General features: G+C 41.2%; 1 protein-coding gene across 4 annotated transcripts; it reads right to left on the bottom strand.

Moving 5' to 3' along the window:
- Positions 1 to 3,659: 3,659 nt before the first annotated feature.
- Positions 3,660 to 33,145, bottom strand: HERC4 (HECT and RLD domain containing E3 ubiquitin protein ligase 4). Of its 4 annotated transcripts, XM_053983392.1 has the most exons (27): positions 33,033 to 33,145; positions 32,126 to 32,223; positions 31,910 to 31,957; positions 30,568 to 30,858; positions 27,746 to 27,905; positions 26,603 to 26,679; positions 24,363 to 24,584; positions 22,295 to 22,386; positions 20,968 to 21,098; positions 20,122 to 20,282; positions 19,678 to 19,754; positions 17,513 to 17,637; positions 16,937 to 16,996; positions 16,329 to 16,440; positions 15,861 to 16,050; positions 14,673 to 14,845; positions 13,582 to 13,698; positions 12,586 to 12,609; positions 11,977 to 12,075; positions 10,681 to 10,848; positions 10,435 to 10,578; positions 9,415 to 9,581; positions 8,555 to 8,621; positions 8,251 to 8,333; positions 5,659 to 5,842; positions 5,019 to 5,121; positions 3,660 to 4,125 (listed from the first exon to the last, which is right to left on the bottom strand). In XM_053983392.1, the coding sequence occupies exons 4-27, from the start codon at positions 30,791 to 30,793 to the stop codon at positions 3,917 to 3,919; spliced, it is 3,171 nt and encodes a 1,056-aa protein (XP_053839367.1). In that variant the 5' UTR covers positions 30,794 to 30,858; positions 31,910 to 31,957; positions 32,126 to 32,223; positions 33,033 to 33,145; the 3' UTR covers positions 3,660 to 3,916. The 4 variants fall into 4 exon arrangements, with proteins under 4 accessions (XP_053839367.1, XP_053839365.1, XP_053839369.1 ...); XM_053983390.1 differs by lacking the exon at positions 31,910 to 31,957; XM_053983394.1 differs by lacking the exons at positions 31,910 to 31,957; positions 33,033 to 33,145 and adding an exon at positions 32,426 to 32,655.
- Positions 33,146 to 53,221: the final 20,076 nt, after the last annotated feature.

The raw sequence follows: 53,221 nt of genomic DNA, 5'->3' as shown, positions 1-53,221 counted from the left end.
GATGGCTGGTGGAGTTCCTTCATTGATGAATTGTGCACACAGAGCAGGCAAACAGCCAAGGGCATTTCCTGGGGCTCTAAGGTGCTGTATCAATCTGGTGACAGCAGGTGACAGAAGATGCTCTACACCTTTCGAGGTCTAGCTAAGGTTTTTGAAGTCATTGCTCCAGACTTGACCAACACAAACACAACAGTAGACTGAAGGACCAGAACAGCAGGCTGATAATTAGTGCACCCAAAGCCCACTCAGACCCAGCAAGTTAAAAATATTCACTTGGTCAGCAATGGGATCCTAGCACTAGTCAGGAGAAACAAATCTTTTGGTTTTCCTCTTCTATCTTCTCCCCTTCAAAAGCTGAGTAAGGCAATTCCTCACACTATATACACGTACACAGATCTGGTTGCACACAGAAAATCAACACAGCCATTCTTGAGGGGTTCAACTCTCTACCAGTGCTGAAAACTGTACTATTAAATGAAAGCTTTTATCTACATTTATCTTAACTGCAGAACCTCGTGTGCCTTTAAGGAGCTCTCTTTAAGAGCGATTTACATTTGATTACATTAAGCTTCATTTATTATCAAGGTTATTGCAGCAGAGAGCAGTGCAATGAATTAAAACCCTTTTCAGAGTAGTTTATAAGCATTCTTAAAGGGCTTGAAGCTCTATGATCAGTAACAACCTCATCAACAGCAACTCCCACAAAGTGCTAAAGAAGACAAATCATGATGCTTAAGCAGGGCTCACTGCTTTAACAGTTCTACAATGTGTTCTTACCTTTGCCCTGGAAAATGAGGGACAAACATCTGCTGTAGCTGTAGTTCAAAAGGTCTGGGTAGCTTTGCCATGCCAATTCAGTCTTCATCTCTGTACTAACGTGACAGGCACAATAAATCCAGTCCATGACTGCACTGCTCTGGCAATAGCAAGTCTCCTTTCAGTACTCATGATGACAAGTCTGACATGCAACTGATCTCCTCCAGTGAGAATTCTTAATCTTTATTAAATGCTAATTTAATTACCAAATAAAATACTTTAAAAATTAATTATTGCTAAAGCTCACACTGAAGCCCAAACTACTGTCATTCCCCGGTTTGCATTACCCTTTTAAGCAGTGGTACCCAAGGTTTCCAGAGTAACTGAAGGTTTGAGGCAAAGCAAAGCTCTAGGCTTTCTTCACTAACATCATGGCTATTTCAGCTACACATAAAATGGGCTTTTTGCTCCCTCTCTTACATGCTGCACAGCATCAAATATTGTATGCAAAATGATCCTTGATGCAAGCAAGAGAAAACACTTCCCGCTGCCCAGCTCCTCTGGGCACAGCTTCAGCAGAGCTGCTTCCCAGGGCTGCTGTGACTGTCAAGTGAACTAAGGGCAACACAAGCACTGCAGAAAGCCTTGAACTGCCTGACACAAGCGATGCCACGACTATTAATTGCTCTGGTATCACACAGAAGTCCTTTACCTTGTTCCAGACAACTGTTTCAACTGGACACTGCCTCCCTGCAAAGAGTGAACTAACAGCTGTAAGATAATCAGGAGCATTTAGCACTGTAGAACCCAACTCCATTTCCTGCAGAAGTGAGTAAAACCAAGGCCAGAGCTGCAGGGAATTCCCAGGTGAACGCTGCCCTGAGGAAAAGTGGCTCTAGCCCTGCTCTGCCAGCGGGCTCTTAAGGTGATCTTAAGCCAACCATTCCAGCACCACCACCCTCCTCCCAAAGTCATGTCCACTCGTGTTCCAAGAGAGTAAGAAGTGTGTCTGCCTCATGCTGGAGAAACTTCTGCAGCAACATGAAGCACCTGCCACAGCAAGAACTGCACATCAATCATGAAGGATCTCTATGATGTTTAGTGCATCCTAAACTGGGCACCAAAAATGGGCAAGTGAATTACAGCTTGGATTCTGCCTCTGAGCCCTCATCTACAGATTGAGATTCTTTAGTCATCCTTCAGGTTAATAGTGACATTGACTAAAAATCCAATACAGCAAAAACCAGGGAATATCTCACAGGGAAATGAAACACATCTATGTACCACTGGATTTGCATGATATGCACTAAATCACACTTCATGTGCACAACTGCTCATAAAGCCCCTCTTGTACAGTAAACACCAACTGTGTGCATCAAATGAAACAAGACTCCTGTGGGAAAAAAAACCCAGCACTTGGACATGCAATAGTACACAAGGGAGAATGGAAGAAGATAATTTTACATTAGCCGCTTCCTAATTTTTGAATATCTACCTTTGCAATCTTGGTGTTTCATAATTAAAAATGGTGTTTTAGTATTACCTGGTAAAATGACTGCATAATACCTTCCCCCCCCACCCTTTTTTCTTTTCTCCTTTTCTTTCTTCCATGTACAATAAGACTAAGTTGCTTTAGTATTTGTTGGTTTCTTGTTTTCCACAAGAGGGAGGATTTCCAAGGCAGGTAACAAATGTTGGAAAAGATGGAATATGGGCTGCACACAAAGAAATTACTAAGAGATTACACTGTGTGAGAAAGCTGTAAAAACAGTGTTAAAGAAAAAGACTGATTTTTAACTGTACTGACCTTTCTTTTGTATTATATCAATATGTCCTGCCAGCACAGAAACTTGGTGTTATGTAGTTCATTGCAATGACTGCATTTCCCTGCTTTTCCTAGTCGTACTCTCCAATTTAATGCACTGGAAGTTGCTCTCCACTTGAAGAACTCTGCTTGCTGCAAGCATCCGTACACATCAACCAACAAAGGTTTTCATTCAAGTCTTTTATTATAGCTTGAATTTTTTTTCACTGCATTTAAAAATCTAAAAAAAATAAATATTTGTTTCACAGCTGCAAGTCACATATGCATTAACACCACAAAATCTGGAATTTAACCAGAGAATGAAAAGTCAAATCCGAAAGTGTCCAGCTAAGCACAATCGTCTCAGGGCAATTATACTAAAAATAAAATCTTAAGAAAAAGGGAGAGGGGTGTTAAAGGTTATTTCAAATGCATTTATCTGGAAAAAAGTGAAAATTCTATTAGAAACCATAAACTACGCTTTCAGCATTTAAAAATAAACGTTTAACCTCTTGACAGCAACAACTGGCTGGTGCATCTTTTTCTTTTAAGCTGTATTCTCGACACATGACTGCAGAGGTTTCAAAACATAAATTAACCTCTTTTATAATTGTGTCCACTTAATTACAGAATCAGTCCTTAAAAATAAAACAGTGTCTTAAGTCAGCTTGTCCATCCACATGTTAAAAATGCCATTGGATGCGGTTTTGTATCGGCACTAAGTGACTGCTTCATGGATTGTACACTGTGAAGATGAATGTCTCTTGAACAATCACTTTCATTATTAAGGTTCTTAAAACAAACCAGAAAAATAGATATCTTCAGAAATCAGAGTAATCACTTTTTTGTTAAAAGCCATAAAATAAGCTCATATTCAATTACAAGCAATAGAAACCATACTGGTATCGGAACAGAACTATTTTATCACAAAAATTTATTATTTACAAAATGAAAAGTTACCAAGTGAATTTATCAGGGAAGAAGTTAAATGTTCTTACTAAGTGATTTGAAAAATTGAAGCAAGTCTCTCATGCACTCACACGCCAAATTGTTTGCATAAGGTGAAATGTTAATTCTTGTTAGTGAAACTTGACTCCCATTCACAATACTCTCATTTTTATTGTAAGATGGCAAAATCCACATGGCTCTGTACAGGAAGGTATGTATTAAGACCGCTCCTCAGTTTCGGAAATGATTTTTTTTTTTGGCTCCCATGAATATCCATACCACTGAACATTTTTTGCAAATAATCAGTTATATTATCAACTGCATCACTTAAATCCACTGAATTTACCACCACAAGAAAGACACGAAAACTCAATGATCCCACGTTACACGGAACTTTCATTTCTCAAGTTATACTAAACTGAAACCTTCATAGTGGTCTATAGCCTGGATCAACTTAGATTTCAGGGTTTCTTTATCTGTGTATTTTGGAAGATCAAGAAGATTAAAGCAAGTGTGAGCTACTGGCAGGTAATCTTCTCCCCCTCCTGTTGGCTGGATGACCAGTTTCAGACACTTCATTCCAAGAATTGGAATCCGATCACTGCCTGTCAGAAACACTGTCAAGGAAAAACAAAGGCTTGTAATTGTACCTAGCTGAAGACTAACATTGTCTGTGTCACATATGCTGTTCTAATCACTGCTGGCCTTTTGTAATCATTCCAGCAATGGCCAGCTTTTCACACCACAGTTCTGTCTGGAAGTCTGGAAAACAGGGAATAATGACTTAACCCTGTCTCCACCTTCTACATCTGAGCTCATAACTCTAATACAAGTGATCCACAAAGGAAAGTATTTCATTTTAGCATACGAAACCAAACAGTGCTTAAAAAAATACTATGAAGTTTTTCATGCAACAGAACCTCCTAACTTAAAATCCATTGGCCGTATCTTTACTGAGCATTTCCAAGAATCTTGTAAACACAGAATTAGTTTATTCAGTAAGTAATTTATTTGAACTGGAAACTAATCTGTGATCTATTCTAAGCAAATCCTCACTCACAGCAAGCTTTGATTACTTTATCATCTATACATTACCACTTATATCAGTACCTTGACAGATTTACCATCAATTACTACTCCAAATTTCCATCTCTGTGCAGTGAAAAACATGGAGGATGTCAACTGTATGTCAAAGCACAGGGAAAGATATCCTAGTTACCAAATAAATGTCACCAGCAGACTAGGCTGTTGGTGTTTTGGGGGGCTGGCTTTTCTTTTTTTTAAATGTTGCTCTGAGCTACTGTGATGTGTAACTACCCATCACCCAGAATGACTCAGGACACCCCCAAGAAAATCAGAGACAAGCTCACAATCTATTTTTTCTACTATGATTATTTTTCTCCCAAACAGTTAATCACATCATTACACCTTGCCCTCTTATAGCAGGAGCCTGAAATCCCAGTGATCCTATTCAGTTAGAAACTTCTGTGAAGTAATTTCAAATACTTACACAAAAACTGTTTTTTCTTCTCCAAAGACAACTCGTGAAAAACCTCCCAGAATATTTTAATTGTAGGATGGTCTGCCCAGTATTCTCCTTTGTATTCTGTATTCTAAAATGAGCAGGAAATGGGGTTATTGCTTGCTCACAGAACAGTTGGATAAGCTGACACTGCAGCAGAATGAATGCAGTTTGTGTACAGGGACACAGCAAGAGACCCTACTACCAACTTTCCTCACTCCATTTTCTTCAGCTGTTCAGTCTGAATTCAGTATAGGGACAGATGCCTGCACTGCAAAGCATTTTCAATCCCAACAGAGACCAAGGCTCACTGAGCTCTGACAATCAAGAATATTTACTTTTAATAACTGTGTGCAATCACTTCACTCTCTCATGTCTAATATGAAAGATTCGGGGTTCCATGGATTTTTCTGCCTCTCTTCCAAGTCTGATTTCCTTCAGAAATTAGGTGGAAAAAGCTAAAGCAGGAAGGTAAATAAAATTTTAGGATCTTCATTCACTGATGTTTTAAGATGTCAATAAATGACAGGAATCATGTTAATTAAAACAGAGTTCAAGAGGACACCTGGTTGTTTTTGCACCCTGAAATTAGAAGTACACAAAAGCAATAGCTAACTGTGGTTCTTACCTTCTCCAGCTCTTTCCAGTCATAATTTGTGTTCCCAATCACCATTGCCTGCAACTCGCTGGGCTGGAAGAGCTGAAGAACTTTACCTCCACATACTTTGTGGAAGCCTTCATGGAATGCACTGTATAAGGAAGCCACAGATCTATTGAAGATGTAATCCACATATGCATCTACAAAATCTTGCCTGTACAAAGAGAAAGAAAGAATTATGCTAAGGAAACAACGAGGAAGTAGTACATGTCATTCTTCTACCAATAAACCAGTGGGCATTTCTGTACAGAACAGAGCATAGAAAATGAATCTACAAGGAGCCTAATGTATTGCATTGTCTGCTTTATGTTACAACCACAGTGAAGATAAAATGGCACATGAATGTATTTCCCCACCACACCCCCGAGGGCAGTCTGCAACAGAAAAGCAGGAACATTTAATGTTATATACTTCAGGCACTACAAACATCTCCCTTATTTGTGTGCATTGCAGTGAACTGGACTAACTGGCAACAAGCTGAAAGGCCTGAATTGCAGGGAGCGTCCTGAAAGCCACTAATCAAACCCACTGTTCTATTTTTTAAAATTAAAAAGATTACCATATTTGCACTAAGAATGCAAATCAACTTCAAAAGGACGTTAGAGTCTTACACAGTAAATAGACCAGTGCCAAGGAGCTGGGATACTGAGGAACAGATGGCCAGTTATCTGTGCTTGGTACAAGGAGTTCTCAGATCCTGCTGGAAACATCTCCAGCAGCACTTAAGGGAGATCTAAAACTTCTTGGTGTGATACAGCATTTATGATAATTTTTGAAATCAGTGCCAGTGAACACTGTTTAGTTTCTGCACTGGCAGTGACCTCAGTTGTACATTACAGCTATCCCACCAACACATGTTCACTGTGGAAAGAGAGAATGCATTTCAACACCACCCCCAGTCTTGGAGTAATAGCACCAGTAGTTTACAGAATCATATGAACACATTTAGATGATATGTTTATTGAAGCTGCTGCACTGAAAATGCTGGAGATGACCAAAGTGGTGATCCACACTCCTCCCCTTCAGCACTCCATGAGATCTCCCTCTTATCCATGCTGTGCAATTACAGAAGGGCAGGTAACTTGTGTAACACTAACAGTGCAAGGCTGCTCCAGGGAAAAGTCGCTGATAAACTAATTTATATTATAAAATCAATTGAAGCATCATGGAATATTTGGAGCTTGAGAAAGAGGAATTCTTCATTACTGCAAGACAATGTGTGCTAACAATGCAGCAGGCATTCCATAGGCACCCTGAAACTTTTCCCATAATTCAACTCCCATTTTACAGTCACTTAGTGGCAGAACATCAAACCTACACCAGAGAACTGCAAAGCGACAGTGTTTTCCATGTGCATGCAGTTCTCATGGAGTGTGCTCTTTGCAGTCAATTCTCCCTTTACCCTGGGAGAAGTACAAGCACAGAGAATTCATAAAGATTAAGGAACAGACTGGAACATTCTGCAAAAAGGGGACAAGAGCGCCACCAGGTATATTCTGCCTATCCTCCAGGAGCAGAAAGGCATCAAAGGGCAGGAAAGACTGCTTTTATAAATAAAAGTTACAGAATCCTTGACCGAGGATAAAACCCCTCCTGTCACACACTCTTCTGACAACAACACTGGATTAACTTACTTAATGTTATCTGCTCTACAAAGGGAAAACTTCACTGAAATCATACTCACGTATGAATGAGCAGTTGTAATAATGGCCCTTGAGTTGTTGGAAGTTCTCATCATTACTTACTCAATTTCAATGATATGTAGCTTCCTGCAGTGATGCCTGAAGACTTTAGCTGTTATTTTTTCAAATCCTACACTGCATTAGTGCATAACTCTAAATTCCATACAAAGTGTTAGTGAACTCTCTTCACGTTTATTTAGACAAAACAATCCCTCTGAGCCTGTGACTCAAAGACACCCTACAGCCTCAGGCCCCAAAAAGTATAAACAACAGTGGATTAGGGGGTGAGCAAACTGGGGGTAAATGAGTTCATTAGCTGAAGCTGCAATTGGAGGATTAACCCCTGATATGCAAAACAGACCAAACTTATAATTGTCTGAAAAACTGGTGACCATTGTCCATCTTGGGTGTAGCCTCTGGAAGGCTTTTGGCTGCCCAGGGGGTATCCACTGAAGGCCTTTAATAAACACCCATTTTATTCTCTGAACTTTGTCTAGCCTCTGTCCTAGGTAGGCACTCCAAGGCATCAGCAGAACCTCAAACATTTTTAATCTTATAAAATGCTTATGACTGGGGTTGAAGGGGACCTCTGAAGATCTAGTCCAACCTCCTGCCATGGGCAGGGACATTTTCAACCAGACCAGGTTGGTCCAAGCCATGTCCAGCCCAGCCTTGAGCACTCCCAGGGATGGGGCAGCCACAGCTTGTCTGTGTCAATACAGGACAACAGCTGCTTCAACAACACACGTGAGAAGAGCTTGGGAAAACAGCCAAAGCAGTTTTGCCTCCAACAGCAGTGTCAGAGCTCAGCAAAGGGTATTTACAGCAGCCCAGTAACACTCCCAGGGCAGCCAGCAACACTGTAACCCACAGAACTCACCTATTTTGTTTGACTACAGGAATGTCAGCACCTTTAGGAACAAGCTCCTTAATTTCTGTTGTACCAAAATTTTCCACAGTGATCTATCAGAAACAAACAAAAATAGTGCAAATCTTATTTGCTGCATAAATACTTCTTCCCACCACTTAGTTAACAGCAACATGAATGGCAGACACAGGAGCTAAAACTCATGGCAATGCTGATCAGCAGCTGCTGATGCTTTTGTTCAAACACTCCATCAGAGGCAATTAAAATAGATGGCATGAGCTTGGCAAGACATATTCAAACACTGTATAAAACTTACAGTAAAATTAAGACAAAATGCTTCTTCTATGTCATCCTCTGGATAGTCCAGTAGTTGTTGCATTCCCCTGCAAAATAAGTTACAAAATACTCGCATCAGGGGAAAGAAAAATAAATTTATTTTCCTGAAGTGTTCTTTATGCTTTGATAATTCAAATTTTAGAAGTATCTTTCTACTGTTATTTCATTTATTATTTTATTGACTTGCACCTTGTGTAGTGCTGGGAAATTCCAAGCAATCATTTCCTTTTGGTTATACCACAGGGTGAAGAGAGAACGTTCCTATCTTAAGACTTCAGCTAAGGGGTTCCCAAAGCAGAGGCAGTTGGTACTTAAAACCCACTGAGTAGCTCTTCCATTAACATCTTTGATTTCTCCTTGAATCTCTGAACACTGTGGCATGCACAACACTGAGGCAATCAAGCATCCTCTTCTGTTCATTTAAGCCTCCTACCTGCTAGTCAGTCTACTGAAATCCCTAGTCAAAAGGAAATATTTAGCATGTCTTTGTTCCCGAAATAAGCAAAACTATTTTCTTGACGGACTCAATTTAGAACAGAAACTATGTTCACACTTGGGCTTATAAAATTAGTGGCTAAAACTCAAGGGGCTTGAATTTCAAGGTTTTTCCCCCTAAAATTCTTGCAGGATCATAAAACAGAAGAGACAATCAGTAACACCAAGCACCCAGACACAGGTGTTTAACAACAGTGAGTGTCAAATGTATCAAATGACACCATGGCTGCAATTTACTCTGAGCTGTTTACCCAGTTACTGTGGAAAAGAAATGTTATGTTCTCAGAGGAAAATGTTGATTTCAGAATTAATTTCTACCAACACCTGTTTTTCTTTCTTGCTTACCTGCCAACATCTGGCATCAATTCTTTTAAATCATCCAGGGATGGTTTCTTATTCAATAGCTTTTTGTACAAAGCCAGAGGAAAGTGAAGGTCTACAATAGTAAAATTATATATTGCTAGCCCACAGACAACACCAATCAAATGAAACAAGTCACTGTCTTCAAAGGTCTAAGAACAGAAAACAGACAAGATGGTTTAAAATAAAGCAGTTATTTTAACCTTGCAGAGTCCAGGAAGAAGTGTACAGTACAGTATAATCTGAGTGAATTTAATTCATATTTTCTTTAAATATGTATGTATCTGTAAGTACCAAGGAAACAGAGGATGAAGTTTAACCAGCTGAGACTGAAACCCAAGGGAACAGAATCCTTTCTACTTAAAATTTAAAAGGCTGAGATGCAACATATTCTGGGTTACAGGGGACCCATACTGCACTAAGATTCTGGTTTTGTCAGTGACTTCCTATTGCACTACTCAGTGATTTAAGATGTCAATTTTAAAAAAAAACATTCTGGGGAGGAAGAGGGAAGAGTTCACTATTCCGAATTAATTACCAAGGCTTTAAACACACCTGTGGAAATGTAAATATTCAGGTATTTGGGATCCAGCCACCCCAGTCAGTGCTCTCTGGAAGAGGACTGAAAAGGCAGGGATCAAACCTTCCAACAAAGTACAACTCCAGGAGCACCTATCACCCATAAATGCAACTGCACACAGGAAAACCTGTTCAACAGGCCACCTCAAGAATTGGTCTCTGCCACCTCGATTTCCTGATTCTGCCCTTGGAATCAGTTTGTTCTGGCTACTTCTTCCTAAAAAACCTGGCATGCTTGGGGACAATCAGTAAGGAGTAAACCAGGAATGGGGGAAGTTTTGATCTAACAATGACAAAAATAAACTTTTTTTGAGAATACTTGCTTAGTTCCTACTCTTGCAATAAAACAACCACAAACTACAATGTTCATATATTATTAATATAAATGCTGTAAGTTAAAATGACTGAATACAGACCACAGCCTACCTTATCAGAGAACCAGATCAGCCTGGACTCCTCGTAGTACCTGAACATTCCATATTTGGGATCTAGCAACTCCCTCATGATGAGCAAAAAAAATTCTTTGCGAACGCCTCCAGCATCGACAGCTTCCTCCCCTACGAAAATAACCTGAAACACACAAGTCAGTGAGCACTGAGCTGCAAAGAGATTGTAAAGCAAGGTTTGTCCAAAAACATCCTCCCCCACTGTGAGCAGCGTGTCCTGCGATACCTTGAGCGGCTTCTTGTAGTCCACATTCTTTGTTTTCCTGAGGACCTCCACAGCATCCCCCACAATGTTGTCCCTCCGGACCATCAGGATCAGGCAGGGATTGACAGATTCAAACACTGGCATGAAGAGAGAAGACAAATTCTGCCTGTGGGCCTGATCGACAGCCATCTGCAGAAAAACAAAGAGAAAAACTCCTGTCAGTATTAACTGTCCAGCAGTCTTGTCTACAGAAGTGCAGATGGGGATAACTAGTACAAGAGCTACTGAATTTGCCCAAGTTTTCCTTGTATTCCTCTTATCTTATGAAGTATTTGGTTTCAGGAAACATTTTTCCTTTACCCATTGCTCTCAGGGAAGTACAAGAACCCAGATTTTGACATTCCAGTCAAAATACCTTGGATAACAAAGGAAGCAAAAAGATCCTGTATTTCATCTAATGAAGAGCAAGCTGTTTAATATAAATCTGGCATGAAACCAAACATACATTAAAAACTAATTCACAGCATGAAAAGCAATTTAACTTGCATGATAAATTCTGTATTAAAACTGTGAAAAAGAAAATGCTGTTGCAAATGTTCTGAATATGACAGAGACCTCTTGAGAGTTTGTGTGTTTTAATACTATTTAATATTGTTAATAGAAACATTTAATGTCAACATTTCCCTGAATCCATCAAACGTCGGTACTGTACATGTACATTTTTAAAGGTACATGAAACAACAGTTATTATTAATTAAGAGCAAGGTAGTATTTTCCTGCACGAGCCCATTACTTGAGCATGACTTACATCAATGACCCAGGTAATATTCCAAGTCTGCTCATGCGGGAGGTGGGGTTGTTTTTTGGTTGCGTGTGCTTGGGGTTTTATGTTTGTTTGGGCTGTGGGTTTGAGTTTTTTATCGCTGTTTGGGGGGTTTGTACCTACACTATGGGTTGATAACACATAAAAAAGCCAGCTCACTACTGAAAGGAAACGAAGTTCCTTGGAAATGTATGGCAACTACAAAAAAGTCTTAATTTCTATGTGATCCCAAACCCACTACCCTCTATCGTGTACATACCCTGAGATTAAAACTAGATCCTTCATTTTTATGGGGGAGAGATTACACAGAGTTAAAAAAAAACCCAAAAAAACAACAACAAAAACCAACAAAAACCCACAAACAAACAACCAACAAAAAAAAATCACGCAGAACAACACCAACCAGCCAAACCAAAAAAACAACAGGAACCCCCAAGGTCCACAACTCAGGGAAAAAATAATGAATACATACCATTAAAAATAGAGCCTCCTACCTGCATCTGTATGATTGCATCCGTTTGCAAGAGAGTTGTCTTTGCCTGGGCATCAAATACAAATGGGTATGTGCAAATTATAACAGGAATATCTGTTAACTGCAATGAAAAGAACCATGTCATAGCTCAGCTTATTCAAAAGCCACAGTCATGGTTAAAAAAAAAACTTTACAGTAGCACTCATTCAATACACCTTTTTTACTGGAAAGAGAACTCAACCTTGACTTATCAATGCAGAACCAAAGCATCTTAGGAACATTAAGTAGATTTAGTACTTCAGCCAAAAACAAACAAAAAAAACCCCAGCAAAACTCAATCAAGCCAAACCAAATCAAGCCAGGCACAAACGACACTCTCACGTAGCACATTTTAATTTCAGAACTGTTATTGCAGCTAGTGGGTACAGAAGTAGCCCTTTTCTCCAACTGCTGTTACAAATTTGCAATACAGACAATTGCATAGTTTTGCACCACAAAGATTTTTTTTCAGATTACAGCTATGGCTAATTTGAAGCTTTACTCCCAACAGAACACGGCAGACAATCCTTAACATTCACGTTTCTGATTTCCTTACATTCTTCAAAAGAAATCAGATTGCAACCAATCTTACCTCAGTTAATCCATGGTTGACATCCTATGACAGCATTTGCACAAAGGTAGCAACAATTAAGATGAAAAAGCAGCATTAGTGTCTGCATTAATTACTCATCTCTGATGTAGAATTTAAAAAATATTTATTTACTGCTTCCCCCCAAGAGAAGGTTTATTGAGAAATAAACATTAACCATAAACATTCTAATTCATTTATTAAACACAAGCTTGTCTTTCAACACCCTGTTTATCAGTCTTTAAAAACAGAGCTGTTAAAGTATCATGTTTGCTTGGAAGCACAAAATTACACACTTAAAATGTTTACTTCCACACGTTAATTGATGACATCTGCTGGTACTGTTGCAAAATAATAAAATATGGGTGGCTAGATAAAACTTATTAAATTACTTACAATATTCTTTCAAAGCTAAAGTCAAGGAACGGTGGCAAAAACCTATCCAACTCACTAATTCTCTGCACAGTCATTAATTTACTCCCACTTATCACTCTTTTGTTTACAGATGCAGGAATTAATTATCTCAGTTGTGGCTGCTAAACTCAAAGCAGAAAATTCCATCAGTTATCTGCCCCTGTAGCTCCCTGCTGCACTCATTACCCAAGAGAGCTGCAGCTTTCTCATTGACTGGACCTGTCTAATATGGCAATTCAGATTATTCTGGATGTTCTCCTACCATGGATTATTACATTCCTAACTTTTTAGACACAGCAAGTCTCCAGTGACAGCATTCTGAATCACTTTTGAACTGACAGATCCAAATATTGAGCAGTGTCAGTCCTAAGAATGACACCCTGGAAGAAAAATACCACCTCAGCAATTCCTCCTTAGCCAGTACCTGACACGAGTCTGTTCAGCTCTGCTCGTCTGTGAAGGTATTTTTATGAAAAAAGTTCCCAGATTTAGAGAATCTATGGATTTCTTTAAAGGGATAAAACAAACACAAAACATGGGAGGAAAACACCCACAAAAACACAAATAAAAATCAACACAACTTACCATTCCCAATACCTGCTGCTGGAACCAGTTGGCATAGTCATTTCTGATATCTATCAAATCTTGTATCTCATGAATGTAAAATCTGTCATACTGTATAACTTGTCCTCTTTCATTTACCTAAGGAAGTGCAATTTATTTTTTTATTAGCTTTCAAAGGGATATTTTTCCATGTTTTTCAAGCATTTCGTATGTCAGCCACAGATACCCAGCTACCAAAAAAATTCTAGAAAAACAACAGTGCCTACAAGAAAGCAAAAAATAATGTTAAAGACACAGATATATGGACTATTCAAAAACCCATAAAAGAGTGAAGGAAAATACAATTAACTGCACTACAGTATTGCATAACAGGGCTGCCACTTTGAAACATGAGATGACCTCACAGGAACAGTGATAATACACATGTTCATGTACACAAGGGAACAAATGCTTGTTCCTGTATTTGCACAGGTTTAAGAGCTATGATTCAATAACTCTAGTCTTAGTTATAGTATGAACACTATTACCTGTGAGCAGAGGAACAGTTTCCATTTAAAAACAATAAGCTTTAAAAAAAAGAGAGATGTGGGGAAAGTAACTTTATACAGAGGCTTGTCTCTACAGTACCATTTTAATCCAGAAGCATCCACATTTTCCTAATACTAATACACTTCTTTTCCCAAGGACAGCCAAGCACTGCTAACTGGCAAAGCAGCAAGACAGTTATAAAGATCCTGCCTTTATAACCAGATAATCTAAGTCTACTTTTCACAAATACCTCCCACATCCCCCTCCAAACCACCAGATACTCAATCTGCAAAATATCCCAGAGCTGTCACCCCTTTTCCTCCCACTCACTTTAATCCATACCCTCACAGAAGCAAATGACTGGGTAACTCTGTGCTCCCAAAAAATAATTCCATCATCATGTCAGACTGGAATCCAGAATCCCAATGATTCATAGGTCCAGATGGAACAACTACAGATATTTCTGTAGATGCAATTCTGATCTCTCAAACTCATAAGTAACTTAGCTTCTACCAACTACCCAGCACAGAGATGCTGACAAAGCCAAGCAGCCAAGGAACTGTTCAGAAATGCCACAAACGTACTCTGTGCAGTATTTCCAGAACTCTGAAGGCTGTGTGTAGGAAATTGGTGAGTATTCTTCTGTCAGAAGGCGGAAGGCCCATCTTGCACAGCTTCAGAAGGTGCACTACGACATCCTTGTAGAGTTCCACTATCTTGAGGAACAAGGGAGGTTCAAGTACAGACCACCAGTTTTCTGTCAACACATGGTGAACATGTAAATTTAGTACTTGTCACTGCCACACTATGTTAAGTTATCCTCTTAACTAAGAAACATGTTTGGCTAGAAAGCATAACCATCAGTTACTACAGACTCCAAAAAAAAAAGTTGCAGCACAACAAACGCACTACTGTTACACATCAAATCTAAGTCCCCTGAAGTCTGTTCATCCAGACAGTGACATTTGATAAAAAATGTTAAATAACGTAACGTTTGAGAAAAAAAAGATGGCTCAAAACCTGAAATCTTAAGCAAACAGTAGTGAGAGCAATAGAAAATGATGGAAAAGGACTAGAGCTCTAAAAACTATCAGTTTGCTTTTCTTTACTCTCACCAAAAACTACTGAAAAAACCAAAGCGAGATTACAAGGCAAAGCATAACTGAGCAAAATGAAAGTAGCCTCTCAAAAAACCAATTAAAAGCAAAATGTTCCAAAAAGAATTCTTTTAGCTGAATTTCTTTAAGGCGAGTCACAACAAGAAAGTGTAAAGAAGCAGAGTTAAAAAACCAGAGCTATCCTCAGCTGCGTATTTGAAGACCACATCTTGGCACCAGCAAGAAAAGATCAACTGCCTCAGAAGCTCAGAACAGGTGCTGTAGTCACAAGCAAGACAATTTAACATCTGCTCTGCAACACTTCTGTAAATTGCTTAGAGCCTGTTAGCTGTCTGACCACATAATTTTCACTTTAAAGAGCAAAGACGCATATCAATTACACTGAACTACACGGTTTAATTCCTCCCAAATGGCATCAGTCCAAAACCTACAATACCAGATGAATTCACAGGGATGGCCTGTTAACTCACCCTGAAGCAACAGAATAAGTGTTTTCTTACACCAAGCAATGTTAAGCTTTAACTTTCTCACTGGAGAATTGTATGGCTGTAAATACACAGCAGGGGCTGCCAGGGCCAGGTCTTCACTGATGGAATTTCTGTACATTTTCATCTGCAGATCCTTAGTTTTAACAGTAAAAATTCAGTTTCTTACCAAGAACTTTCAGAGGAGCTTTTTCTAGGTTCAGAATAGCTGCTCCAAAAGGAATAGCTAACGTTGTGAAATTGTTTTCATCACTCATCAGTGGGCATTCTGGTAGAGTGAGATACAGCCTCAAAGCTTCAACATCTGGTAAGGAGCTGGTCAATTTGGGAATAAGGTTCTTTTCCAAACTAGCTGCCACCTACAGCACATTAGAAAATTCTGTTTATTTTAACACAATTGAGATTTTATACAAATGCCCATGCAAATGAAAACTATTGTTTTCTAGATTAGTTAAGAGCTTCAGTGGAAACAATTACACATTTAGAAAACGTCAGTAAATATTAAAATAGAATATGCTGATGTGTCACCTAATTGTCACAACAAAACACGGTTTCACACATTTGCAGTCAATATATTATTGAGTAAATAAATCTCTTTACAGGGTTGAAAAATGTAGAGAAAACATGCAGCACAAACCTGTTGTGATATGTGAGTATGCTCAGGCTGTATGAGTTTGTGAAAGAGTAGTCTAGCAGCATTCATGTCAACCCCTGAGAATCTAGTGCTGGTTTTGTAATGATCATCATTGCTGCAGGAAGAAAAAACAAAACAGAAAGACTGAATTCTGTGTTCTCAGCAACTCAAGACTTTTACCCCTTGAATTTTAGACCTACTGAATAAGGATTTAAAATATATCAGACTTCCATGTTTTATATAACCTTAGAAAGAACTGGAAAAAATCTCCTCTGACCGCAAGAAAATCACACAAAAAGACTTGGATGTAAACCAGCCCATGCAAGGAACTGCCAACAACAAGGAATTACCAACAACCAGTGGCTGACAAATGTGATGAGCTCTGCTGGCTTACACGGCAGCAGCCAAGACAGGCTGGAGCCATTCTCACTGGGGCAGCTGACAAAACACAGGGCACAAAAGAAGCAGAAGTTTCAACGGAGGGTATCAGAGCACCAGTGAGACAGGAAACCCTGGGAAGGTGTCCCAGCTGACACAAGGGACACCAGGAAGGCAGGGAGCCACAACTAATGCTGTCCACAGGAACACTTGTTAAAAACCCATCCACTTACCTCAATGCCAAAAAACTCCCATTCAGGCACCCAGCAGAGGAGAACGTTCCATCAATTTCACTGAAATTGGTCACATGAAAAGTTACATTTGGTTTTCCTTTTAAAAATTAGCATTTGCAATAAAAAAGCATGTATTTAATCCCTAATTAATTATATTGTGCAAAGGATGGGACTCTGACTCAAATGTGACTAAACAATACTAGATTAAACCTCCATTCAAGACTCAACACTTAAGACAGCTCAAATCACAGCCAGTCTTGCAATTCAATTGCTTTGCATACTCTTTTATTAAAATAGAAGCAATAATCTTTGAGTTGTTCTCATATTCCTTTACATGCATTGCTATTTTTCAATGTGCAATTAGATAGTTAATTTCATCTTGTGTAGTCATCTAAACTGGAGCAGAGATGACACAGTCTGAAGGATCTCAGCAAGCACGACAATGCACAGCAAGAGCTCTGCACGTCATAAAATCAGTACTTACAAATAGCTCTGCTATGTATGCCCAAAGCCCCATTAATGCTCAATTCAGAAGCAGAATCACCAAAGACTACTGCTTTCCCTTACATCACTTACTTAGCTATCTCTACAGGAAGTCTTCCAGATGGGAAACTCAGCAATCTTTGAATAAACGTTTCATTCACAGTCCAGATCTGCTTCAAAAGGTCAGGATATCTAAAATCATCTGGTGGCACCATGTTCTAAATAAATTTTAAAGAAAGCATAAAGAATCAGGCACACAAAATTGATTTTCAGAAAAATCACCTTAAGGTTGAGCTGTCTTAGCTGACAATTTGCCTACCCAGACTCTTGCAGTGAAATGCTCTGTTTAACAGTTCTGCATTCCCTGGGAAAGCAGAGCATACACTGAAACCATCTCGATTAGGTGTTAATTCACACATCATGCTTAATGGCAGCTCCTTACACATTACTTGTCTCCGTGATGAACACTAACTGAGCTTTAGATGTGAGCAGCAAGCATCTCCCCTCCAGCCACCAGGAGCCACTTAGCTCCCTGCCAAGCTGTGAGCACACAGGAAACGAGCCATTCCATTTCTCAGACAGATGTTCTTCCACCCCACTTCCATCAGGCTCCTCTGAGCAAGAATCATGCTTCTGTGAACACGCCCTGCATCACCAGAGGAGCTGCATTTGGAAGTGCTGCTCATACAAAATGAATTCCACTAAGAGCTGTAATAGTAAAGAGGAGGAGAAGCAAGATCATTGTTTTCAGTAGGATCATTGGTTCAAAAGGAGATGGCAAATAGCACCAAAAACAAGATAAAACTATCAAGAGAAAACATTCCTCCTGAGGGTGCCATCTGACAACACTGAGCAGACTCAGTGTGACAATGACCATCTGCTGCCAAAAATGAGCACTTTTGATCCCATCCCACAGCATCAGGTTGAGGAACACTTCCACCATTTCCCTTCTGTCCAGCCCAAGAAAACAACTCAGGGAACTGAGCAGCCCAAAAACTGACTTGAGAAAACTCATTTTGGCTGGGCCACCTTAACTGGCAGGGACACACAACCCCCAGGGGTACAGTATGCACAGAACTTTGTAAGAATTCCACACAAATCACCAAACCAAAGAGTACTAAAAGGAACACTCCTGCAGCATCAAAGTTCATCTATTGCTAATACCTTTTTTACAGAACAAGCCACAATAACTGCATTCATACAGTCTCCAGTTCACCTCAATTAGTCAGTCAGAAACTACTCCAGTAATTATGAAAATTGCACATAAAGTTATTAAGGAAGCTTTAATAGACAAGTTTTGAGCCTCCGTTATAAGCAATTTTCCAGTTTACACCTGCTAAGCAAGTTTCTCTCAAATACAGCAATGGTTAAAACTCTATCAGAATTTAGAAAAAGAACCCAACAAGTCAATCCTAGAAAAAACTGCTGATTCTGAGCAAGCAGAACAGGCTGTGAGCACAAAGCACTGCTGCAAGTCTGACTTGTACTCAGCTTTTCTTCATAAACATGCTTCCCCACTAAAATCCATTTTCCCTTGTGTCCAAGTTAGCTTTCACCCTACATATTCAGCTCTTGATGCTTCATTAATCCCCATGGTCTAATATCTGCTGAGCTGTACTGGAAACAGTCCCATGAATCTTCATCTTCTTTTTATTTTATCTCCCAACTCACCCTCCAATAGCATTTTCTTTCCATCACACTTCCACATTGCCATTTTTACTGTAAAGTCCTTCTAGACTCTTTTATGTACTAGAATTTAAACAGATCAATTCTTGTTACTTTAAAATGTAAGCTTTAAGACTACAATAAAACTGACTTTAACTATGTCACCACCAGTAATTTTTAGCAAAAAGCTCCTTTCGTTTCCTTACCACTGTAGTAACTTCAAAATGGCTACAGAGCAGAAGACACCAAAGCTGCTGCTGTCAGGAGCTATGAGGAGGACTGGGCAAGGAGCAAAGAGCTCAAATATTCAATCAATTCTTCCCTTATGACATGAAAAGAAGTGCATTCATCCATCAAGAAAAAAGCTTATGCCAAAAAAAGTCTCAAGAGTTTCCTAACAGCTAACACACACTAACTGGATCCAAGCCCTCCAGCTGCTACCATGACTTAATGCCTTTTGCTTCCACACTGCTCCAACAAACTTTACAACATAGCCACATGCACCTTCAACACCAAAATCATTTAAAATACATCCAAAAAACTAAAATCCAATTTTCACAAGCTTTGGAACCAAATCACACTTAATTTGTTACCTGCGGATAGAAGTAGTGTGCAAAACTTTGGTCCCCACCAGAGAAAATTCGCTTTACACAGTAGCACTCCTCACTGTCTGTAATAGGAATAAAAAACAGGCCACTGTGAAAACGTGAAATTGAAAATGATTAAGACACTGCAATCAACACTCAGTTACAAAAAGGCTCCCTTGTGGCAGGACCTTGATACAATACCCTGACACACTAGTTAAGTGATACAATGGTAAAGGGCTTTCCCTGAGGCAAGTTCTAGGTCTAGCGCAACCAGAGGCCCTCACCCACCAGCCACAGGCATGGAATTCCTCCAGCAGGAACACAGAGCACAGTGGAATCAAACTGTTTGGAAAAAATGATTACAGCCCATAATCAGTTTAAATCTCAAGAATTTTAAGCCACTATAAAGGAACAGGCAACCAAGCAGAAAATAGATCAGCTGGTGCTTACCTGTGCTCATTGGGCACTGAGTACTAAAGGGAATCCAGCTTCCTTTCACTGTGAAGGGACTTTTCCTGTTGCTGGTGGTCCCTGTACCCAGCTGCCCATTGCCTCCCAGTCCAAAAGAGTAAATTCTTCCAGAAGAAGGGACGAATGCAGTGGTGTGCTGCCTAGGGCAAAGAGAATTCAGTAACACAAACCTAAGCACTGGAGCCAGCTTTGTGCAGGCCTGGCCAGGACTTGTGCTAAGCATTGTGTGAAAGGTCCTGTCATACCCAACACTCCACTGCCCTCCTGCAACGCCCTGCCACTGGCAATAATCCATTTACACTCCAATAGGCAATCCTCCTTTTTTATGGAAAGGTTCCCAGAATGGAGCTGCCAGTGCTCAGCCCCTGTGTGACCTTTAGAGCATATCAGAAGTGAATGTCTAAAGACTGCCTGCACCTCCTCTCCCTTCCCATCCTGCTCAACTCTAGATGCCCCCTCTCCTACCACAGGCCTGTGAAGAACCAGCTGGGAATTTGTGTAAACTATTTTGTACTTTCCCAAACACACTTGTTCTTCAACAGGAAATGAAGTGGCAGCAACAAATTCTTTCCCACCTCACACTATTGTTCACACTGCCAGTTTAGAAAATCACGGCCTCTCAAATACACAACTTCCTTTAGCTCTTCTTGTGAATGCTTTTAGAATCCCCAAACCATCACTGAATATCTTTTATTAGGGGTCATTTTGTCTTCCCTGACCACGAAGGGTACAAAACCCCCCACTTCATATTGCAAATAGATGTAAAGTTTTATACAGAACAAGTTATGTGTAAGATGCACAGGGTTAGCACAGAGTAGACCTTACCTGCCACAGGTGATTTGCGTGACAACGCTTCCCATAAGCTCAAAAACTTTCCTTGGATTTATCTCATGGCTGGTAGAGTTATGACCCAGCTGACCATAGCCTCCAGCTCCAAAGGTAAAAACCCCACCTTCCTAAATAAATAAATTTTTTACATTAAGATGATCTTATAGCTCAGAACAAGAAACTTCACAGAAATAGGGATTTAATAAATCTTTGCTGACGACATTGGCATTGCAGGGAAAGGACAGAAAATATACAGGGCACAACAGGGTCCTGAGACACAGAGGAGTCACAAGTTAATTGGAGTTATGAAAATGTGGCACAGCTATGAAATATTACCTTGTGTTAAATGACACTCATCTAGTTTCCTTATTATCATACAACAGTCCTGCCATTAACTTGTGTCATTTATAGAGCCTAATGCTCATTTTTCCCTTTTTCCAGTTTTCTTGATGAACTTCACCCATACACAAACTCACACTATTAAAAAGTATACTTTAACCTTGAAACTCTGAATAGAAATTTTGACGTGACTAGCAAACAGAAAGCTGCCCTGTTCAGCAGATGATGCACAGTATGACTGAAATAGCCTCATTATTTGAAAGCATAAGAAACCAGAAATTTCAACACTGTTGTAAGGCAAGTAATTTAAGAGTTTTTGATTAATCAAGAAATTAACCAACACCTTTGATGTTTAAACCAGAAATATTTTCAGAAGTTATACATCTTACCTCACAACAACTTTGAAACTTGCCATTTTCAGATGCTTTAAAATTGTGAATCTGTTTCATTCAACTCTACTCTGCATCAGCCAGGCCCTCAGCTGGAAAACATCACCAAAACTGTAGCATCCACTGAGAAAACCCAACAGCCTCAGTCACTGAGTCAGGATAGCAAACAGTGCCAGGTTCTTCTGAACTTCAGAAGGACTTGGAGAATGCTCACACACATATACACAGTACTGCCTACAAGAGGTGTATCAGCCCCTGGCTCTGCAGGGGACAGTGGAGCCATGCACATGGGTGGCAATCTCTACAAACATTCCCAGTACATTCAGTATCTCAGCCGAGCCTATCAGCTTTAAAGTAAGTTTGAAGTTAACGTCTATGCATGAAAAAGGAAAATAACCATTTAGAATGCAAGATTGCTTGTATTTGGTAATTTTTTTTTCAAATATTTAACCATTCTTCCAATCTTTTCTCAACTTAATCCCATAAATTTAGAAGAAATTTTATTCAGAATTTAGTTTATTATTTCCTGTTCAGGTAGCACCTTCTCCTGGAAACATAAAAAAATTGGAGCATAAACGTATCTTTAAGTTGTGTACCTTCGTAAGGGCAGCAGTATGATCTTCTCCACAACATATATGAACAACCTTTTGACTTCTCAGGGACTTCAGCAGTGTAGGAACATACCTGTCTGAAAGGTTTAATCGAGAAAGGTCGCTTATTTTGACAATAAAAATCAAAACCCAAATAGTTTTGCTCATTTATTCTAATTTGGCTCTAGTCAAGCAAGCAGTTTAAATTTTTTAGCATAACACAATCACCATGACTTTAGTTTATGGATCTTGGAGATGGAAGTGTTACTACAGAAAAAAAAAAGGGACTACTACACTGAAATATGACCACTAAATATGGAACATGACATTATGGAACATGTGGCACTGGCCATAAGAAAAGAAATGACCATTGTTTTTAATTGTTTATGTGTTTCATGTTTTTAAAATGTTCCTGTGAGTTGGTATTGATGCCTTTTCCTTGGTCCTAAAAATTGAGGGCCAGATACAGCTCAGGGATAAGGGTTTCTACCTCGGTGTTTTAGGAAGGATCTTTCTTGGTGCACCACTCTGCCAAGGTGGAACGCGCCGCGCCGCACACACACGGCAGATCACGTATGCCCTTTACAGACCTTACAAATTAGCATATCTAACAGGGATGCCCCAGTGGGAGGCCTGGATGAATGGCCTGATATTCCCCCTCTGTGAATTCCCCCCTGGATGAGCCAGATCTCTGCTTTACAGCACATGTTCCAGAGGGGACCTTGGTTTCCCAAGATACAGTAGGGCTTTCCAGCCTCCTACTACGAGGCCTTTAGGATGTTTGTTCTCCTGGCCTAACAGAATACCAGGACTAAGGTACCAGACTTAAGGAATTACAAGGATGCATCCTAAAAATACTGAGGATACATAAAAGGTGTATAAAAGAAAAGGCAAAAAATCATCTTGGCATCAATATCAGTTTGGCTTCTTTACAAAGTATATTTCTACACACAGTTTAATGTCACTAATTGCATAACAGAATGGAGCACTGAACAAACAGGAAGCAAACATAACTTCCCTCCATCGCTAGGACAAGTCAACTTTGTCAACTTTGCACAAAGACAATTTTTAAAAATGTTAGTGCTAATGTCTTAAAACCTGTCAGGCCTAGCAACATGTCTGCAAGAAACCCTGTGAAGATATTTAAAAGGAATTTTATTGAGAAGTGATGCTACATAAAAACCTGGGGTTACACACATTCCAAAGAATATGTAGAAGCAACTGAAGTCTCCCATGATTTCTGAAAAATAATTGTAACTTTCTTATTACCTGAATTACATGACAATTTTTAACGCATTCAGCTGAGTATTTTATTTACAACCCATTTTCCCTATTTTAAATGGTGCTGACATCAATGAACCAGTAAGAAAATCTGAACTCATGAAACCATCTATAGATTATCCACTACTAAACTGTATATTACAGGAAGCTGACAGCAAACACTGCTACCCTGGAGCACTGTGAGCACACACTGTGCATACAACAGAATACAACCAACAAAGAAACAATTTTTGTCTAATGTAACCAATTGCTAAAAATAATTTAAAAATCATTTAAAAATCATTTAGAGTGTCATCCATCTAGCAGAGGAAATTTCGGAAACGGTTAGCCAAAAATTGTGAATGATTATCAAAAGTGGTGTGAGAAGGAATGTAAAAGTAAATGGCAGTAAAAAATGAAGATGGTTTAAATGTGACTACTAAGGACAACCAATTAGTTTTGACAGATTACAGCTTTTGCCAAGCAATTTAATCCCATAAAATTCAGTTCAAACTGTAACTACTGCACAGTATGCTAATTCAATCCCATTAAGTCACAGGAAGATGTTGAACAGGGAAAGAATACAAGTGAAGCAGGCAAGAACTTCAACATAACACTGCCAGCATTCTCTTTACAAAACAGCTGAGGAAAACACCTCTGTGCCTTCTTGGTGCAATCTCACGTGGCACTGGCACACTCCGACAGCACTGAACAGAGTTTGTTGTGTCTGCTCCTTTCCTAGGAACACTGCTCTCTTCAGATTCACAACCCAAACCCTTCAGCATCAAACTCTCCTGAAGCAATGCTTACTTACCATTATCATCATTAAGACCCAGCTGCCCAAATTTGTTGCGTCCCCATCCGAAGATGGCTCCAGAAAGAGTGAGTACAAAACTATGAGCTCCTCCTGCTGCAATCTGTGCAAAAGGGATTCCCAGCAGAGATTTAATCATTTGTGGTGAGGTTTGTTTTTTATACTCATAACCTAAGCCCAGCTGGCCGTATTTGTTTTGTCCCCAGGAAAACACTTCACTTCCTGTTTGAAGGAAAAAATAAGCAACCAAGAAATACAATTAATATAGTTTAATAATACCATGTTTATCCAGTTCAACTGTCACTCTTCAAATGAGTTTGAAAACGCATACAAATTATTGACTTCTGAAGCTAAGCATTCTTGTGTAATTTGCAGGCATTCAATTCAAGCATTTAATCAGACTGGAAGTATTTAAATCGCATTCAAACCCCTCCAAGCTGCTCTTAACATTCCTATTTCAACAGTGCTAGATCAACTGAGTTTGGTTATTACAAAGCAAGACACTGCTCCATGGGAAGTTCCACTACTGCACAGATGTCTGCTAAAGTTGCATGCTGGACATGGAAAATTTTCCTACTTCCAATCAAAAGCTTCATTTAAGGTTTTCTTAGGTAAGATACTTAAATTTTGACAGACAATTTAAGAGACATATTTTTTAAATACTGTCTTCATTACATGATCACCGAAGCACAACATTTATAATGTCATTTGATAATTTACTAAGAAAAAAAAAAAACATTTTAAAGAATGACAAAGACCTATTGATGTTAAGACTGTTTCTAAAATAAAACAGTCTCTTGAACAACCAATGTTTTGCCAAGGTATTTACTATCCTAAAGATTAACATCTAAACGCAAAATAATTTACTTTTGCTGATGGGGTGTGTTTTCAACAGCAACGTTACCTTCAACATGTTTCCTATCTCTCTCCCATCTCCACCTTTCCAATAACAGTTTTATCAAGATGGAGAAACAATGAAACCCATCCCCTGGAGTACAGGTCTCTCAGATTTTATTTATTTATATAAACAACTAAACTCAGAAAACCCTACAGCGCACGTCAAGAACAGAAACGGAGCTGCAAATCCATGACCTGGCAATAAAATAGTGATGCTGTACTTGAAGCCTGTAACTATTTAAAACACGGAGTGAATTTTTAATCACAAATTCCTGTGACATTCTTGCACCTCTGACTAACATTTGACAACACAGCTCTGCTACTCGCTGCTTTCTGCTGCAGATCTTAACTCAGCAAAGGGTTACTCCTAAAGCTCTGCCTGCCCTGAAACGAAGGCATTTCCTTGGGTTATAATGATAATTACACCTGAGAATACATAATGGCACAGGAAACGCTCAATATGAGCCAATGAAGAGTCACATACAGAATCCAGGCACACGTGGTCAGTACACACTAGTGTACTCAAAGGACAAAAAAAGTCATTCAGCATGTAATGAACACCTGCCTCCCCAAAGTTATTCGGTTCATATTTTAAACACACATTGTTAAGAAACACTGACAAACTACAAACTTTCTGGAATTTTCTTTTGAGTTGGGAAGTTCCTATTAACCCTTTTCAGCATCCACTTTTTCCAAGTGGAAGCTTTGGCCACAACTCTCCTATTTCGTGATGAGAAAAGCGACAAGCCAATTGAAATTCATTTTTGTTTCTGGAGAGCTGCACTAACCAGACACGCAGTACAGGTGAAGCCAACTAAGTATGTGCTCACAGCCCCAGCAGAAATTTGAAGACAGGTATTTAAATTTTCAAAAGGTGGCTTATATGTGACATGGCATTTTAACTATGGAAGCACCAAAAACCAGAGGCTTTACCATAATAAAGCACACAAGAAAGCCACTCCTGCCAGCCTCAGTAACTTGAGGTTACAGGTTAGAACAGACCAGGGACAGAGCAGTGTCCTAGCAGGATGAGAAAGTTTGGGGACCAAGAAAAAGAAACGAAAGACAAAGGAAGTTACATGAAAGCCAGATGATGAAATCAAAAAAAAACCCAACACACACATACACCCCCTGAAGAAATAAAAGCACAACTCAACATCCGTTTGTACGTTTGTTTTTGAATTTCAAGCTTCCATCATGAAATTACACAGCCCCAACCATCTGTGCTAAGTGGTAGCGTGTTTAATAAACACATTTTCTTTAAAAAATGAAAAAAAAAAACTTGAAGAATTCCAAACTCCCTGGTAAGAAATTACACAAAACTTCAGGAGAATTTGGCTTACCTTTTGAGAGTGCTAGTGAGTGATAATAACCACAAGCAACTTGAACAATCTGGATCTCTGATAAACTTTTAATATTTCTGTTGGAGTAAGAAAACAAGAGAAAGAATTAAGCTACCAGATCATGCATGAAATAAAGGGTAATACACAAAATGTGAATCCTTTCCACTGAAGTATATTAAACATCTCAATTTCAATTAGACGCTATCTAGTAAAATCTGAAGTCAAAACTGCTTAATTTCTAAACCTTTTAAGGTCAGGTTCTGTCTTATTTTCAAATAAATAAAGTCTGTGAAAGTCCATAATGAAGGATTAGGGAAGTTCACGTGCTGGGAAGGCAATCTCACACAGGTGAATGGAGGAATGAATACAGAATACAAGAAGAAATTCATTCTTACTTTCTAGTTTCTAAAACTTCAGTTTACAGACCTAATACATATTGCACAGTATTATAAAGAAGCTGCAAATAAAAGCACATGTGCACTAAAACGAATAATGCTTTCAACTTGGGATGAGAAAAAAAGAAAAAAAAGCCTGTGGGCTTTTAAATTTGGTGCAGATAGAACATTTTTAATGTTATAGTCATGAATTACTAAGGTTCCAAGGAATTGTTACTTTTGTGTGTGGACTTCAGGTACCTGGAATGCTTATGGCATTCTGAAAACAAGCCAGTGACCCTGGCCAACACGAATTTTTTTTAACTAGAAGGTGTATTATTCAATCACAGCTGAAAAGCTTTGGGGTGAAAACTGAACTACAAAGTTAGGACAGCAAATGTACCTTCTTCAAAATGAAAGTTTAACACTCTACTTCTCTTTAACTTCTCTTAAATGGCATTCATACTCTTAAAATACCCATCCTACTTTTCCAATGTAAGTCTCATTGTTAGTGGAGGACTATTAAAAAAAACCAACAAACAAAACCACCCCAAAAAGCAACAAACCAAACCAAGCACACCTGTAACACATTTCTCACAAGACTCTCTGAGAAAGGAAACTGTCTACACACAGCATTCAGGTATCATAGCTAATATACATCTTCCATATTTATATGGCTTTACTTGTAACAACAGAATAGCTTAATCAATGTCATTTAAATACATTATTTTTTTTAAAAAAAGGCAACTTATTATGCACTATTTTTAACCTGGGCACTCTGACGCATTCCTCTGTTCCTGGCAAGCCAAGCTGTCCATCAGTAGCCAGACCCCAAGCATATACCTGACCTTTGTCATTTAATGCAAGAGTGTGGGCTTCTCCACATGACACGGCTACAATATTTTGGGCATCCAGTGCACCAACATGCTCTAAAAAAAGGAATAATAAAATTAGTTGGTTAAAAAAAAAAAAGCTACTAACAAGCTAGGCTTGTTCCAAACAGTTTACACAGTACTAAGACTTCAACTAAGCCCATAAGTTCTGCTGAAAAACCCTTTATTTAAAATTATAAACACGCAATTCTAGAAGAAATGAGTTAAATTTGGCACCCCAAATAATGACTGTTTCTGGAGCAATACACAGAAATGCAGGAAACCTGCAGCTTGATCCTAACAGCTCCTTCTAAACTTGCCATCTGAAAATGAGTGCAGAAACTCAATTAACAGTAAGGTCAAACAGATTATTGTCAAATGACTACACGTGTAGACATTATGTAAGAGGAAAACATTCTACCACAGCAAATTAAATTCACCTATTCATTATTAAGAAAGAGCCTGCAAAACAAGGCAGGGCAAATTACAGACTAAAGCTACTGATTTTGCAATGAGCTACACAATGTCTTCTTTATAATGCAAAATACTGTAGAAACAGATCCTAAAGAGTAATTTTTCTAGACATACAGTGCATGCCTCTGAAAAGCACACACTAAAATATCTCTGATTTTTTTTTTCCAGCAGCCTGCACCAATGCATTTGGAAACACTCAAAGCTTGGTTTTGGGCTTATGATTTGTGATAAGAATAACATACCAATTTCAGCAATAAGTAAAGCAGAGAAATATCATCACGGCCTGTCATTAAGGCTGGAATTTTTAATAATTCCCTTAAATAAGGGACTGCTTGGACACTTTACCCCCAGTTCTCAAACACGAATTCTATCCCAGCCTAAGAATGGCTCACCACTGAAAAAGCCTGTGTATTGTCAACGTTACGGGCACTCGAAACCCAGCCCAGCCCCAGTCAGCTTCACAACAGTAGCTCACATTATCTGCAGCATGACAGGCACTCAGCTTCCAAAATAAACTAACACAGGCAGCAGATATAAGTTCTTTTTATGACATCCAGCTGGTCTGACTAAAGAGGTTACCACCCCAATTCACCCATCAGAGCCTCCCACAGCTCTGCCAGTGGGAGAGGTCATGGAAGCACTCTCCAGCTCGGACACCAGCACACAGATTAGCTCAGGCAATCTCCCCCAGCTGCTGAACCAGCCAGCCTGACTGCCTAAAATGGATTAAGGAACAGCCATGCAGTCCCTATGGCAAGCAGAGCTCTAGAAGGAGGAAAGAAGAAAGGCAGTGGAGACAAGGAGGTAGCAAAGGCACAGTCAGCAACAAAATTATCTTCAGTTAGCAGAAACACATTTAAAAAAGAGCATCCACCCATCTATAAAGATACCAAGCCTCTTTGGGCTGTGCAACTGAAGTTATCCCAATGCTCCGACTTCATACAACACTCAGCAGAATTATCAGTAACCTCTGGGTGAAAGGAAGATTAGGGAGGACATTACAATCCTCATGTGTCTGAGCATATTAAAAAAAAAAAAATTAGAGCAGGTCCTTTACATATGAAAGGTCAAGCAAATTAAAACTGAGGTATTTTCATTGTCACCTTTAGACTAAAAGACAATTCAGCAAAATTTTCAAAGTGGGCAACAAGTAGTCAGAGTAAGTTTGACATGCTGAGTTTCTCTTCATGTTCGTGAAGCAGATGTTTGCACAGGATTAAAGTTTATCAGTTTTATTATCCACATACTGTTTCCCAATAGAATTCTTCATTAGTTAAAAAAAAAATATCAAGAATTTAATTGGCACCAAAACTGAAACTCTGTGTGTAAAAGAGAACTACTAAAATACCCCATGACACCTCATTTCCATTTGAAAAATTTGTGGCAAATATCGAGCCAAGCAAGTTGTGAAAGTGCTCTAGGAGTGATTAGAACCAAGTCTCAGTAAGCCTTTCCAGTTTGCTAGGCTGTGCTGTAAGCAGAGTGAGCAGCACTGTTCCCTGGCTCCCAGCACCAGCTATGACTCACATGCAAGCTCTGAAGGGAGCCCATGTGCACACTCCTCTGCAGTCCCTGCAAGATGTTTACCCAGTTCTGCTCCAGAACTGCACTAGGGGAGCAGAAACATGCACAGAACATAGGTGGGAAGAAAAAAAGCCCAAAGAAGTGTTACACAGCATCCTTTAGGCTTTTCCAAGTCCTCTCCATGTAGCGCTGCATATGCCGATAAGTCTTTTATCAAAAGTTTTATTTTTAGTTCTTAAAAAAGAGAACATTGCTTTAATCAGACCAGCTGTACATCACGTATTAGACAACTACAAACTGCGTGTTTCTCTGCTGTGATATGCCAAACACTCATTTCCACCATATTCCAGCAGCCAATGAAGCACAATACCAACCCATGTATTGCAGCAGGTCAGCTTCCCTTGAGAGTAAAAACAGTCACTGAGTCTCCCACAGCCATGCTTGAAACAAAAACTAGTGGCAGTGTCCAGCTGCACAGCATGCAAAAATATGGGGGGACTACCATTGTTTCATAGCTGTTTGTTTCCAACTGCCACAAGAACCCATCCCAGCAAAGCAATGATTTTCCAGTTAAAAAGACGTCCATTCTTGGAAGAAGTGCTGTACGTGGATTTGCCCCGTGCACAGACACTGGCAATCTTGGCTTGGATGAAGCACAATAAAGTGAAAGCCACACCCACCACCACACAGAATCCCCACCACTCATCACTTTTAAACTTACCGGGTCTTTTCCTGGCTTTTTCATGCCCTAGTTGTCCCAGATCATTGCATCCACATGTATAAACTGTCCCATCATCCAGGACAAAAACAGTATGTCTCAGTCCACATCCTACATCTCTGACCCTTTTATTTAGGAAAAAGTCACTTTTTCTGGGCTCTAAAACAATCTCTTCATCAATTCCACCCAATCCAAGCTGTCCAAAAGATGCATTGCCCCAGCACAACATGTTTACAACTTCTTTTTATCAGAGATCTTCCAACTTCACTTTTCTAGAATATTCCTTCTGCGTAGCTGTTAAGAAAAAAAGGAAAATGTACGTTTTTTCAGTACTGTCCCCAACATTTACATTACTTTCTAATACAGCATGTAATCCACGAGCTCACTTTTCTCTATGCAGTAAAACCCTGAACAATTTTTAAGAGTGTGATTTGCTTTCTTGGACAAGATTTGCATTAACTCTGCAGTAAAATGCTTTCTTTCCCATTTCAGATACAACTTTTAAGATGTGCAGGTCACTGATTTTGGATAACTCTGTTTCAAAAACTTAAAATATCATTCTTCGTAAAACTTCTTCAATCCCTAATCCAAATTTACACAAACTTGCAGTTGCAGCCAATTCTAGCCAGTGGAAACGATTTCAAATGTCTTCCAAGGGAACAGTACAGGCTGCTTTCTTTACTTGAGCAGTTGCATGACTCCAGCAAAGCACTGTGTATGGCCTCAAGAGCATCACCAAAAACAACACTTGACTCATAGCTTGGAAAAAAGTGGTCAGCTCTGATCAATCCAGTTATGCAATACAAAGTACAATATGCTGTGTCAGTCATTACATTTAAACAACTAGGAATCAACTGAACTCACAATTAAAAAAAAAATAAATAGCTGAAACTCAAGTCCCCAGTCTTGCACTGCAATCAACACCAGCTACAGCTTCAGTTACTCTGCAGTAGCAGGAGGCCCCATACATCAACTCCCCCAAGCAAGCCCACACCCCTAATCCCTAAATTACAATTATCAGTATTTGTGCTGACAGACTCTGTACCTTTTTGGAAAGGATTCAAAGCTGCCCTTCTCTTTCATTTCCAGCAGTGCATACGACAAAAAATCAGTGACAATGTTTTCAGTACTACTTATACCACATTTCCGTGATAGAAAGCGTCTTTGGTATTTTCAGAGCAATTTAAAAGTCAATATAACCTAATGTGAAATTGCTATAAATTTTCATCTGTGACCATTATTTAGAAGGGACCATTATTTCTGCAGGGTCGTAACATGTAAAAACTACCTAAATCCCAAACTGCTCAAAGAAGAAGCCAACATTTAACATCTAAGCGTTACGTACACCAAAGAGCAGAATTCTTGCCAGCACAACAGGATAAACTATTTTTCTCTGCAAAAGACAAAATGCAATAAACAAGACACTTATTTTTGTGACCGCATAAAAAACCCCAAAAGCAACGCCGAACCAAAACAGCCAAACAGCTTGAAATATACTGCATTCTGTTTCCCTATCTCACGAGGTGAGGCATGATCTAATATTTCCCTAGCTATATCCTACCACATTCAGAAGGGGACATCGAAACGAAGACGTCTTCAGTTAAGACATAGCCCCGCAACAGCACACGTCACACATCTGTAGCAGTGACTTGCATCAACCTGCAACACAAGGAATCAGAAAAGACGTATGATTATAGCTCTCTGAGGTTTCTATAGTCAAGACTTATCTCCATCTCCAGCAGGGAAAAAAAAAAAAAAATAAGGAAAGCTGTCCTTTCTGTTGAACTATATATGTATTTCCACGGAAGGCGGGGTTGTTTTGTTTTGTATCATTTAAGAGTCAGTAGCCAAAGTTCTGTACTTTGATCTCCAATCACGGCACTCTTTCACTCCTGTGCGTGGTCGTGAGAGCCAACTCGCGCCGTCAGCTGCGGGGCATTCCCGCGCCTGCCGGGGCTGCCCGCTGCCGACCGCAGCCGGGCCCGGGGGAAGCCCGGCACTGCCGGGCGCAGGGAAGCGCCCGGACGCCTCTCGCAGGCTGCGGCCGCTCCGGGAGCGCCGCCGCGCGCTCAGGCCGTGCCCCGTGAGGGGGCCGTGCCCCGTGAGGGGACCCCGCCCGCCCCGGCGCTCGGCGCGGCCCCGCGTTCCCTCGGCGGGGCTCGGCGCCCCGGGCCCGCCGCGCTGAGGTGCGGAGGGAGCGGCGGGCGCGGCCCGGCGGCGGAGAGGGGCGGCGGCCGGACCCCTCCGTGCCCCGCGACTGCTCAGCGGCGCCGCCCGGCCTGGTCCCAACCGCCCCGGGCCGCACCTGCCCCGCGGCACCGCCGCCCGGCCCCGGCCCGCCGCGCTCTCGCGGCCGCGTCCTGCCGTGGGGCCCCGCGGCCCGAGCGCGGCCCCGGCCACTTTCCCGTCCGCCCCGCGGGGCCCGAGGGCGGCAGCGCCCAGCTCCGCTAAGGCCCGGCGGGACTCACCGGTGGTAGCGAAGCGCTCCGCTCCGCTGCGCAACCCGCCCACCGCAGGCGCTCGCCGGCCACGGCCGGGGCGTGAGCAGCGTGAGCAGCCCCGGGCGCCGTGACAGGGCCCGGCCGCCGCTGCCGCGCAGGCGCCGGCTCGGCGGGCGGGACCGCAGCGCCCGCTCCACCGCCCGCCTCCCGCCCGCCCGGCCTCGTGGTCCGGGGCGGGGACGCGGCGCGGAGCCGCCGGCCGGGGCTCGGCGGAGCCCCGAGAGGGACGTTGCGCTCCGAGCCACCGCGTGGCTCGGTTCCCGCCGTTGGAGGAGGCGGAGCGAGGAGCTGACAGCAGAAATGAGGCTTGGGAGCGGCGCGAGAAGCGCGGAGCGACGCTGCGGTTCTGCTGGTGTGCTCGGGGAGCGCGGGGCTGGGCGCGGCGCACGGCTGTTCCCTCCCGTGACTGAAGCTGTCCGCGTTCTTGGCATGGGAACACACGTGAGCGCGAAAATACAGAGCCGTCGTTGTGTTACGTCACAGGTTTTAAACTGAGAATTAAAAAACTTGAGTGGGTTCTGAGGCACATAGCTCCCTGAGGTCTTCGTATGGCGTGTTCCGTCTGCCTTGCAGAGTTCTTCAGACACCTGGGCGCGTGTTGCTGTTCTTTATCCGTGGTCTGCAGAGATCTGCGGAAGCCTCTGCTTGATCTCTGAGGGCACGGAAAGAATGAGATCAATGAGTGGGAAGGAACTGGATCCGCCTGGGGGATGCAGGAACAGACTGTTCTTCACACTCCAATGACGCGTCATTACCTTGTGCGAGCACGTAGTGGTTCCCCGCGGGTGAGCGGGGCCGCCGCTGCAGCGCTGTGGGCACCGGCCCTCCACGGCCTTCCTGCTCCACGGAACGCCGTGGCTTTGGGGCCCTGCTCTGCCCCTCCCGCAGAAAGAAATGCAGCTCTTGCAATTTCCCAGTCTGGTTACGAGCTTCTCTCAGTGGCCATACCCAAGACGGGCATAGTAAAACGGTGTTTTTCACTGATCACCTGTCTCTAGTGGAGCTACTAAAGGAGAAGTTTACATGCCAGACGCATTTCTTAACTTTTTTTTTTTTTTTCCCCTGGTATTATGCATGGTACTGGGAGGAAAATCCATCACAATTTATGTAATTGGTCCGGGTTGGTAATCCAAATGAGATTTCCTTATTTAGCAGCCTCTTTACAGAAGGATCCACCTTTATGTAGGTCGGGCAGTGAAAAAAGGCCAGGACCAGGCATACGTCACAGCAAGTGATTTTGCAAACTGTGTGTGAGGAAAGTTCTGTGTTGGGTGTCCTTTTGCCCTTTTGTTTAACAAAATCCCAATAAATGGGATGTCTTGGTCCAGCCATTAAACGCTCTTTTGAATATGTAAATAGGTAAGATTCTACAGGATTTCTCAGGATTTGTGCTTGTAGATTTATCAGTAAAGGTCCAAACCAGAAATATGAAATTCATACCTAGAGAAAATGAGATTGCTGCATGGCTGACACAAGTTAAATGATGCAGCACTTTTCAGGGCAACAAATGCCCGATTTTGCTATTTAAAGGAGAAATGTGAGTGATTTGCCTTTTGCCATTCTCCATCTAAGACTGAAAGGTTAGCAGGTGTGACACAGAGCAAATGGAGGAAAACATTTCATTTGTTATCTTCTAAACTTTCTTTTTCCTTTATTTGTGAGCCCAACGGAGCAGAAAGTGTGAATAACTACACTGTGAAATGGATTTTAAATATTGGCATTCATTGTGCAATGTGTCCTCTGACCAGCATGTGGGGATATGCCCATGTACTTGAAGAGAACATTATATGCCCGCTACAGTTTTATACAGGGAAAAGGCACTTGGTATAACTGCCTTAACACATTACATAAAAAATATATATCAAGCATGAAACCACATACAGTGTTGCACAAATCTCAACTTCCTTCTGCAATAGACATAGCTATTTTATTTTAAAGAATTATATTAATCCTAACATTAGATTACTGTAAACTGAATAATTCAAGTATGTCTTAAAGCCATATTTTTATTCCACTTATCATTTATCTTAGCAAATTTGCTATTTTTTTGTGCCAGAGAAGCCATATCCTACCTACCATGCCTTAGTACCTTATGGGATCCCCTTCTTGGGGCTGAAGGCACACAGGCAGTGGGGAGAAGAGAATGTGTGCTGTGGTGCCACAGCACTGCCTGGGCTCCCTGCCACTGAGTACAACCCATCCTGCACCCACCAGCACTAAACCTGCCACAATGGGGTTCTGCACTTGCACTGCTCAGGGGAGCTGTGGGGTGCTTGCACCTCAAAATTCCCATTGTCCGTTCTAGGACCTGCAAAAAAAAACCTCAGAGATGCAAAGTCCAGTGAAAACAAGAAGTGTAAATCTGCTTAACTTCAGGGAAGGAATTTATTTCCTTGTAAGTGCCTTAGCCCTGAGGGTTTCCTATTACCATTGCACAGTCTTCTTATTGATGGTCACAACAAGCAGGAAACTATTTTCAGTTCCCCTGCCATTATTAAAATAGCAATGCTTGGCTACTGCCTGGTGATAGCTGTCAGCACAATTGTGGTCTTTAAATTGTACCCCAGTTAATCCCCCACTGAGATAATACAAAAATGGGGAAAGAGTCATATCTAGGGTTAACTAATATGTCCTTTATGCTTAATTACTAGAAAACATCTTTCAGTTAATATACATGTTTTTGGCATAAAACATAATATTCACGTTTTGGCTACAGTGTTACGGCATAAAACTTCCTGTATTGTTAATAACAGAGATGCATTCTGCTCTCTGTCTCCATTTTCTCCTGGCAACAGCCAGGACATACTTTTTAAACTTCAATTCCGCATTTCAAATCCCTTTGCTTTATACTTTGATGTGTCACAGACTAGAGAAAATAGAAATGGGTGTCCAGAACAGCTGATAACATGAAATTCGAGATGTCAGCATTTTGCTGTGAGAAATTACCCACCTTTGTGTGAAGCCTGTGTGTAGAATATTCTTGATTAAGACAAAGAAAAGGCTTTAGAATGCAAATAGGCTTACAAACAAGGGATGGTCAGACCCTTTTGTGCCATGTCAGTTTTACATTTCATCCTTAGATTCTTCACAGTATCCATGTAGAGAACTCACATACACAGAGTATGTGTTTCATATGCTCTGCCACTTTATAGCTCAGCGTGTTGTAGTTCTCTGTCTGCCCACCCTGCTAACAAACAGTTCTGGTTAGCTCAAATGCAAATGTGCTTACCAGTAAGACCAATCATTTATCAATTGATGGCAGCGTGCTGAAACACACTGAACAGTTTTTTACCTGTTTGTGAACATTAATCACTATAAAAATACTAAACTGACAACTTTGCAACTGACAACTTTTGGGAGCTGGTTAAGGGAAAACTGAGGAGACACCTTCAAATTAAGATAAGCAAAACAAAAAACCTGCAACCCCCCATTCCCCTCATCCTCTCAGGCCACAAAATATAGCTGAAGTAGCCAAAGGAAAGCTATTCACAGGGTGACACATACAAAGAAAATTAAAGAGCAGTGAAGGGTGAGGATGAGCCCTGGACATGAAGTCTATAATGAAGGAAAGGAACTGACCTTTGTGCAAGGGCTGAAGCTCTTGCATTCACAAACCCTTGTGTGGATCCAGTGTCCCCAAGCCCACACCAGCTGGCACTGAGTGACTCCCCTGTGCCCTAGCAGGATGCCAGAAGCCACACAAGTGCTGAGGCACCTGCAGGTTGGGGTTGAAGATGCTGAACATTTTTGAGCATCCTACACAGAGGGTTGGGAGTGCAGCCCCTTCCCACATGTGGCATATTTTCTTCCAATTGAAGTGATGTTTCACACGATTACATGTATTTTTCTGTTATAAATAGATCAGCAGGCCAGGTGCTAAGTGAGCACGAAAATTCCCATGCAATCTTTTGGGTTTTTTGGTTTAAGAGATGGATGCTGAGACACCAGTTCCCATGTCATTAAACTGGGCTTTTGGTCAGGCCAAAATGGACCGTTGGTTTTCAAGATGCAATCCTTTGGGAATACAATATCAATAATTGAGCAGGTTGTGCCCTGCACAGACCAATTTGGTAACACGCTGAACCTCAGCTTATAAAATAGCTGCAAGTGGTGCCACATGCTGCTGGTTCTGACATGACACTGTGTCTTTGCACGGCAGCATGATGAAGCACCCTAAAATTAGCCTTCTTACTATTTCGTAAAGAGCAGGCAGAAAGGTAGCAGCCTGCACTGAGGAGAACAAAGAGGCACAGGAGAGGACCAGAACTGAGGCTCACACACAGCCTGGTCGCAACACTTCATGGTGAGCACTCTTGGCTTCTTGGCAAATTTCCATGTGGGACTGTTTAGGCTAATTTCTTATCCCAAGCACAGGCTGACCTGATCATGAAGAAAGAAAGGTGCTCGTGTAAATAGCGGTGGGGAGGAGGGACCTGTTCTCTGAGGGGGATTGGGATTCAGCAGAAGGGAAAATTACATGGATGGTCTTGTTTAGGGGTGTGGTGGGAGCTGGCATTAAATTAACAAAACTAAGTTTGTTGTTACTGGAATATAATTGGGAGTGGAAGAAAAAAATAGGCTGATGTGAAAATCAGAAACAACATGAAAAAATCCCTTTCTATTAGCCAGACTGGTTTTGTCCTGATACTCTGTTCTATCCCTGCCCCACTTACTTCATGTTAAAGTCCGTCACTTTACAAGGAGTAAGATTTGAGAGAAAAAAAAAAAAAAAGAAAAAATCCACCTTCCAGGCAGTAGGAAGATAGGGGTGTGGATGTGTTTGTGTTTGGGAACAGAAACAGTGGAAGAAAAGATCCCAGACCAGAGTAACGCTTGCAGATGGGGAGAGAAAAGAATCAGCAAGGAAACATTTGAATATCAGAGGGCACAAGAGGCACGCCATGAAAGGGATGTGAGCACTGGCTGCTAGGAGGGAAGGAGGCACAGCACATGTCTCCAGGAAGCAGAGGAGCCCCCCAGCAGCTGGTTGGGACAGCCTGTGGCCCCGTGCCTAAACAATTGTCAGTACATGCTGTTTTCTCTATTCCTGTGGTAGCACTCTGGGAAGAATAGCTGGGAAGAAAATAACACTGGGGCATAAACTGTGCCTGGTACATTCAAACTACATACAGCTGTTTCTGCTATTAGTTATCACTCAGAAATATGGGACTATTTTGCAACACAGGTATTTTTGTACAGGAAAGATGATTGGACAATACTCTGTAGCTTTTGTAATTTAATTCGGGACAATATTTATGATTTCACATGTATTACCGAAACCCAGAGAGGCATGATTCCTTAAGATCTCTTCTGTGCTGTTAGCAACCAGCAGATATTTGGTGAAGCATGGACTGAAATGTGTCAAAGTGGGAGTGAATCGATGACATTTGTATCAACTACAGTACAGGACCTCTCTGTTCATAAAGGGGATTAAATATTCACAGTGGTCAAAGAGTCTTAGACAGATGGAAAACTAAATTTCTCTTGCAGATGTTATTAAGGAGTATGTGAGCATTCAGAGCTTGGAGTCCTTGAAGGACTATAACTCTTAATTTCCTATCATGTAAGTCTCAACCTTGGCATTAGAATAAAAAAAAAATATTTGGAGATAGAAGATGAGCTGTATGAGCTGAGCAATCAAATCCTCATAACTGTGTGAAAAATGGAATCACTGCTGCTCCCTACACACAATTCCTATGTAGAGAAACCCAGCGACTCCTCATGTTCCCAGAGGTCTCCTAAGTCAATATTTACTTTATTTAGGAAAGAAAAATTACCACAAATTAGTAATCTTTTGTTTCTGCTTACTGACACTGGAGTGGTGCAAAGTGCTGCCAATTTTGTTGTTGATATTTTAGTATGAGTGATTTGGATGCTCCTATCTCACTGCAGAAGACTTTGGGTCAATGTTTTTGTGATAATGTTTTTTTGTTTATTTGGTCTACCAGCATAGAACAAACTTCCATTTAGAACGTCAAGCTTGAAAGGGGAAGCCAGAGCAACTGTAGATCTTTTGGAAGCAGAAACAGTAGAGCAGCCACTTGTGCCAAGCCTCCATTGCATTTAGCTGTGCCTTTTTCTTGGATAGGGAAGGAGGCAGCAGTGATTCATCACCTGTGTCTGCCTGATGAAGGCTTTCTTGTCAGTAATGTCAGCAAGTCACCAGGAAACCACTAAATATGATCACTGGTCCCAGTCAGAAATTATCATTTCAGGGCCACTGGATACTCCCCACTTTACACATACATACTTACTTTCATAGAAAATAATACAAAGATATTTTCAGCTCCTGGTCAAGGTTCTAGAGCAGCAAAATTACTCCTAGAACACACAGAATAAATTTGAGAGGAGCCCTAGGGCTTGGGACCCTGGAGATTTATGTGAGATTGTTCCTGATCTGTCTCAAGAAAAGACAGAGCATTTCAAGAGTATCCAACTGACACAGCAGCTTCTGTTCACCCCATGGCCCCATGGAGACATCCAAAACCAGGCAGATTACAGGAGAGCCAGCTTGAAACACCAATCTCCTCAGAAAACAGTTACACATCATATTTTAGCCAGTAGACTTGTCAAAAAATATTGTGTCCAAATGTGATATAACTTCTGCAAATACAAACAATTCAATACAAATACTATTAGGTGCTTCTAACTTGTAGCAAACTCAGCCAGGCAAACTGTCTTTTTAACAGATAGTATCAATATTACAAATTAAATTCCTTTGCTTATAACTTCTTTTTTTTTTAATAAAAGGAAGGAAAGGAATGCTTATTTGTCTGATGAACAAGTGGTTTCTTTGTAGCAAGCAGCATTAGGATTAAAAATCCCTACTCTGAGAGGCAAATGATGTGGTCTTTATCATTTTCCCTGACCTCTTGTTCAAGTTTGAGTTTCTAAATAGTTCATCACCATTATAAACCTGTCTCTGTTGTCTTCTGTGTTTATAATAACCATGAGCATTAAAATAGTCTGTTCATAACTATAATAGTCCTGCAGAATTATAATAGGCAAGAACCTATAAATGTTCAATTTACAGCCATTACAAACAGTTGTGATTTCCAGTGTGTTGTATCAGCAATGAATCCCCTCAAGAATCCCATATTTGGGATTAAAGTGTCTGGACATTTTCAAGTCAAATTTATGAACACTGTTATCTTTTGGCAAAGTTTTAGTTTAGGATCGTTAATAACAACACGTACAGTTTTAAAATCTTCATTTTTGAAACTTCCCACACCAGTAGTTTTACAGTTAATTTTGACTGGACACAGAACTATTTGCCCAATTAACAACAAAACACATACTGTTATTATAATGATTTCTGATTTTTTTAGAAAACCCACAGCAAGTTAGAAGAAATACCATTTGACAAGTGGAATAAAATGGATTTTGAAATATAATTTAAGTATACATATTTTGAAGCGAAATTTAAAAGCTCAAGGATTATCAAATAGATTTATATTTACAGCTATATTTCAAGAAAGTTAAAATTTTTAAAAATTAATTTTTGAGAAATTGAAGATTCAAATAGTGTGCTTGACTGTGCTATAACTCCTTTGGACATATATCGATCAACATAAACAGAAACTAGTAATATATTCCTCATCAAATATTTTCTGATGTAAACCTTTGGCTTCCTCAAATCCTGCATCTTAGGATCTAGACCAGAGAGATCTTCACATCTCTGCAAAAGATCCAAAGGTTTTCTCTTGTGCCTCAGAAATAGACACCAAGTATTCCAGGATTAGAAATCATTCAGTATATAAAGAGCTTCTTTCCTGAGTTTTCCAAGCCCAGGAAACAATCCTGTTTGGAGCCCTGTTATCCCTCCTTAGTACTTCCAATGACACAGCTGAAAGGAGCCTGTGGGAGCACACAGAAAGTCACTACACCTGCAAGAGAGTGTTCTCAGAGCGCTCAGTCTTGGGAGTCAGATTGCCCATTGGCTCTTGGGTTTTCAACTTCATCATCTTGATTACAGCTGGGAAAACTTTGGAAGTTCTTCCTGCTGAGTCCTTTCTCTTCACCTTCTCCAGCCACTCAAAGCCATCATTTTCCCTGCTTCCCTTTCCTCTAAGTCAAACCCTGAGACAGGTCAATTATTTCTCTGTGGAAGTCAATGGCCAGTTTCAATTAGCTGAGTCTGGATGGTTTGGTATCACAGCTCAGAACCCCAGAGCTGACTCTATCAGTATGAAACCCCACGTTTATACTCCTTGCATTTCATGTGAACTCTATCCAGCACTGCATGAGAGCAGCAGTTCTGCTCCCCTTCCACTCCAGCCCCCACTTACACTTCCCTATTCCCTCCAACACCTTAAATCCTTCTCAACAGCAAAATGCACAACAAATCCACTCCACACAGGAGGAATAGATCCCATACTCACAGGTTATAAACATTGTGATTGATACTTTCTGAACTGCGTGCCTTCAAAATGTGTATTGTCGTTTTCAAAAAATGGTGAGTAAAGATTTAGGTGACCGCCTCTAGTCATTTTAACATCAAACTCTTGGCCAATATGAAGGTAAACACCTCAAATGTGAATATACAAGTGGATCTACACAGGCAAGTCCTTAGATTTTCAGCAAAAATGTAATAAAATTTAAAACTTATCCTTTTAACTATTTAATGAATATATAGTCTTGGTCTTCATATCCTTTGGCTTTCCAAATTAGTAAATATATCTTCATAAAATAGATGTTTTCTTGATTTACCATGTTGTCCTGATTTAACATTAAGAGCATTACATCTAAAATTTAGTTCAAATGTTGAATTTCCACAGCCCCACATCACCAATTAAGCATGGCAGAAAGGTTTCGTTGTGCTTTAAAAGGCATTTGCTAATCAGATTAAATGAAAAACACTTACCATACTTGCATTTTCTAAGTATCACAGTTTGAAGTTTTCCAATATTCTTCCTTTTCTAAATCAAAAGAAAAAAGTGAGACATTTAAAAAAGGATTTCCAAAGGCACCTTGGCCAAAAAGAGAATTCCTTTCTATAACTGGTGGCATTAATATATATCACTGATGTCCCAGTTGATCTAAACTTGGCTTGTAATATGCATGGTTTATCAGATCACAATGTATTTTAAATCTTGTGATAGATCTTTTGACTCCTTCTGTTGAGTAAATAATGTTTTGACTGGTATGAAATTAGATGGTTCTGGAGACTGTCAACTGAATAAGCAGAACCACTGGCCTGGGAAAGTATTCATTGATATTTCTGATTGCAAGGTGGCTTATTTGAAATAAATTAGAGGTCTTATTTAAGGTCCTAAAAGAAAAGGCATAGCCTCCTTTCTTTTTCTTATCCTCATTCTTTCTCTCTCTTATATACTTGTGCAAAAGAAACAGGCACTCAAGGAATGTTTTAACATTATTATTTGTACTTTTCTATAGAAAAGAGGTACCATTTCTATCATCCTTCTAATATTTGGTCACCTTTGGCACAGCTGACCATCTGCCTGGCTAGTCAGAATGGCCAGCACCTCACACTGTTGTTGCTCTGAGGGGATTTTCTGAGTCATGATCACGTAAGAGAGCTTACATTACCTGAATACAATTTCTTCTTCAGCTAAACAGAATGATTCTGACACTGACGGTGTTTCATAAGCTGGTACTAGCAATTGCCTTTAATTCTCCTCTCTGTCGCTTCTGAAAGTTTGCTTGTGTTTTGATATGAAAGGCCTTTTTTTTTTCTTTTTTTTTTTTTTTAATTAAATCCATTAAATCTGTCAGTAGAGTTGTATCCCTAAAACGCCCTGGTGTTCTGAAGCTTCATCAGTATCTATAGATAAAATTTTGCAGTGCATCGTCATATGCATTTTTACAGTTTACGTTATAATGCAAGTCAGTTTAGTGTTACAATGCGACATTTAAAGCGGGGAGGTGACTCAGTGGCCCGAGGGAAGGCGTTCCAGACAGATGAGGCAGCGCAAGGGACCGAGTGCCAGAACCCCCGGGAGGGCGGTAAACTGATCTCAAGTGTGCACACAAAGGTGACACACTGAAGTGCTGGGGAAACGGGAACGCCAGCCACCTCATGGGAGTCCGGGTGTGCGGATGACACCCTAGCTACGTTTTCACATCACAACCACCCTGTTTTAATTCGAAGGAGGAAAATTTTCAGAGCCCTAGGAGTCGTGCCAAGGGCTGTTCCCCTTGTCGGTGCAGTCAGAGCCGGCAGGTCGCTGTGCACAGAGCACCCAGCGGCACTCTGGGTACAGCCCGGACTCCCCAGCACCACGGGCCATTCCTGACTTCCATTTGCTGGCACCAAGACTGGCACGCTTTTCTGCTGCCCCCATGTGTCGAGATGAGAGGTTCCCTGGAGGTGTGGGTATAAGCTGGCTTGCCCAGCTCTGTCCCCTTCCCTCAGCTCACCCTGTTGCACCACTGCGATACAATTATGGACAGGCTCTCCTTTCCATGGAGTTTGCTTCTGTCACATTTTAGCAAACTGGTATCACACCATGCCCTCCTGCTACCTAAGCCATGCATTTCTGTGCACTCTACCTAACCAAGCTCGTATCTCCAGCCAGCTCTTCTAGCCACCTCACTGAACAATCATGTTGCTGCTCTCCAGATTGTTTATCTGAGGTCTGCCTAGCTGAAGTGATCCCGTAACTGCAGGTTCAGAGACGAGCCATGCCACTACTGATAAACACTGAAACTCTCATCTGAATGTGCCTGGAAAGCAAGAGCTCTCAAGAAATTATTTTTAAAATGTAGACTATCCATGAATGCTCTCTCCTTATTTTCATCTACCAACAATTTAAGACATTCTAATTAGGGGTGTATCTTGTAAAGTATAATTTTGACAACTGAGTTATTGAAGGTTTTGTCCTATTAAACATCTGATAGAGCTGGTATTTTGTACAGTTTTGCTTGTCTAGAACAGGTTCAAAATCCTCTGGTGCTCAAAACACCAGCCATTCATTCTGGGTTTGGGTTCTCTGAAATCCTAAGGGTCCTGATCTACATGATCTACTGCCACATGCTGAGCAGGCTCAGCCTCCTGCCACCTGCCCGGCCCTCTGGGGTTAATTTGCTGTGGGCCTCGGGGCCTCTATAGCACAGCCCAAACAACACTGGAAAGACACTACCCCTGGGCAGAAAAATTTACTGAAGATACCTGTATTTTATATATAGGGTTCTTCGTTCAGACAGAAGTCAAGATTCTTTGAACTTATTTTCCTCACTACCATGCAACTCACGTTAATCAGGTTTCCACAAATAATAGCCATACTTTGTTTTGTTCTTTTATGTTAAAACCACTTGCAAATAGACTCTCAGTAAATGTCCCCTGTTCTTTCAGGGTTTGGGAATTTCTTTGCAAGGAGCCTGGGTTAAATTCTGCTCTCTTTTCTAGATGTATGAAGCCATTTAAGTGATAAGAATAAGGAGTGAACTGTAAATCTCTGGTTGACAAATGTGTAATTGGAAATAGAGACTGTGGTTACAAAATATGCCTCCCTGCACTGACTCTTAATCCACTTTTTAAAATACAATTCACAACATGTTTTTGTGTTAATCTCAACCCCAAGTCAAAAGCATTCATGCTCCTGTCTCTGGACAACAGTAAATGGTTAACAAAGGCAGACACTGCAGATGTCGTATCTACTTAATATCAACCACAGAAATAGCTACCAGGAGAAAAAAATTAAACTTTTCTACAAGTAACACAAGAAGAAGTCCAAATAATCAAAATACAAAGTATATAATATGGCTTTCACTGTATCAATATTGCTGTATTTCCTTTTCCTTAAGATTTAGTTAAGCAGATACTGCCACTCTTTGTACCAGCCACTCTGACAATGTGTTCAGTTGGTATTAATTATGGCTATGAATATCCTTATTATATGTTTTGGAGATGTATGTTCTAAAGAAGGGGAAAATTGAATCCCAGGAAAACAAGTCCCTTGGTGTGTCAGCTCCAGGGAGAAGTTCACACCTCTACCAGCATCGGGCTGAGGGAGGGCCAGCTGGGACTGGCTCAGTTGGAGACCTGAAACAAGAGAGCAAAATTAGCCTTGTCTGCTACACCAGGGTGCCATCAAAAACAAGAGAAGGAAGACATGAAAGACAAGAAATAAAGTGATGAAGGAAAAGAAGATCGGGAAGGAGAGGGGTCACAGTAGGAAGGCAAATCTCACCTATCACGAAGTGCCCCAAATTAGGTGAAGACACTAGAAGTGGTATTATCAATCCCTTCTCTGGTCTCTAATCATGCCTTGTAATAGGGACAGTGAAATCCTAGAGCGTCAAAATGGATCCCATAGTCTCTGGTGATGCTGGGAGCAGTAGCCCTGACTGTAAATCTCACACTTTTCAATCAAGCTGGTTGTTTGGCATCAGTGTCAAATCAAGCTTCCTCCTGCTTCACTGGCCCAAAGAAAGTCATGAGTGGAAGAACACATACCCAGTAATCAAACCCAGTTTCTGGGTTATTAGTTTTGATCACTGTTTTCTGATCTTGTGTTTCTGTCACTTACCAGACATAGTCTCCAAGACATTGAATCATATAAATAGGAGTCCTCACTAGTTTTATCTCAATTTCTAAATGATTTTTAAAACCAATCTAAGAGGTTGCATACAACTTTTGCTTTTTGGACAACTGCCAGTCTCTGTGTGTCGGCATTTGCTGTGTGCTCTATGAATCATTGAGGTTGGAGAGTGCTGACCACAGGAGGAAGGCTGGCGTGAGCCAAACTCTGCACCCAGACATGGTGGCACAGCCAGGAGATCCTACATGAGCCTTTCCAGGGAGAGCTGATGCATCTTCTATTTGAACCATAAGGGGAAACCATCCACTTTAAAGTATGAATGCTAGCAGCTTGTAAAATGTTGGTTAGATATCCCAACATTAAAACAAAAGTAACTTCCCTTAGAAAAGGAAGAATGTAGGAGAAGCTAAAAAAATATTAACTGTACAGGAACAGCAAAATGCCTGTGAACACTTTTTGCTAACTCTTTAGTATCAGGCATTTTTGAAAGGCTGATATTTATAAGATAATATTGTACAATGGCTAATAACAGTCAAGAAAAAAATATCATCATTTAAAATAAGAACATGGTGTTCTCCGTGTTTTTTAGACAGGGAATCTGCCTTAAAGAACTTGATACTCTTACAACTGAGTAGAAGCTTTTTACAAGAAAAGGAATTTTACAAATCAGCTTTTACAATTGCCACCCATAACATCAATTATTTCATGTTCTGGGGATTATCTATCTTTATAACATTTTTCAGCTGTACCTGTCTACGGCAACAAAGCAAACTACTGGTACATTTTAACCTATTGAATAATTTTGAAAAGCACATAGATGGAACACTGGGGTACAAGAGGTTGTGGTTCTGTGTGGATGACTGGAAGATTGCTTTCATTTCTGTAGTTACAACTTTCTGGAAAAGTCTGACTCCTCTCCTATTGAAAATAGTGAAAGAACAAACTGTGATTTCATTGGAAACAGCATCAGGCCCCGTAAATCACAAGTACATTTCATCTAAATAATGAATGAGACTGAAAATTCTCTGGTAACACTTGGGCAATCCTCAGATGAGGTGAGGATTGAAGCTGCCCTGTGCAATGATAAAGTCTGGTTTGGGCTGGGTGCAAAAGAAACAGGCACTCAAGGAATGTTTTAACATTATTATTTGTACTTTTCTATAGAAAAGAGGTACCATTTCTATCATCCTTCTAATATTTCTCCACTTCTAAAATTAGAATCCAAATTAGGATTACACAATACCTGCCAGACTCATGGTAAGAGATGTGCTGCATAGTGATATGAATAGAAAATACCCAACTCATCTTACACAAGGTTTGTAAATCACTTGAAATAGCTTTTCCAGGAGCATCCAGAAATTTGCCATTAACACTTTTCTTACCAAAGGAACAATGGCCTCACGATAATTCATTAAAGTCTATAAAAGAGAAATAGGGCTGGCCACTGCTGTTCAAATTACCCAGCCTCTAATTGTAGTTATTAAAGCAGCAACAGTCACTGATGCCTCAAGAAAAGACATCGCTGCTCCTGCCCAAAGCTGCACAGGTAGGGAGCAATTCTCTGCGTCTGGAACAGCCCAGCCTAGCAAGAGGCAAAGTGGGTACTTCATAGGTGAACATTCATACTCGACCAGCAGAATGCTCACAGCCTAAGCCTCTCTTCAGCCCACTAGAACAAACTTGGCTAATGCACTATTACACACTACCCATTAGAAAGAAATCCCATCAGCCTTGGGAAGAGCAGGATCAGTGCTTGGTGGGCAGGAGTGGTCAGTAAACATTGGCTCCACAGGGCTCTGGAGAGATCTGCAAAATCTCTGGAACTTGACTGCAAAGGGCTTTAAGGAAGCTTCCAAAGAAATGGCATGTCTCATTTCTCATTTAATGGTTTAGCACATGCCATTAATAGGATAGTATTAATTTCATCCTAATATCTAGAAAACCAAGAATTTTCCATTTATGATAAATCCGTAGGTGTCATTTGTATGATAAATAAAATCAGATAATCCAACCAGCCATGTACAAAGTTCCATTTTAAACTCGCCTCTTGTGAGTCTTGTTTGAGCTTGTGAAGGTAGTTTGGGCTTTGACAGCCAAGATCTGGAGAGAAATAGTGCTCATGCAATTTATTCTAGGACACTATGCCTCATTCTTCTGCCAGCTAGCAAAGACAAAAGGACATAAAGCTGGAGGTCATCATACTTTGAAGTGCCTTTTTTAGCGCTCAGTAGGCAAATGCCTGATTTCATTTTTTTTTCCTATAAATGCAGACAGAGGAGCCACAGTATTTTTCATGGGCTTTAGACTGTTACTTACAAACTAGTGAATCTGAAATTCTCTGGTGTTGCTCTATCAAAATGCCAGCTCTGGCATATTCACTGTGTAGGCTCCAGCTTTTTGTGGTTCCTGGAATTTTTGGCCTTGTACCATCTGCTATTACAATGGTCTGTCTGCCACAGTAAAGGCTCATAACTTTTTGCGGTTTCTCAATGCTGTACTTTCTACATAACCCTGAGCTTATTTGTCCCTCTGATTATTCAGTGATTTTGCAATTCTAGCATCTTAAACTCTGTCTGAAAGTGGAAATTTTTTTTTGCATTTTTTGATTGGTTTAAATAATTTTGCTTATCATGCACAAACAGCAGTTCACAAATAGCACACCAACAGCAATACTCCATGGCAAATAATTGCATCTCAGAAGAACTCCCCACAGATTTACAATTATTACCAGACACATCAGACTTCATTTTCAGGCTGCAGACTTTGTAGCCTAAACATCTACAGACACTGTCCAAAGCACAGCAGCATGGGGTACAGTATCAACAGGCAGTTCCTGCCAGCACTGTATGGCTCACATCTACTGTTACAGACACTATAAAGAATATCTTAGATCTCTATTTCAGATGTAATGTTACATCATACACCACCCAACCCATCAAATGCCTCACCTGTGCCCAAAAGAAGGGCTGACTTCACTACACAATCTTCCCATATCTTCAGCACAACCTCATGCTCATAAGGTATTCTGACAATGGTATTTGTGCTGGTTTTTGCTGGGGTAGAGTTAAGGTTTCTCCCACAGTAGCTGTGCTTGGGATCTGTGCTGGAAGCAGTGCTGGTAGCACTGGGATGTTTTGGGCATTGCTGGGCAGAGCTCACACAGAGCCAAGGCCTCCTCTGGCCTCACCCAACCCCACCAGTGAGGGGCTGGGAGGGGACACAGCCAGGCCAGCTGACCCCAAGTGACATCCCAAGGGATATCCCAGCCCCTGTGGGGTCATGCTCAGCACACAGAGCTGGGGGAGGAGAAGAAAATTCTGGGGACATTCAGAGTCATGGAGTTTTGTCTTCCCATGTCACCTTTACATGGGGTGGGCCCCTGCTCTCCTGATGAACACCCGCCCAGCCACGGGAAGTGGGGAATGAAACAGGAATAGGCTGATCCATCAGGCCAATGCACGGCTCCGAGGTTGGTCTCAGTGGGAAAATTTGGGAGTTTTTGACCATGGGAAGATCTACTCTGACACCTGACTGGGTACACCAATCAGAGTGGAAAAGGTCCTCTAGCACAGGAGCTAGCGGGCTCATTGACAGAGCTTTAAACCAGCTTGGAAGAGGGAAAGGGACATAACCAGGCTCACCAGTGCTGAGGGATGGGATGCTGTGCCACAAGGAGGAAACGAGCACTTACAGATCCCTCAATCTGCCTCACAAGGTGTTGGGTACAAAGCACCACACCTAAAATGTTTCTACACTAATGCACACAGCACCAGGAACAAACAAGAGCAGCTCCGGGCTTTGGCCCAGTCCCTGAACTTGACATCATTGTATGAGTGAAACCTGGTGTGATGAGTCTTGTGCCTGGAATTCCCTGTTGGATGGTTACAGGCTCTTCAGGTGGGAGAGGCAGGGCAGAAGAGGCAGAGGGATGGCACTGTGTGGAATAGAAGGGTTAGAATGCATGGAGCTCACAGCTGGCAAGGGCACAGTTGAGAGCCTCTGGATAAAATCGAGAGGCAAATAAGTAACAGATATAATTGTGGGAGTCTGCCACAGACCTCCTATGCACGACAATGACACTGACAAACTTTTCTTTGAGCATCTTTGATGATTCCAAATCAACTGCCTGCGTCCTTTTGGGGGACTTCTACTTGCCAGAAATTAACTGGTACAACCTGGGCCAGAGAATTCCTAAAAATTCCAGATGACAACTTCATGGAACAGGTCCTAAGGGAGCCGACTCGGAAAGATGCCCTCATTGATCTGCTGCTTGTCAACAGAGAGGATCTTGTGAGCAAAGTGGGGATTGGGGCTGTCTTGGCCACAGTGACCATGAAGTGATTGACTTTAAGATCTCTGTTGACAGGAGGAAAAGTGCCAGCAGAACTTCCACCTTAGGCATGAGGAGAGCAGACTTCAGGCTGCTCAGGGAGTTAGCAAGCAAGGTCCCCGGGAATATATTTTTGCAGATGCTGGGGTTGACCAGTGCTGGTCGCTTTTTAAACGACACCTCCTAAGTGCACAGGAGCAGCAACTCCCAAATGTTGGAAGCTAGGCTGGTGAGGAAGAAGGCCAGCTTGGCTGAACAGGAATCATCTCTTGGAAATAAGGCAAGAAAGGAAAGTGTATGCCCAGTGGAAGCCAGGCCAGGAGACATGGGAAGAATACAGATATGTTGCTTGCCACTGTAGGGATAAAATTTGTGAGGCCAAAATCTGTGAGGCCAAACTAGAGCTGAAGCTGACAGAACTGTAGAGGACAATAAAAAGGAGTTTTTTCAAATATAATAATGGCAGGAGGCAGTGTAAAAATAACACCAGCCTGTTCCAGGATGAGGATGGTCACCCCACGAACAGGGACATGGACAAGGCAGAGCTGTTTAACTCATTCGTTGCCTCTGTCTTCAACATGGATGACAGGCCAAGGGGGTCTCGGTGCCTTGAGCTAGAGGACCGTGACTGAGAGAATGATCAATTCTCAGCTGACCCTGAAGCTGTGCAGGATCTGCTGCTCCAGTTGGATCCCTACGAATCCATGGGGCCTGATGGGCCCCATCCAAGAATCCACAAAGAACTGATGATGTCATCACAAAGCACCTCTCTATGATTTATGAGCTGTGTTGGGAATCCCAGGTAACTGGAAGCTGGCAAACGTTGTCCCAGTTTTCAAGAAGGGCAAGAAAGAGGACCCTGGAAATGAAACCTGTCAGTGTCACACAAGTGCCTGGCAGTGTTATGGAGAAGATTATTCTGGGAGGCATTGAAAAACACCTGAAAGAATGCAATCATTGGTCACAGCCAGCACAGCTACATGAGAGAGAAGTCCTGATTATCAAATCTGACTTCCTTGTAGGACAAAGTAGCCCACCAAGTCGATCAAGGGAAGCCTGTTGATGTAATCTTTCTGGATTTCAGTAAATCTGAATCTGAAATTTTGATACTGTCTCTCCCAGGATCCTTCTGGACAAAAGGTACATCCCACAGACACATTATGGGATGAGTGAACAACTGGCTCATGGGTCTGGTGCAAAGGGTGACAGTGAATGGGGTAAACATCAGACTGGTGACTGTCACTAGCAGGGTTCCACAGGGCTCCACGTAAGCCCTGTGTTCTTCAACATCTTCATAAATGACTTGGACACAGGACTGGAAGGGACACTGAGGAAGTTTACAGGTGATACAGAACTGGGAGGGGCTGCTGACCCTGTTGAAGGCAGGGAGACCTTGCAGAGAGACCTCAGCAGATCAGAGGACTGGGCAATCATCAACCGTATGAAGTTCAACAGGGGGAAGTGCTGGATTCTGCACCTGGGACAGGGCAAGCACCTTTCCTCCGTGGTGACCAGTGACAGGACCTGGGCAAAAGGCCTGAAGCTGTGCCAGGGGAGGTTTAGGCTGGATTTTAGGAGAAGGTTCTTGACTCAGAGGGCGGCTGGGCACTGGAACAGGATCCCCAGGGAAGTGGTCAGAGCCCCAAGCCTGACAGACCTCAATAAGTGTTTGGACAAGGCTCTGAGGCACATGACTCTTGGGGATGGTCCTGAGCAGGATCAGGAGCTGGACGTGATGATCTTGGGTCCCTTCCAACTCAGCTTACTCTGTGATTCTATGTGAAATCCTTGCTTTTATTTGCTTGTGTGCACAACTTTTGTTACATTTATTGAACTGCCTTTATCTGAGTCCAAAAGTTCCCTCACTTTAACTCTTCCAATTCTCTCCACCATCCTGCCAGGGGTTGGGAGTGAGCAGCTGTGTGGGGCTTTGTTACCAGCTGGGGTTAAACCATGGCAATATTTTACAAAGAGAGGGAAATAACAGAAAAGTATCTGCAATGCATCAGGAAATTTTACGTGAAAGAATTGCCTTTCCCTCTGACTTTCCATACTGTTATGACTCATAAAATAACTTTCTGAAGAACTACATTCCACAGATGAACTCCTTTTCTAGCACAGGTGCTCACTTGATAATGTTTTGAGAGACCTGGGAGAAGGTTAAGAAGCCAGCTTTTACATCATTAGCTATAAAAAGGCTTATATATCAATTCCCCATCATAAATGCATAATATTTTAGTAATCTTTTAAAATCAGAATTGTGACAAGCATTTTTTTTAATAAAATATCAACAATCAAGCAGCATGATGAACTGTTTAAAATTACAGACCAATTTTTGTTGCTGGTGTGTAGGAAGAGTAGAAATGAAAATCTCATCTCTGTGTTACACAGACGTGGTAGGTTTTGGCCAAGTCAAGGTTTTAGTGAAGGTTTTAAGCAATAAATTCTATATAGTAACAGGGTTTCTCTGTGTAGTGGTTCAAGTGCATTGGAGTTGTTCCACCTATGTTTCTTTCTCAGTTTTATTTACAGCTTAATTTCAAGCACCTCTTTTAATTGCTTTTCCTCCAACAGTTCATTCCTGTGCATTCAATAACAAATGTAGAAGTTCTAGGTTTTTGAGGATCTGTAGTTACAGGTCATCCTGAAGGATTTCTGCACTGTTTCACTGTGCTTATTAAACTGAACACTCCATAGAAGTCAGGAATATTTTACTACTTAAATAATACATTTTCTAAGTTTGCCTTTGGAGTTGCAAAACTTTTATGTTGTTACCAGCTGATGGGTTTCCCTGTGACTGAAACCTTCGGGTTCTGACGGAAACTTAACGAAAGAGCGATAAATAGTAATTTGAAAAGGCTGAAATGTAAAGCAGCTGCCAAGAGTGATACAATGCCACTCCAGAGGCTCTTGGATGAATCAGCAAAAGCCACATATGCATCTATAGGGGCCGTTGCATGAGCGAGGAGAAGGCATTCGGTGCCCATAGGTGCTGTGGGAGCAGCGGATTCCCTGTCCAATGAGGTGGAATGCTCCGCGGGCACATGGTTTACGCTGCTCAAAATAACTTGGGACCTGCAAACTGACAAATGCTATTGCTCCGGTGGTGACAGGTTGTCCAGCTCCTTACAGCCATCCTCACAATAACGAAGGTTAACTTCCCTCACTCTATGGACTCCTAGCTGTTTCTGTTCCTGAGGACTCGAAGAATCCCCTCGCTTCCTTAACTTTAACCTCACGCTTCTGGATAACTCTCAGCGCTACTCACTGCCAGGTTGGGCAGCAACATCTGGAGGAATTAAAAAAGGTAATCCCTCAATTTC

This window comes from Vidua macroura, chromosome 8 (assembly GCF_024509145.1).
Source record: "Vidua macroura isolate BioBank_ID:100142 chromosome 8, ASM2450914v1, whole genome shotgun sequence".
Classification (NCBI taxonomy): domain Eukaryota; kingdom Metazoa; phylum Chordata; class Aves; order Passeriformes; family Viduidae; genus Vidua; species Vidua macroura.
Note: the sequence above shows the minus strand (reverse complement) of the source record. Positions and strands in the feature narration are given on the sequence as shown.

Excerpts from the sequence above, each read along its gene's own strand:
- HERC4 (XM_053983392.1), bottom strand. The coding sequence starts at position 30,793 with ATGTTGTGCTGGGGCAATGCATCTTTTGGACAGCTTGGATTGGGTGGA. Across the intron at positions 24,585-26,602 it reads CTCACTAGCACTCTCAAAAG|GAAGTGAAGTGTTTTCCTGG; the intron begins GTAAGCCAAATT and ends TCCTTCAAACAG. Across the intron at positions 10,579-10,680 it reads ACTACAAGAAGCCGCTCAAG|GTTATTTTCGTAGGGGAGGA; the intron begins GTATCGCAGGAC and ends TGTGTGTTTCAG.